Source organism: Caretta caretta, chromosome 3 (genome assembly GCF_965140235.1).
Source record: "Caretta caretta isolate rCarCar2 chromosome 3, rCarCar1.hap1, whole genome shotgun sequence".
Classification (NCBI taxonomy): domain Eukaryota; kingdom Metazoa; phylum Chordata; order Testudines; family Cheloniidae; genus Caretta; species Caretta caretta.
The window spans coordinates 22,323,654-22,384,601 of NC_134208.1; the positions used below are offsets into that span (position 1 = coordinate 22,323,654).

The 60,948-nt window shown below is 44.3% G+C and overlaps 3 protein-coding genes across 3 annotated transcripts in view; 1 reads left to right on the top strand and 2 right to left on the bottom strand.

The window, feature by feature from the left end:
• The window catches only part of LOC125634611 (ras-like GTP-binding protein rhoA), a 3,716-nt gene extending 2,537 nt beyond the window's left edge, over positions 1-1,179 (top strand). Inside the window, exon 3 of the mRNA XM_048845600.1 lies at positions 1,042-1,179. Within this exon, the coding sequence (XP_048701557.1) occupies positions 1,042-1,063 (22 nt within the window). The 3' untranslated portion in view covers positions 1,064-1,179. The remainder of the gene's footprint in view (positions 1-1,041) is intronic.
• Positions 1,180-29,958: 28,779 nt separating this feature from the next.
• LOC125634614 (b(0,+)-type amino acid transporter 1-like) lies at positions 29,959-53,522 on the bottom strand. The gene is made up of 6 exons (XM_048845602.2): positions 52,769-53,522; positions 41,553-41,686; positions 41,089-41,218; positions 34,503-34,627; positions 33,585-33,672; positions 29,959-31,732 (listed from the first exon to the last, which is right to left on the bottom strand). Exons 1-6 carry the CDS (start codon positions 53,510-53,512, stop codon positions 31,499-31,501), a joined length of 1,455 nt encoding a protein of 484 aa, XP_048701559.1. The 5' UTR covers positions 53,513-53,522; the 3' UTR covers positions 29,959-31,498.
• On the bottom strand, positions 38,455-41,074 carry LOC125634610 (uncharacterized). Its single transcript, XM_048845598.2, has 2 exons — positions 39,480-41,074; positions 38,455-38,895 (listed from the first exon to the last, which is right to left on the bottom strand). Exons 1-2 carry the CDS (start codon positions 40,060-40,062, stop codon positions 38,744-38,746), a joined length of 735 nt encoding a protein of 244 aa, XP_048701555.2. The 5' UTR covers positions 40,063-41,074; the 3' UTR covers positions 38,455-38,743.
• Positions 53,523-60,948: the final 7,426 nt, after the last annotated feature.

A 60,948-nucleotide genomic window follows, 5' to 3' on the forward strand; every position in this document is an offset into this window, starting at 1 on the left:
CCCAGGGGAACCCCCAACCCTCTAAGCCCACCTTCCCTCAGTGGCTACTGCCAGTCATCATCTAGCCCCCATTCTCTGAGGCAAACTACAGTCTGTAATGGCCACTCATCACTGGCAAGGGGGTTGGACCAGCTGCTTCTGCCTATCCCTGGGCTGCACCTCTGCAGCCCCACTACCCCTTTAGGCCTTTAACAAGGCCTGCAGCCTGGGGAGTTGCCAGGCTGGAGTTCCCCAGCTCCTCTTGCCCTTCCCCAGCACCGCTCTATTTCCGGTACCCTGTGCTCCCAGGCAGCTAGGTCCTTCCCACTCTAAGGCTGGAGTGAGACTGGCCCAACTCCTCCCTTAGCCCTTCTTATACTGGTCCAGCCAGGCCCTGATTGGCTGTCTCAAGCCAATAGATAACTTCGAACTCCTTCAAACCCAGAGCAGGGTGACCGCCCCACTACAAGAACCCACAGATGAACTGAGATTTGCACAGATCTTGAGAGATGAAAGTGAGGCCAAAGCCGTAATTCTCCACAGAAGTATGGTGATTCTGCATTACCTCCTCGATCTCATGGCTTTCAGTGCAGCTCCCTGTTAGCACAGCTTTAGTGGCAAGGCCCTGTGCTGGCTAGGCTAGGCTAGTTCCCCTGCAGCTTCCTTACACATACTCACATGGAGCATATACTTAGGGCAAAAAGGCTCCATGCAAAAGTTCATACAATCACAGGCTATATTAACTGGATTGTTGATTACCCACTGCTTTCCTGTGAGGACAATGCACATAGCACACCAAATCCCAGCCTTTTCCATGTTTAGATTCCCCATGCCACAGGTCTGGAGATGGAATGTAGGCTACTGTGACGGTGGCCCTCACCCTTTCCACATACAATCTGGTCTTTAACAGGATTCTTACCTTTAGCATGCATTCAATTAGAACCTGATAGGTACAGGATAAGAGAGGTCTGAGAGCTCTACTGAAATAGAGCTTCGATGACATCTAATCCTCAACATCCTTACTTTTTTGGAGACCTCTTACATATTTTTCTCCTTCTCTAGCACTTGTGGACAGAAGCAATGAAGTAAAAAGAATGCCAGCGATGCGGCCAACAGTTGAGAGAAATTTTCTACCTAGGGTGAGATGGGGACATCCCACCAGCAGCAGTGGTGAGTCTCCAGAAGCCAGAATGAGATGTAATTGAACTTGGACACATTAATACACACCTCCTTTATTTCAAGGACGGATATTAAGAGCATTGCTGGCTGTCCTGGAAAAGAGATTTGAATTCTGGCTATAGATGCAAAGATGGCTGGTAAATAACATGACTAGCATTTATTAAAGACATACTCTACAGATCAGAAGGTGGATAAAAAAAAGACAATCCTGGAGTGAATAATCTTAGGATCCTGGTATCAAGGGACAAGGAACTAATTTATTGAGCCTAGCTCATCGTACAGAAGGACAATATCCTTTGGTATCTTTCTCAATGTCAGTTCCATCATTGAAGCATCTTGGTTATTGTCCCACTGGAGGAAACAAAATCAGAGTAACCAAAATCTTCATCCTGATATTTTAACAGAATAGCAAATCCAAAAGAAAGATAATTAAGTTCCAGCTGCATTAAACATTTTCTTACCCATTCTTCCAAACTGATAAGAGTTCCGCTGGCTGTAGCACTAAGGTCCGAGTGTAGATTAGGCATCGGTTGTTGTACCACCATGGCTATGAGTAGAGTCCCCTTCCTCCCTGTAGTTGCTACTAGTGGTCCTTCTTGAAGTGAGGTAGGTGCTAATAATTTGGCTTCCACTCTGTTCTTTCAATACATGCACCAACTGATCTTTAGCAGGAGCCAGCTATTCATCCCCTGACTATTTCTTCAATCTGTCTCTGGATGGGTGTAGTCCCCAGCAGGTTTGTCTGTGGATGCAGTTTGTTGGCCCCTGGATCCAGTTTTTAATTCATTTATTATTTAGGTTTCAGAGTAACAGCCGTGTTAGTCTGTATTCGCAAAAAGAAAAGGAGTACTTGTGGCACCTTAGAGACTAACCAATTTATTTGAGCATAAGCTTTCGTGAGTTACAGCTCACTTCATCGGATGCTTATGCTCAAATAAATTGGTTAGTCTCTAAGGTGCCACAAGTACTCCTTTTCTTTTTATTATTTAGGTTTCTCAGAGTTCTTGGTGCCACACCTTATTCTGTTATTGGTCTTCTCTTTCTTACATTCTTATTGCTGGTTCCAACACTGAGAGTTAAACTGAAGTAATTGAACAAACTAGTAATTGTTATCACCCTGTCCACTCACATGAAAAAATATTCAAATGACCAGTGGGCTGATTTACTTGAAAGACCAAGGCATGGAATTTATAACAACAACAAAAAGTTCAACCCTATTAATGAGAAAATTAACTGAAGTGCTTGGAAAAGATCTTACAGTGTAAAGTGAGTTACAAAGTATTTGGGGGCTGACACCCATTTCTGGATAGCATGGGACATGCTGCATCTATGTTACATCACTTTCTACTAGCAGTGGTAAAATCCCCTCTACTTCAACGTGCAATTACATCCCAATGGTTTAAGAATAATACTTTACATTTCTAAAGCACTTTTCTTCCAAGGATCTCAAAGCCATATTAAACATGATTTACTAAGCCACATTCCGTCTCTCTGTGATAGGCAGATAGTATCCCCATTTTGCAAATGGGGATACTGAGCAACAGCAAGATTAAGTGAGTTGCCCAAGGTCATCCACATCCATAGCTCTTTCCTCTGCTTTGACTCTTCTTTCTGTACTTATTTTGTCCCTTCTCTTTTCTCTTCTAGTCTCTTCAATTCCTCCTCTACTTCCCCTGCTTCTCCCCTGCCTTTCAAATAATATTTACCTGATATAGGTCCTAAGATAGGAAAGGATCCCCTGGAGGGCTCTTCAGCTTAAGTGCCTATTGAATTCAAATCACATGTTTAAGTGCTTTCCTGAATCAGGGTCATAATGCTTTTAGTTATTTTTTTTACATCATAAAGAGCTTTATTTATTTGGGTGGGTAAGCATTGTTATTCCCATTTTACACCTTGGGGGTAGGGGTGAACTGGGGAGCTGAGAGACTGAGGAACACATTTTCCAAAGTGGTCTCTATTTTTGGGCTCTTCAGTCTTTGGGCATCCCACTTGAGACACTTGGGGCCTCATTTTCAAAGATGCTGAGTGCCCACCACCCCTATAACCTTCAAAACACAAGGGCACCCAAATTTGGAGGCCACTTTTGCATATGTAGACCCACGTGACTTGTCCAAGGTCATACATTGTCAATTGGTTTCTCACGTAAATATATTTAACAACACACAGACTGGCATCTGTTTTCAGTCCAAATCTTTAGGTATTTTGCCTTAAAGTAACAGTGACTTCACCTTTGTGTCTGTCAATATTTACCTCTGTATTAATCAGTCCTTGCCTTGACCTCAGCGTTGGCATCTTCTAGGTTAGTTACTGGTTAACCCCAGGCCTTCAGCCTGCTAGCTTTTTGCACACACAGCCTCTTCTTACTGAGCACACTTATGGAACTGAACAAAGGAAACGAGTTTTTTTGCTAATTTCTCAGGCTATTGTCACATTTCATACTAGAAATCTAATCCTCCCCTTTTTAGCCACAGGCTGTTAAATACGTTCTTAAAGATGGTCAGAGTATTGATGCTGAGCAAATATTTTTTCCAAAACTGTGCAAACTTTACTCTAGAGTTGAGGTCAGCAAAGCTTCATTTGAATGCTTTGTCAACACTGGAAACAATTTTTTCCTAAGGCTGTGTCTACACTGCAGAGACTGTGCTGGTACAAACTTGCGGAGGGATTTTTTCTGTTGGTGTAGGAACACCATCCATGAGTGAAGTTAGCTGTGTCGACATAGCTGCATCTGCACTGAGGGTTAGGTTGGTATAGCTGTGTCGGTCAGGCATGTGGTTTTTCAATGTGCACCTAACTTTCAAGGGCAGAGCAAAGCTAAATCTCTGGCTCAGCACACTTTTTCGAGAGCAGGTTTCGGTCTGGCTATACAACTAAACCTGTGTAACAGTTGCCCACACATCAGGCCTCTGGACCCCATAAGCAATGCACAGACTAAAACAAAATTAACCAGTCTTGTTTTGAGATTTAGCTTTGACTTATGAGCTAAACAAGAGGAAGGATGGTCCAGTGAATAGGATGCTGGTGTGAGACTTGGGAGGCCCAGGTTCAACTCCTTGTTCCACTACAGGATTCCTATGTCTTGGGGAAAGTCCCTTTGCCTCTCTGTATGGAGGATCATAGTACTTTCCACCCTCCCAGAGTGTTGTGACAACAAATGCGTAAAGGATTGTGAGATGCTCAGATACTATGGAAATGGGGCCATAGAAGTATGTATTAGATAGACAAGACTGAAATTTGAAACAAAAATCATGAATTCAAACTGCTAGCATTCAAAATCTGTATAATGCCAAACCAGCAACAACGTGAGCCCAGCTCTGCAGTCCATAAATCCTTTTAGACAACTGTTTCTTCCAGAGTAGCTGGTAATCAAATAGTCTTTTTGTTTTGTCTTTTTTAAAATGTGTTTTGTCCCAGTGGCACTCTAATTCTATGTGTTTACATAAATACAAGATGCAGCCCTTTTCATTTGGCAGAATTGTGTCCCAGTGAGGGCGAGAACAAGAGAAACTAATGGAGCACTTTACTTATCACTAAAATAAAGCAACGTCTGGGATAAATGTAATGCATTTGGTTTTTTTTTTTACCAGCTCCTACAACACTTTAGGACAATGTCCAATTGAAATAGCAGAGGAAATTTATAGTATGTCAGATGAATGTGACTGAGTTGCAACTAGGCCAGGATTTCTTTGCAATTTCAATAATGCAATTATGTAACTAAATGATGTTGATGTCTTTCGCACTTAACGCTTACATGACAGAGAAAAAACAACATAGTATGTAGCAATAATAAGATACTGTGCAGGAGCAAGTTTTTCAATTTCAGCCCAATGTCTCTATATATTTCATGGGGAACCTAGGGTGAAATAACAAACAAATTTTGTTTAGAGATTTTGGAAGACATGGTGATTTTTATATGAGCTACAAAAAGCGCATTTTAGTAGACGTTCAAGTTATGGAGAAAAGTTCCTGACTAGCCCCGTACTCAGAGCTTGAAAAGAAGGGAAGGTGTTTCTTTCAATGCGAAATAAAAAGACGCCCATAAATTATTTCACATTTTCAGGATGCTCTGCACGTACCCTGACCTTTATGTGAACTCTGGGTTATTTGTGGGGAGAGAGACATGTTTTGTGCTTTTCCACATTGACCTATAATTTTGAATTGATTTTCTCTATTTAATTCATGTTTCCATTTCATTCTTGGAATAATATTGGCTCCCTCTTGTGGCCAATTTATCATCTGCTGATTCTCATACTCACCAAAGATTAGCACTGTCAATAATGTGCCTTGTGTTGAAAATACATTTTCTTATTTTTTTGTAGCTTGATTTTTTTCATAATGTCTTGCTACTTCATTATCCAAACTGTACTGCAGCTGATTAAAACATTTTACAGTATATAGCAACAAACATTCATGCAGCATCAGACTTCTGTAAGAGCACAGGACTTGTCATTATAGTTTAATGGAAATGAAGAGCCCAATCAAAGCACTCCACACTTGGGATACCCATCGTCGCCTTCTGTGCATAGAAGGTTGGAAGGTTTGGGCTTAAAGTTTGCAATGAACAAAGCCCAGACGACCCTAGAATGGGTAGCAAATAACTCTGTGCTCCACTTACCCAACGCATACAGGGAAACTAATTATCATTTTTTAAAGCATGTGTGATCATTTATTCTGAAGTTGTTATGGGCCTAAGTGGCTAGTTCAGGAGACTGGTAGTAATCAGAGTCTATTGCTTGTTGGGAACAGATTGCCCTCTTCTGGAGTGTCCTCTGAATTCTTTACTTGTGGAATTTGGGTTTCTTTTATACACAGGGGAAGAAGCCTCACATTTGGCTCTCAAGCCCTAGGGCAGAGGTGGGCAAACTACAGCCCGCGGGCCACATCTGGCCCACAGGACCGTCCTGCCCGGCCCCTGGGTCCCCAGCCCCTCCCCCGCTGCCCCCCCTCCCAGGCAGCCAGGTTGCTGCGCAGGGAGCACTCTGGGCAGCGGGGCTGCGTGCTCCTGCAGGGCAGTGCGGCAGCAAGTCTGGCTCTGGCCGGGTCAGGGGATGGGGAACGGGGGGTTTGGATAAGCATGGGAGCCCTGGAGGGCCTGTCAGGGGGCAGGGGTGTGGATAGGAGTCAGGGCAGTCAGGGAGCGGGGGGGGGAGGGTTGGATGGGGGTGGGAGTCCTGGGGGGCCTGTCAGGGGGTGGTGGATCTGGGGGGGCAGTCAGGGGACAAGGAGCAAGGAGGGTTGGATGGGTCTGGAGTTCTGAGGGGGGCAGTCGGGGTGGGAAGTGGGAGAGGTCGGATGGGGGCGGGGCCAGGCTGTTTGGGGAGGCTCAGCCTTCCCTACCCAGCCCTCCATACACTTTTGCAACCCCGATGTGGCCCTCAGGCCAAAAAGTTTGCCCACCCCTGCCCTAGGGAGTCTCCTGACATTGATGCAGCTCTTGGTGGGGAGGCACAAGATCGTATGTGCAGAGATCTGCACACCCTCCTGTTCCCTCCCTGGGTCCTCCTGGAGGATCTGCCCTCTCTAGAGTACTCCTGGAATTCCCCTTTTCAGTGGGGATTCACATCATGGATCTGTGGAAAATCAAATACAGCTCCAAGTTATACAGTGTGTACCCCACAACCAACAGGGGCCAGGATAATAATTTGGGGTGAAATTCACCCCTGTGTAGAGGCCAGCTTAAGGCCTATGCATTACTTAAATTCCATTTAAGCCCTAAATGGTGCATAAACTTTGTGTTGCCCTCTCCAGAGTATATTGGGCCCTTAGTTTAACTGCCATTGTGGACACGAATCATGTAACATCTGCGGGGGGGCTGGGGGAGGGCGGTGTTAGAAAGCTGTTTCAACTGTGGCTCCAAGCACAAGCATGGGTTACACATCCCCATATGCAGAGAGGAGGCAGATACTTTCAGCCTCAATTACCTTTATGCTAGACTCAGAACAACAGAGAAAGAAAGAACAACAGTGAAATGTGCAGACAAGAACACAGTGTGTGTCTCCTCTCTAGCAGGCTGCACTGAACACACCACACTTTCCTATTCTGACCTCAGAGTCTTTGCAGGTGACAAACACAAACTCAGAAACAGAGACAAAGCAGTTAGATAGCTACATGTACCACATATGGTCACCACATTAAATTAACAGTAGCATAATTCCAGCCAACTTGTATTTGAAGAACAGTCACACCAGATACACACTTCCTCATTCCCAGCTTAACATACACTAATGCAATATGGGTTTAGTCCCCCACTAGTGGCTGGGTTAAGGAGTCTGCTTCATCTAACTGCTAGTGGCTATAGTCCTCTAGTTCAGACAGTGGTTAATGCTTTTAGTGCTGACCGTCATTGCTTCAAACCCCAGTGTTGGCCCAAGTGGACTTGGATACACTAACTTGCCATAAAAACCTCACTTTAATGTTTACTTCTGAATAGTCTCCCCAGATTGCTAGCCATCATTGACCCACAATCACCAGTACTTAAGCCTGGAAGGAAATGATGTGTCTGTTCTCTAGATCTTTTCAATGGAAAATAAATATAAATAAATAATATTATAAAATAAATAAATTATTTATCACTCACCATATGTAGAAAAAGACAGATACTAAAAAATTAATATTCTTGGAAGGGTCTCTCACCACTGTTAAATAGTTTGATTCAGCTTATCTGCTGGAGGCTAACTTTAAATTAATGTTCCACTTAAAGTGCTTTTTTTTATTATTCTTTAAAAATGATTCATGGATCCAGCTACATTTTAATAGCCTACTGTAAACATCTTATATGGTGCATTAGTAATAAATTGTTAACAGATGGCAATGTTCTAAAGCATACTGCTGGCAGTGCAGCCTGATGCTTTTCATTCAGTCTGACCTCACAATGAGGGGTACGTGGACACTTTTTTGAGCTACTGGGGGCTCAACTCTGGTAAGCCATGGCCAACTTCCACCTGGGATTATTAGAGCCACTCCACCCTGCTTTGCATTGACCCAGTGCTTCAGGCAGTGCAGCTGAGAGTGCTGTGCGAGGAGGACCTGGTATGGGACTTCGGCCCATTTAAGTGCAAGTCAATGACTCGTGAGGGAATGGGGTCCAATGTTCGTAAAATGCATTTGTAATTATTTCCCTCTCCTAAGATTCAGTCGGTTGGTCTCAGGGTAAGAAGACACTCTGGCTTTACAACTGAAAGGATATGAAAAATAGTATGATGGTAACAATTTCCAGAATTCACCGTGACACTTCTAAAATGGTTTTACTGTATAATGTGGGACAAGCGGATTGTAATCTCTTCAGTGCAGGGCCATCTTTTGTTATGTGTTTGTACTTCACCCAGCAGCACGGGGCTCTTTAGGCCAGCGGCAGCAGCACCATGCAAGGAAGATGAATAACTCTCACCAGTGGCAGCCTTTCAATCCGTTCCCTCAGGGCTTTCTCTGACTGATTCATAAACAAGTGATTCCAGACAAAAACACTAAGTCCCAATTACCAGAGACCTTTCCAACTTCTTAGTTTGCTGGAATGGTGTGACGTACCTGGGAACAATCCAGACTAATGAGCAGCTGTGTCACCCTTGCCCTGGAACCTTGGGTGCCTTATGGTGCCTTGCTGAAGGACTTCCTACCTGGGCCACTCACAAACAGCCTTCCAGCATGCAAGCCACACCCTGAGGGTTTGTGTGCAACTGCAGCCTGCCAGCCACTTGGGTTCTCACCAGCCTGGGTTATGCTGCAGGGTGACCCCAATGCACTCCCAGTCTTACATTTCCCCCAGGAAATGTATGTCCTGTACTATCCACCCCTCTCCTGGACAACACAATTTTATATAAAGTCTGTTATTTCTTTAATAGAAATAATATGAATACAACTTGCCACCCAAAATGGAGTTTCCCAAACACTCCTGTTTAAACAGATTGTATTAGATAAAACAATAAAAGAAGTTTATTATCTACAAAGAGATAGATTTTCATAGAATCATAGAATCATATAATATAAGGGTTGGAAGGGACCCCAGAAGGTCATCTAGTCCAACCCCCTGCTCAAAGCAGGACCAATTCCCAGTTAAATCATCCCAGCCAGGGCTTTGTCAAGCCTGACCTTAAAAACCTCTAAGGAAGGAGATTCTACCACCTCCCTAGGTAACGCATTCCAGTGTTTCACCACCCTCTTAGTGAAAAAGTTTTTCCTAATATCCAATCTAAACCTCCCCCACTGCAGCTTGAGACCATTACTCCTCGTTCTGTCATCTGATACCATTGAGAACAGTCTAGAGCCATCCTCTTTGGAACCCCCTTTCAGGTAGTTGAAAGCAGCTATCAAATCCCCCCTCATTCTTCTCTTCTGCAGGCTAAACAATCCCAGCTCCCTCAGCCTCTCCTCATAACTCATGTGTTCCAGACCCCTAATCATTTTTGTTGCCCTTCGCTGGACTCTCTCCAATTTATCCACATCCTTCTTGAAGTGTGGGGCCCAAAACTGGACACAGTACTCCAGATGAGGCCTCACTGGAGTACTCATTTTAAGTGAGTAGAAGTAAAATGAGGCATAAAAGTCAGAAATGGTTATAAGACAAATAAAGATAAAAAGCAACCAGGGCCTAAAATTAACAAAATTCAAAGCAAAGTTTTCTCATTACATGCTTTCAGCAGTCTTACTGACCAAACTTCTTAGGTCAGGACCCCTTCTCCCAGAATCCAATGAATGCTTCCTTTTTTGCTTTGGGAGCTGTGAATGCGATTGGCAGGGAGAGAAAGAGGGGTGCCTTGGGGTGTGTGTCCCTCCTTTTCATAATTTCAGTCCCACTCTTGAAAAACATTTGGGTACCAGGATACAAAAAGTCCTTGGGGAAGGATGTTCCCTGCTGCTTTTTCCTCACCTCTTTGAGCTTCCTTTGTTTCCCTTCCTGCTTGATGAATCTGTTTACCACTTAAACACAAATTAAGGAGAGCACACATTCCTTTGTTTGAGACAGACCTGTTTGCCCATCTCAGTTTGGAACATGTGTTAATAACACCATACAGTGGAATCTTATAACTTCACATACAATGTTGCCATGCATATTTTATCGAGATGATACTCACTAGCAAATTATGAGTTTTCAGATGATACCTTACAAGGCATACCTTGTACAAAGATTATTACAATAGTGTGTAGGGTGTGAATACAGGGGAACATTCTGCCCCAGAGGAAAAAGGGAACACCCTTCCCCCACCCCCCCGATAGCTGGCACCATTGCCACTTCCCCTCTATCTTTATATCCCCACCTACCATCTCCTTTGCAATAGCCAGGATTGTTAACCCCTCATGCACTTGGATTTATGGAGCAACTTTTTATTTGTCACAGGGTCTGATTCCTTGTCCCTAGGTGCTACCGCAAAACAAACTATCATTAAGGATACTGTTATAATTTATTAATAATAATTTACCAAACACAATACATGATGGTGAGGTATAAAGATTTTATTGGGACTTGTTTGGGTTCATGAGACATGCAGCCCTCCTAAAAAAATCACATCCTTAGCTGATTTCTCTCATGCTGTATGGAAAGTTACTCCAGAGTCTCAGATGCTGCTACCGTTTTCAGATTAAATATGTCAGCCTTCCTGAAAATAATGTGGCTTCCCGGCAAACCAAGCTCATTATTGTTATTTATTTCTATAGCCCCATCTGTTTGCATCTGTGAATACAACACTGCACAATAGGAAAACTGTCCTGTAATCAATAACAGGTCCCTGCCACAAAGAACTTGCAGTCTAAAGGCCCAGTAGTTACAGTACAAAACACAGTCTAGCGCACATTGTTGAAACGTCATTGGAGCTGAAAAGCTTCATGGACGAGAGGGAGTTCCAGGATCTTTGTCATACATTTAAGAGGTGCAAGACAAAATTTCTAGTGAAATCCTTCAGGCACTGACTGAAACCTCCCACTGAAATCCTCCTCAAGTTGCATTGTTAGCTCTGAAAATGCATCTACAGCCCACTTCAAAAAGCTGCTCGCACTGAAATACCTGCAGTAGCAACAGGGGAAGCCCAAGGATGCTGAAAAAAAAAAATCAGCCAGCCATCTGATCTTCTGTCCCCAGTGATCACTATGGCAGTGGGTACACTCTGTTAAGGTGGGATTCTGCCTCTCACTCCTGTGTGCCACTCCAGCAGTATGCAGAGGCAAACAGCCTGGAAGCCGGCCAAGGCAGAATTACCCTGGTGTAGGCAAGGCGCGTGGTTCCCATAAGAGCCTGTACACAGGTCCCCTTCTAAGCCCCAGAAAGGGGAGGCTGTTAATGGGAGGGGAGTGCCTGCAGCATGTGCCACTGTAATGCTAACAGACCCCAGTTGTCGGCGGGTGGGATCGAACCTGGGACCTCTGGAGCTTAGTGCATAAGCCAAAAGCCAACTGGCTGTAGACCAGACTCATTTGCTCTCTGGTCTAGGTGCCACTAGATGGGACAGAACACCACATCCAGGAGGTGTGTGTGTTACATACTTCCCCTAGATGAGGAAGCGGTCCCGAGCTTCAGAGACTTCCCAGTTGAAATCCCAGAGGAGCCCCTACTTATAACATCGATAGACCCCGGTCATCAGTGACCGGGATTGAACCTGAGACCTCTGTGTATGACCCTCTATTGCCACATGGCTTTTAGCTAATGCTGTAGCAGCAGGGCTGGATTACCCAATAGGCAGACTAAACACGTGCTTAAGACACCAGCAAAGCAGGAGGCACCCAAAAAAATGAGATTTTTTTTGAAAAAATTTGATATTTGATATTTCAAAAAAAGCATTGAAGTAGTCATCATGGGAAAATCAGAACTTTGTTAGACTTCCTTACACTCCACTACACACTCTTCCTCCATTTTTCTGTTCTTTTTATTACTTATCGCCACCTAAACCAGGGGGGAATCCTACTAACGTAGATTTAAATAATGTGAGGAAATCAGATCCTGTCATATATTGCAATAAATTTATGTTTTATTATTGATATATTCTTCTGAGTTATACATACTTGATTCGTTTTTTTCTTTCTTATATATATATATTATATATATACATAAACATAGTGTATGTTGTGTAATTTGTTGGTTTTTTTTAAGTTCAGATAACTGAGATAAGGATGAAACGTAGCCAACTGAGTAGAGCACAGAAACATAAACTGGCAGAAGAAAAGAAACAAAAAACTAGTGAAATTTTCCAAAATCTTCCAAAGCTGACATCATTTTTCAAAGTGAATCCATCAGAAGCAACATCTTTTCTCAGTAGCACAGACATCGTTCCAAAACCTGTAGGTGTTTCAGAGACTGACCCTTCTTCTATTGGTGAAACAAACACCATTCCAGAACATGTGGATGTGTCAGAAACTGTAACTGATCATCCTACTCCTGGTGGTAAAACAGACATTGTTCTAGAAGGTGTGGATGTGTCAGAGACTGAACCTGCCCATGCTGTAAATAATGGAAGAAAAGATCCTGGTATGTGGGTTAATTTCAGTACTGATGATGTAGCTTACTGGATAGATCGTGGACCAAATGACTGTCAACACCACACTGGGCCATTTGACAAATCACGTCATACTTTTACCAACAGCAAACAAACAAGATATTGTCTACAAAAAATATTTTTCGGCATGAAAGCGAATGGTGAGAAGTACACTCGAGAATGGCTACTGTATTCACCATCAACAGGGTCTGTGTACTGTTTTGTTTGCACACTTTTTGCATATAAACCCACAACATCCCGGTTTACTGCAAATGGATTTAGTGACTGGCAGAATACTGTTTTAATTGAACAACATGAAAATAGCACTACGCACAGAGATTCAATGTTGACATATTTAAATCGAAGACAGGGCTTTGGATTGACACAAAAATTGGAAGAACAAATTAAAGGGGAGCGTGAATATTGACAACATGTCTTGCAGTATGTTATAGCTGTTATTCAAACATTAGCTGAATGTGGTCTGCCTTTCCGGGGATCAAATGACACATTTGGATCATTGCAGAATGGAAATTTCTTGGGATTGTTGGAGCTTGTAGCTCAGTCTGACCCATTTTTAGCAGGCCATATCTCAACATATGGGAATGCTGGTAAAGGTAACCCATCATACTTATCCAAGACAATATGTGATGAACTCATTGGTCTAATGAGTGACAAAGTTCGTTCAACTATTGTGGCTGAAATAAGTACTGCTGGGTACTTCAGTTTATCTGTTGACTCTACACCTGATCTTTCACATATTGATCAATTGAGTATTGTACTGAGATATGTGTCTCCCACAGATGGAAAACCAGTGGAACGATTTATAACATTCCTCAATTTGAAAAGCCACACTGGTGAAGGAATGGCAAATCAAGTACTGCATTATCCGTGCCAAGTTTGCAAAATAGATTTCTCAAAGTGCAGAGGTCAATCTTATGACAACGCCGCCAACATGTCAGGGTGTTATCAAGGAATGCAGAAGAAGCTTTTAGAACAGAACAAATATGCCATATTCATACCACATGCTGCACACTCTCTCAGTCTTGTAGGCCACAGTTCTGTTGATTGTTGTCCGATGGCAGTAAGTGTTTTCTCACCAGTCCAGTTACTTTATACATTTTTCTCTGCCTCAACACACCGATGAGCAGTTTTTAAAACATATTTGGGCAATGATCGTGTGTTGAAATCTCTTTCTAATACTCGCTGGGAGGCACATGCAGTGGCAACAAGTGCAATTCTGGAGTCCTACTCAAAGATTGTGGATGCATTAGAAAGCAGAGCTGAAGACCAATCACAAAAGGTAGAAACTATGCAAGAGGCAGAAAACATTGCAAACAAGATGCAAGAACTAGAGTTTGTATTCATGTTGACCATGTGGAATGAAATTTTACAGCACTTTTACCACACAAGTCAAGCTCTCCAAGAACAAGAATTGGATTTTAAAACATGTGCAGACCTCTGTCAATCATTAGCAGACCACTTACACACTTTGAGGAATGATTTCAAAAGATTTGAAGACATATCAAAAGATATCTTGCCTGATACTAACTACAAAGAAGCCCAGTCCCGCAAGTGAATCAGGAAAAAAACAAGCAAATGATAGCAGTGCAACAGAAACAGCATTGAATCTTAGAGACAAATTTTGCATATCTACTTACTACACTATAATTGATACACTTGAAGCTCCTATGAAGTGGAGAGGTGACGTGTACAAAGAAGTATCAAGTAAATTTTCTTTTCTAAATGATATGGACTTATCTGATGAACAATATTCACAAGGTTCCCAAAAGCTAGTTGACTCATACCCTGTTGACTAGAACATGAATCTTTGTGGAGAAGTACAGCAGTTCCACTGTTATATGCACGCAAAGTTTAATGAAACCGGAAAAATGAAATTCAGTCAAATTGATCTTCATGACACAATATTGAAAGACAGAATACAATGTGTATTTCCAAATGTAGAGATTGCACTACATATTATTCTAACATTGATGATTACTAACTGCTCCGCAGAACGCTCTTTTTCTCAGCTGAAAAGAATAAAAAACCCTCAGAGAACAACAATGTGTCAGGACAGACTTGATTCACTTTCCCTATTGTGTATGGAAGAGGACATGCTTCATCGAGTCAGCTTCTATGAATTTATCCAGAATTTTGCAATCAGATTTTGCAAGCAGAAAATATAGAAAGAAGCTATTTTAATTTCAGCACACATGTAAGTTTTGTGTCATTTCGAAAAATAAAATTTTATTTTACGGTATAGTATTGTTTTTATTTTGAATCACATATGGGGGAGCACCATAATCTTTTCAGTGCTTAGGGCCTCTAAAGGTCTTTATCCAGCCCTGTGTAGCAGACTCTTTAATCTCTCTCTCTCTAAGTGGTCTCAGTGCTAGGGGAGGACAGAACACCACACGCAGGAAGTGTGTGGGTTACATCACTATATGGATTCCTGGCTGTTGCAGCTGCCGCTCAGCCCACAGACAGCCTTGATAGCATAAATAGAACAACTGCTTTCCTTGCGGAGAAGCCTAGAATAGGAAGAGCACAGCAATCTTTGCCCGACCCCCCCAGATGGCATCTTCTGTGTTGTGACTACATGAGGCCTGGCACAGAATCCCAGCCAAAGCTGGAAGGTGTAATTCTTCACCAGAGCAGCTCCAGTGAGGCTGTAGTGCAGTCAAGGCTCAGGCTTTATTACCACCATCTCCAAGGCTCCCACCCATGGCAAAATATCGATCACAGACTCTGAGGCAGGCAACAGCTAAAGGCACATCCACAGAATCCACACAGGACTAACCCAGTCATGGCACAATCCTACAGCTCTTATTCCGGCAAAACTCCCATGTCTGGAATTTGGACCTAACTGAATGCATAAACCTGGTTTGTGAGTTTGCACATCGCTATGTTTTCAGAGGTGATTTCTTTAGAGTTTGCATGTTGTTATTATTTATTACTGGTATTATCATAGCACTTCGGAGCCCATTATGTATTGTATAAATACAGAACAAAAAGATGGCCCTACCCCAAAGAGTTTACAATCTACTGTGACAGACCCAGACCAGTGGGGTACAGGAATCTAGTTGAAGGCAAATATACTGGCCACTGGATGAATGGTTTTCTGTCCCTTGAGTGACCAGAGCAGGGGCTTCACTAGAGCAATCAGGAACCTGCTAGAACCAATTAAGACAGGCAAGCTAATTAAGACACCTGGAGCCAATTAAGAATATACTAGAATCAATTATGGCAGGCAGACTCATCAGGACACCTGGTTTAAAAAGGACCTCCCATCAGTTAGTGGAGGGTATGCAAGAAGGTGTGCTGCTGGAGGACTGAGGAATACAAGCATGATCAGGCTTCAGGAGGAAGATCCTGTGGTGAGGATAAAGAAGGTGCTGGGGGGGGAAGGCCATGGGGAAGTAGCCCAGTGAGTTGTAGCTGTCACACAGCTGTTACAGGAGACGTAGACAGCTGCTATCCACAGGGCCCTGGGCTAGAACCCAGTGTAGAAGTTGGGCCCAGGTTCCCCCCATCCTCTCAACTCCTGATCGGACACAGGAGGAGTTGACCTGGTCTGTGAATAACACTAGAAGGGAAGATCTATTTTGGAAAGGGATCTGGCCTGTCCCTGACCCACTAGGTGGGACAACAGAAACTGTGGAGATCGTTTGCCATTTCCCCCATGCTGGCCAGTGATGAGGTTAGCTGAGTGAACGGCAGGTTTGAGCCTCGAGCAGAAGCGGCCAAACTGAGAGCTGCCATGAACCTCTGAGGTGAGTAAATCTGCCAAAAAGTGCAGAACCCACCAAGGCAGATGTTAAGGAAAAGTTAGCACATGTGACTCCATTTTGGTTTGGGGCCCACCATTGTTTAAATGCCAGCACATCATACACCAGGAGGAGTAATCCTTAGATACTGAATCCCTGTGAAAATCCTCCTCCTTGTCTCCAGCCTGCCTTGACTCCCAGTATCTGGTTTTTGTCAGTCTCTAACTCCCTGTCTCTTGGCCTTGATGTGAGGCCTCCCATCCTGATAATAAAAGTTACTGATGCATGGCTTTAGGACCATGCTGTGTAATTAACATACTGGTATAGCACGAGGAATGCACCAAGCAGGGATAGGTGGTAGATAAGACAAGGGTTTGTTTATTGGCTAAGGTTTCCGATGCACGAGGGCAACATGCTTTGCTAAAAGGTATATAACCGTTGTATAATCTGCATTCAGGGTCCCCTCCTGGCTAGCAGGGGGGCACCACGCTCGAGCGTAATAAACTTAGTGTTTTTTGGAACTCTGCAGTTGTGGACTTTATTTCTGTGCCTCAGCCTAGATTTGAACTGTGCGTGTCCTACCAGGTGTAATTTGTAACACAGAGGAGGAACTTTGTCACACTACATAGATGGCCCTGTTGTAATAATTGGGCCTACAAATTTACCCTAGTTGTGAGCTCACCTGTGAGAAGTGTGTGAACGTTTATAAAGTGTCATAGACATAGGTAACCTGTGTTGATGGGAAAAGCTGCAAAAGTAAGAGACAGACTGAATTAATCCAAACAAAAAGGCCTACTGATATAACTCAAGGACTTCATTAAAATCATGTGTGGTAAACACAACAAGCATGGAACCAGAAATCAATTAACTCAAACTGGTGTGTTGGAAGGTAGGCCTATTTGGTGGACAAAATAATGAGAAGATGAGCTGTTCTGCCCATCACTTCCCTTTTGGGGTCCTTAAAAAAAGAAACTTTGAGAGAAAACCTGGCTACTGGAGTGAGCTTCCCCATGATAGCTGCCACCTCCACCAACTCCTGAGACCCCAGGCCTTATTCATCCTAATCCTGAGAGATGTCTGACTCCTGACAAGACTGGGCAATCAGAAGGCATTACCACTTCTGCTGCTGAATCCCAGACACCACCTGGGATGTGAGACTTTGTCTCTCTCTCCCTACCCTTCACCATGTATCCCTTTCCTTCCCTAGCTTACTTCTTCTCTTTCCTATCTCTCTCCTTTTGCAGTCTAATAAATGTCTGGGTTAGCCAGCCAAGACTTCTGTAAGCTTGTGACCAGATAAGTGGCTAAAAGCAATGTCCTAAATAGCCCAATGTCAGTACAAGTTTGCCAGGTCTCAGGGTGGCTGATAAGACCATGTGCCATGAGTGTGTTTCTCCAGCAGTGAGAATTCAAGTGAGAGTCGACAGCAGAGACAAAAGCTGCATTTTCTACTCCTGGGTGAATTCTGCACATGCGCAGAATTTGTTTCCTGCAGATTTCTTTGCTTCCCCACAGAAAAATGACTTTGACAGGGAAGCAAATGGAAGCCACAAGAGCTGTCATACAACCCTCCCCCGCAGTATGTTTCAGGTGCCCAGGTCAGCTGTCAGATAGGTAAGTCACTGTGGGGCAGGGGGGCAGGACTGGGGAGGATCCAGCTGGTGGCTCGTACACTGCGCCGAGCTCATCTGCTAGTCCTGGCTGGGCTAGGGAGGATGGGACTTCCTCTTCCCCTGCATGGCATCCAGGACCAGATTTCTCCCCCAGCTGCAGGAAGGTCTGCATTCTCCCCCTCTCCCCCACTTCCCACACCCATCACTCCTCCGCTGCAGGGGGAGTGATCCATGTACAGGGAACAAGTCCCCCATCCACCCAACCCCTGTGCATTGAAACCCGTTCATACTCAGACTCTCCTGCTGAGCCTCACCCCCCCACACACTTGGAACCCCATAATGAGCCCGACTCCCCCTGCACCTGGACTACCCAGATGAGCCACCCACACTCATATCCCCATCTCACTGAGCTCCAACCAGCTGCACCTGGATCCCCACTGCACTGACCCCCACTCCCCCAGCATCTGGCCCTCTCACAGAGCCCCCACACCCAGACCTCCCTGCCGAGCTCTATACCCCTGACACCCAGACCCTCCCCACTGAGCCCCAACCACCTTCACCCAGACCCCCCCCCGTAGAGTCCCATTACCGTTGCACCCAGAACCACCACCACCCCACAGGCCCCTGTGTATCCAGATCCCCCTGCACCCAGATCTCCCACTGAGCCACCTACACCCAGATTGCCCCACACAGAACCCAGTAAACCCATACCTTGATCCCCCCCCACACTAAGCCTCTCCACACTGCCTGCACCTGGCATGGATGGACAGGGCCCTGGGGTGGTTCTGGGGCAGGCCCAGTATTTGCGCTGTGTCTGGGTGGGGTGCAGCTTCACTGCTGAGTCTGTGTCCCGGGGGGTGGGGAGCTGCACAGTGATCTCCCACGTCTGTGCAGCCAGTGGCCTGTGCTCTCTAATGCCATGCTGGAGCCTCCATTTATTGACCAATAAAATTTGCAGAATTTTAAAATATATTAATTTTTTGACTCAGAATTCTTAAGTTTTTGATGCAGAATTCCCTCAGGAATAATTTTCTCCTTTTGCTGTTCTTTTCTGTTCCCTCTTGTGGTATTTTCTTCTATGGAAATAGGAGCAGACTTTAACAGCAGCAGCAGTAACTACATCTCCACCCCATTTCAACTAACTTCTCTTTTCCCCATCTAAAAGACTGTCAAACAAGGGGTTTTTTTCCCATCTAAAAACTCTCTCCAGCTAAAGGGGGAAGGAACAAAGAATGTGGTAAAAATGAAAGCCTTACTTCATGCTTTACATTTCAAATGCTCTGTTTTCTTCTGTTTCATGAATATAAGATTTTTTTAATGGTGTGTTTGCCATGGTCCTAAGCAGGCTGAAGTCTCTGCATGCCAAACCCCGAACCTTGTTTAAAACTCTTTCATGCTGGACAGTAACTGGGGTATGTTAACACTTAGGCCATATGTTCCATCTAAATGAATACAACAGCCCTCACACATACTCATGCACATGGTCACATGTATTCTGCTCTGTGCTTGGTTGTCAGTAATTCACCTTGGCACCTTTCATGACACTGAGGAAGCTGCAAGACTCCCACTGACTTCAGTGAGCTTTGGCTCAACCCCATCTAGGGAAAAATCATGAAAGGACAAAATAGCAATGGCTGAATTATTCCTATTCAGTATTAATCAGCATTTTTACCTTTCCCCCCACAATCTGGTAAAATCTGCTTTGCTTAAGAACTTATGAACAAAGTTTAAATCAGTGTGATGTCAACCTTCAGATCTAGTAAGTGCTATAAATGTGTCAACTTTGGAGGTTTGGATGACCCAAACCGCAACAACAGATGCCAAGGCAGAGATGAGATATGGACTATATTCATCCCTGGTGTAACGATACTGAAATCAGTAGAGTTACATCAAGGCTGAATTTGGCCCTAGGAAAAAGGCTATTTTATTTATTCATCTAGTTTATGTAACACTTTGATTTAAAACTCCCAAATAATCAAAAGGCTACTATTGTTCCACATGTATTTCAACAGACTTTGGTTTAAAGCTCTTCTTTGGAAAAAAAATATTTTTCCTCAAAATCTTGGTCATATATTTCCCCCCAATTGTATTCCTTCCCAAGTTCCATTTTGCCCCCTCAAACTGTAGTCATATAAAAAATCTCAGCTCATGGAGTAAAATTAGAGAATGATAATGATATTTATTACCTGGAATCGCTTACTGATTTTGCTTGAAAGAGCCTGGAAATTCCCTAGCTGGGAAGGAATGGAGTAATCAGATAGATATGGAGGAGTTTTTAAAACAATGATGCCTCTAGTGCACTATTATTCCCCACAAAGATGTGGTTATGTGATAATAGACCTTAGGTAGTATCACCTAAGTCTCATATTTACAGATATTTACAGTAGATTTAGCTAGATTGAGGGCAGGAAAGATGGCCCAGTGGTTGGAACAGTATCTTGAGACCCAAGTTCAATTCCCAGAGCCTACGCTCAAGCCTAAATGTCTACACAGCTATTTTTAATGCAGTAGCATGAGCCCCGTGAGCTCAGTCAATTCTAACTCCTAGCCCCAAGCGGCCTATTATGATTTGGATGCCCCATGAGGCAAAGCAGGGCATGATCTTACAAGGGTGCAGTAGGCCTGGTTAGGTGGCAGATTTCAGTGAATCTGCCATTCTCTGCACATGGCGTAATCAGGTATATTATTACATTTGCCATGTGTTCCCTCTGGGGAATTTACACAGATGTGAACACCTGAAAGGGAAACATACGTAGTCACAAGAGAAATTAAGTTAAGTGAAACCAGGGGAAATGCTATGGGAAAACTCCTTGCAGAAGATCAGCAAGAAGCTTAAGGACATCTGGATCCCACTTAGTCTCCATAGACTCTGTGAATGTATCAGTGTTTGAAAGGTTTCCCTCCTCTCACCCCCTCCTCCTCCCCATCAGCAGCTTGCTGCAGGAGACATTGAGCTAGGTTCATCCAAGGTTTGTGTATGCTAAATCCAGGCACAGGGCACCCGTGGCCGAAAGTCCTTTAAGGGCGAAGGTTATAGTCAGACCAGCACATTGACAGAAGTGTTCTGCCCTGGCTGGGAAGGGGATGGATTAGGAAGACTTAGGCCTGGGCTAAAAGCAGAAGTTGACCTGGTTTAACTGAAGGTGTGATTTTTTTTTTAATTGATTTAGTTAAACTGGTGTAACTTTGTGTGTGACATCTTTCTATTGGGTTAGACCTGGTTTATTGGGTCAAGCAAGCTTGCCTCTGTGCTTTACAAACCAATACAAGCCAGGTCTACACCCAGAGGGGGTGTTCACACCAGCGTTTGCACTGGTTGAAGTTAATCTGTTTGTAAACAGATTTAAGTTAAACTGGTTCAACTTCTGTGGGTAGACAAGCCCTTAGATTCAGCACTTGCTCTCAGTAGCCTCCATTATCAGCCTGTTGGGCCCAGACACAAGGTAAGGCACACAAGGCCAGCAGACCAAAGCAGAGGGGACAGGTATAAAGCCACCTGTTTCTCCTAAGATGAATCTCTCTGGGTCTGTTGTTGGGCAAAGAAATGTAATTTATTCCTCTTGACCCAGAGTGACTGAGTCTAGCCCAGGGATCTGAGAGAGCACATTGAATCCTGCCCACCGATAATCACCTTTATTCCATTGTTAATCCCTTCCATTTATCTGAGCTCATCTAGCCAAATTGCACACTCTTCCCATCCTCTCAGGATCTTGGGAAGACACTGGGTGGCCACTTCCTCGATCATGCCTCTTTCCAAGAAGTCACCTTGTCAACTTATTGACCCTTTAACCCAGAAAAAGTCCTCTGAAGAGTGAGAGAGTCTCACTGTTCCACCCTCTCCTGCAGGAGGAAACGGCCCCATCCCTGACTAACTGGTTCTGTCGGGTCTGAGGAAACTCCAGAGCCCTTTGCTACCCAACTAAGGAATCTCCAGGGGCTGTAACTATCAGTTCTGCCTTATAGCACATGGTGCTGCACAGACCTCCAGATACCACTACCCACCAAAGGAAGGTTGGTCTTGTGGTTAAGACACTTTGCTGAGACTCAGGCACTCTTGAGTCAATTCATGGCTCTGCCACAGATTCTCCTGTGTGACCTTTCCCATGTCATTTAATCCCATTGCGCTTCAGTTCCCCATCAGTGAAACTGATATAATAATACTTGCTTTGTCTGTCTTATTTCGTTTGAAACTATAAAGTCTTCAGGGCAGGGACTCTCTCTCACTATGTGTTTGTACAACACCTTGCACATTGGGGCCCCAATCTTGGTTGAGGCCTCAACACACTACTGTAATACAGACAACAAACAATGAAAACAGCAGTGCTGAATGGAAAGCACTATGAATAATTTGCAGGGGATGCCATTTAAAAAAACTCCCAAACGTTTGTACATTGCTTTCAACTCCCTCCTTTCCTCATCTTACCACAGCCAGGCTCCCACCAAATTCTGCCACTTCTTTCTCTACAGAAGCTCCAAAATCCATCCCTTCCTCTCTTCTCCTGCTGCTGAAATAGTAGCTCGTGCTGGGATCCCTGGCTCAACTCCATTCTATCCTTCTCTGGCCTCTTCCATCTTTCCCTCCTCCAGTGCATCCAAAATACTCTGCCGTGTTCATTTGCTTTTTTTCTCTCCTCTGTGGATCTCTGCAAAGGCTTCTCCTCTTCTCCTTAGTGAAACTCAAGGTGTTCCTGCATTTCCAAAGGTCTCAATTACGCTGCCATCATCTTCGCCTACACATCTGCTTGCCTTCTGTGCTCCACCCTCGCTTTCCTTCTGACTAGTCTCTTTGGGCCATATGCTTCTGTGGCTTGTGCACTGAAAAGCCTAGCAACTGTACAACAAAACCCGATGGTGGACTTAAGCATAAGCCAAAGCCACCCACATGGTGTGATGCCATACCAGCCTTCCCAATAAGAATTCTGCCACAGAGAGGATCCTCAGACACACAGATGGCGGGGTGTATGCTGTGGCAGGAAGTAGGGAAAAGCCAAATGAAGAAGCATCATATTCTGGAGAGCCACCAAGGCCCACCACAGAGTGGGCAGTGTCAGTTACTTGGCAGCAGTAACTTGCTAATGTCAGAAAAGCTTTAGCTAATGCTTCTCATGGCTGGCTATGTGAACCTGCTTTGCCCATTTTCGGAGGAGATTGTTTGATGAAGACTTTGCTCTGTCTGCACCATTTATTTTAACTGCAAAGGGGAACCGACAGATGGCTCTTTGTCACCGCTTACTTCTGACTTTGTGGTCTCTTGTGACACCAGACCTGCAGATCCCCTGGATTTCCAGGCAGAAATCCAGACAGGTGCTAATACAACTTCAGGCTGTGTTAATTCCTTCTGGGACACCTCTGCGGTGGCTGTTGTGCAGTGCCCCAAACATTTGTACATTGCTTTCAACTCCCTCTGCGACTCTCCACAGCCAGGCTCCCACCAAATTCTGCCTCTTCTTTCTCTACCGTTTGTATAGCACTTAGCACAATGGGGTCTCAGTCCATGAGGGCTCCTAATTTCTATGGTAACAACAAAAATGTCATTGATTAATTTGTTGACCTTCATAAAATCTCCCATTGGGTTAGGGTTTATAAATCTTCTGTTTTTGTTTTGTTTTAGCTGTAAACAAAACAACAGATTTGGGGCTAAGCTACCTGGTGGCATCTACTAATTAGAACCCATTTTATTGGTATGGATGGGTTGGGAATGCTTTCTGGTGTGGGGAAGGAGACTGTTATTACAAAATATTTCTTTGGGGTGGGAGGTGAGGAGACTCTTTTTTCACTTTAAAAGTCTCAACTGTCTGTTAAAAATGAAGAAAAATAAAAATCAGTGAAAAGCTGAGAACAAGGAAACCTGAGGAAAGATGCAAGAGAGGTCTGCTGAGCATGGGCTACAGATGGACACCACTGCCCATTACTGGACTATGTTTCCTTATAGTAGCTGAGCTAGCTAAGACGCTTCTTTCATCTCTGTGGTTTTAGGGCAGTTCTTAGTTCAAACTGCTGTGCATTCTCTTGCACTGCTGTACCTACAGAGGCAGGGATCATTACAGAATGGTACTTGGCCTTTGGCTTAAAATAGGGTGACGTACATGGTTGTGTATGTGTGCATTGGTCCCCTTCTGGAGTATGCCAGCCCATTTTGTGTGTAGGGCAGTGTCTTTTACAGGATGAGCTAGTGAATCTGCAATTTTAGCACACTGGTCTTTTTGGAACTGAAGGTCAGACATTGAATACTTCACTCCCCTCATGTCACATGTATGGAAATGGGTAACCTGACCCATAATGGACAAGAAGGGATGTTTCTGCATGTCCGCAACTACATTGACCCTTCAGGCAATCCCCCAAATTGCACCCCCACTCACATCTTCTATTCTGATTAAGAATTTTCTACATTTGACAAATATAATGACAAAACAAAGACCTCCTCAATGAGCAGGAAGGGAGTGGTCAGGTCCACGTTAGGAATGAAAGTAGCTGCAGCACTTGCTGCTACAGAGGTTCTGGGCTGCAGATGCAGCCCAGGAAAGGTTGCACATGGGTCTGCAAGTAGATACAACACAGAATCTGGCTCTTTGAATTTAATTTATCTCCAGAAGGGTCAGGCCCAAACTGCTCAGCTCTTCAAAAGACAAATTCTCTCTCCCGCACTGCTTGAGTGTGGGTCAGGACTGTCACATGGGCCAGCTTATTGTTTCCTACAGCCTCACCCAGGCATGGTTCTATAACTCACCTCTCTATGTAGTGCCTGAACATGCACAGAAAACAAGACTACACGCTTATCTGATCAAATAAAACCCCTCAGTCCCTGAAATGGCTGTGATGAACAGGCATCAGATCAAGGAAACCAAAGCCGTGATTCAGCTGAGTATGAGTAACGGCATGGGCCATACAGCTAGAAGTATAAAATACAAATATCTTTTTGCTGATGCTAGAAGCTTAACTCTGAAAATGGGTAAAATGGAATATCTGGTTTCAGGAGAGCCCTAATTGCATAATTAGCAACATTTTGTCCTTCTGTACTGCCTTCCATGAGAGGCTCTCTAAACACTTGACAAACATGAATGAATTAAACTTCACAATGGCCCTGTGAGGTTGGCAAGTATTCTTACCTCTATTTTACAGATAATGAGACTGGGTGTCATAGACTGGCTGGCCCTCTAAGCGGATTCAGGCTCAGCCTTGCCCATGATGGATGGGCTCCCTGCCCCAACTGATCCTGATTGGCTGGGTATCAGATGGCCCTGTCCAGTTATTAGGCCCAGCTGGGAAGGGGCCACGGGATGCTTACAAAAGATGAGAGCACAGTTGGGGGAGAAGAACTGTAAGAGATTGTCTTCTGTGACTGGCCCTGAAGGAAGGAGGTGAGTGAGCTGGAAAAGGGTGATTGACTCTTCTCATAGGCCCCAGAGAAGGGTAACTTCTAGGCAGATGGCCTAGAGGAGGACTGAGGAGGGTGCAGGAGGGAGGCTGGCTCGCTCCTGTGACTAGCTTCGGAAGGAGGGAAACTATCATAGGGGAAAAGCCCTCAGTACTCCTTAAGATGGGGGGAAGAACTGAGAGTGGAGCCCAGGAGGGGCAGAAGACCTTTTTGTTTATATTGCCCTTGGGACTAGTGTCTACATTTGTTACCAGTGCCTTGATAGTGAGGCCAAGAGAGAGCACTGTCTGGGAGAGTATCCTGGAAGGGGGGGATGGGAGAATTGAGGCAGGGTGAACAGTGTCATGGGCCATAAGAGGGTTCTGTGGAGGCTGACCCAGACACACTGAGGCATAGAGAGATTAAGTGACTGCCCAAGTCTTAAAAGAGAAGCCAGATCTTCTGTGTCTAAATCACAGACCAACCTATCACAGACTGTGTCCAAGACATATGCGATAAAAATCAGTGGAATAGCCGTATTCCTGGCTACAAGCGGTACAGAAAATATACTTTGTGGCCTGACTTTCTGAAGTACTGAATGTGCACAATATCACTGAAACCAATGAGAGCTGGGGGTGGAACCTGTGAGAAGCTGGGAGCAGATTATATTGCAGAGTGAGTGGAATTGCATTATATGTAAAGAAGTCCATAAACATTACTGAAGAATCATTCCAAGGGGGGGTGGTTAATCTCCTGGGAATTAAACCTATTTGGCTACAAATCCCTGGTAACAGAAGTCCTACCATACTTGTAGCCTTATCCCACTGGCCTCCAAAGGATTGAAAAATAAGAATGTTAGTAAGTTAAGAAATTCAGCTGCAAAATTTGCTGGTAAAGTAATATTAAATGGTGATTTTTAACTTGCCCAATATCAACTGGTTGGAGGAGACTTCAGACAACTGTTTGGAGACTCTGACTTCTTACCTATAATTTGCTTTAAAAATCTTATTTTTGTGCCTACCAGGGAAAAGGCAACTCTTTCTTCTTCAGGAATTAAAATAGGAAGCTAGTGTGATGAGTTGGTTATGGCTATGGTTAGGTGTATTTCACTTCTTGTTGTGTATTTCACTTCATGTGATTGCGGAATGGATTCAAGCAATTGAATTTGATTTGATTTCATCTAAGATTGTAATTTGTCCTGCAATGGGTCTAGATTAGCTTCATCTTTGACTCTGTCAACCACACTATTATGCATATAGTAACACTTCTGAAAGCTTCACCATGACATAGCAGAGCTCTCAAACTTCTGCCTCACCGTCATTCCTTCCTCTTCCTTATTTAGCTATCCAAGCACATGTTTGGGTTTTCATCATTCAATGTAAATTTCACCTTCCCTTCCCTTCTTCTACACCTTGTCTCCGACGTGAAACCAAAGGCATGCTCTATGCAATTAAAGGGTAAAATATTCAGAACCAAACAAAGTGCACGTCTCCTTCAGGCAGCATATAGTCAGCCTGTAGAATTCAGTGCCTCAGGAGGATGCACTAAATACAATTTCATGACCGCTGACATCCCTGGTAGCTCTTGAACCTAAGGTGATTCTTATGATTCTGGGTATAAACACTTCACTAGCAAATGTCAGGAAGGAATCCCACACACCATTGCATCTACTCCACTACTGCTGCTATTCAGCTAATAAACAATAATAGTCATACTAAAAGCAAAATAATAATAAAGGTGCATGTTATGGATTGTTGAACTTCCTCTGAAGTATGGCATTGGAGCAAGGATAGCAGATTGGCTGGTCAGATCTGTCATAGCAAACCCTACGTGCCTAATACCTGTGCACAAAGTAATGAACTAACTGTTGTACATTTGCAGCATTGCCTTCTATTGGATGGCTTTTAAACTGTTCAGGTGTGTCAAACAGCCAGGAGTGAGTTTCTTTACACTCAGATGGTCAGTGTCTGTGCTTCTTTTGAACAGCAAGATGCGCATTGTATCCCTTTTGTTACAGATTTCCAAGTGGCCATTGTGTATAATGCAGTGAAAGATGTGAAGCCCTAGGTGTGACCCATAGGCCTCTTGATGCCCACTGAGAGAGGGTACAAAAGTACATAGGGTAACAGGGATTCCTGGGTTCACCAGAAGGTGTCCTATAAGGTCCGTACTGAAAGCAGGTGTCCCACTGATCATCATAATCATGTATGTGCAGATAGCATGTAAGCAGGTATGTCTGTATATTGAAAATTATGATGTTAAAGGCAGGTTGCTCAAAGGTAGAATGCATTGAGACGGACTTCTCCAGACAGGAGGTGGGAGACACTTCTCTCCCTGGTTGACCACTCTGTATCTACTATGACATCTATTTGCACGTTGAGCCAAACGCTAGTGAATAGGCTGAGAGGGCTACAGGAAAAAACAAAAATAGCAGCGTTTTGGCTGTTTCCGAAAGACAATGAACTCTTGGGAGTATAACGGGGGGTATAGAGCTACACGGGGGATCTTTCAATCTAGGAAGACAAGTTGCCAGCAGGCTTGGTCTTATGAACAGAGGATCTCAGCCATCCTGGTTGAAAATGCTGGGAAAAGGACTTTGAGTAAAGTATCCTGTGGAGACAGGGAAATGCCTTGTGAATTCAGTTTAGGCTCCAGAAAGCATGTTGTGATTTTTGTTTTATATGTAACCATTTGTTTCCAATATTCTTACTTACCATCATTTGCATCTCTGTTCTTTGATAATAAACTTATTCTTGTTTTCACTATAAATATACCTAAGTGCTGTGTATTATGTGGGGTGGGAATGCTGAATTAAAACTAGTAAACTCAGGTGTGCTTATTCCTTTGGGAGTAGTAAATCTGACAGTTCAGTGAGTGTTCAGCAGATCAAGGGCTGGGCAATACAAAGGGATGCTTGGAGTGCTTGGGTGTGGCATGTGCCTATCACTAAACCATACAGAGGACAAGGCCTGGAAGATAGTGCTGGTGTAGCCAGAAATTGGAAGGGTCCAAGAGCTGATCCACAGCAGGTGCAGAAAAGACTTCCACATATTGAAGGTCAGTGGCAGCGAAGTGCCTCAACCCTGGGTACCCAGGGAAGCATGATACTAGGTGCCACTGAACTTGTTACCATATTGTAGTAATTAACAGTTAAAGTACGCTTGTGCTTTCCCTTTGGATTTGGACACTTTCCTTGCAATTATTTTATGAAGAAGCAGGAAACCCTGAGCTGCAGGAGAAATGTAAAATGTACTTTTTTTTTTTTTTTTGGAAGCTTGCAATTTGAACATAAACCCTCTGCAGTTACCACAGTTTAATGTTTATTGCCCAGCACTCAAGTGCACACCCCCTCTGAAGTGTAAACCCAAAATTGTATTGTCTTGTGCTGCACAGAAATCTGTACAGCGTAAGCTCATGAAACTCACCCCCTCCTTCAATGTGGAGGAAGATATGCACAGCTTTTTGGCCCCCAGTTATGAATTGCACAAACTGGTGTAGAGGGAAAAAATTATTAACTACAAAGGATAGATTTTAAGTGCTTATAAGGGATAGCAAACAGATCAAAGTAGATTACTGAGCAAATAAAGCAAACGCACAAACTAAGCTTAATACACTAAAACTGGCTACAAGTAGCTATTTCTTACCCTAAACGTTGTTTTAAGCAGGTTGCAGCATTTCTTGAAGACCAACTGCTCTTCCTTGCAACTTAGAATTCCAGATATTCCTTTCACAAGCCAGATGCCTACACCTTCTAGCCTGGATCCTGTCCTTTCTTCCCCAGATCAGTCCTTCTTCCCCAGATCATATGTGTTTTCAGCAGTTATCTTGGGCAGGGATTCAGTGAAGAACCGACCAAGATTAACTCACTTCCTATCTTAAATAGGATTTACATATGGCAGGAATCCTTTGTTTCCCAGTTTGATCCCCACCCCCTATTAATAGAAAAATACTAGTAGGCCAAGATGGGGTCCTGTACCAGGTGACATGATCACATGACCTTGCAGGGCCAAAGCAGCAGCCCAGGAAATTTCTCAGGAAGGAAGGAGATTAGCATCTTCAGAGTCCTCTTGCTCTCCCTAATGGCCCATCCAAGCTGATTGCCTACTTTCTGGTGGGTGTTCCCCAGGTGTAAACACATTTGTAATTGTTATATAGTCAATATTTCTAACTTCAGACACACAAATGATACATGCATACAAATAGGATAATCATAGTCAGTACCTCATAACCTTTCCAATGATACCTCATGTGATCCATCTTGCATTAAACATATCTTAGTTATGCCATATTCATATCATAACAATATCTCTATGAAGAATATGGGGCATAGCGTCACATGCAGAAAGGCACCATATTACCCCATTTTTACAGCTGGGGAACTGAGGCACAGACCAAGTGATCTGCCCAAGGTACACAAAAAGTAAACTAGATCTCCTGAATCCCAGCCCACCACAAGACCATCCTTCCTCAGAAGCTCTTTATATTATAAAATTTCAGGATTGTCACTTTGTGTGTCACTCTGAAGCCTAGAATATCTGAGTCAGTGTCCAAGTGATGGCAACGTCTACAAGCATGGCTGAGAGCTCTCTTTATTTAGAATATCACCAGGTTCAATCACCACTGGGGTTCCTGGTCTGTTACAGTCCAATTTCTAAGTTCTCAGACACTTTGACTTTACAAATTTACATCCATGCAGTGAACAGCCACAGTAAGGCATGTATGCCATGCCAAGAGTCCTGTACCATTGTGATATCATAGGTAACTCAACCAATTACCACCCTTACTCTACAGTTAATTTGTATGCAACAATTTCATTGGTTGTATGAGGGAAACAGCACAGATGGTGGATTATGTGGTCCAATTGCCTTTCCCATGCGACAGCATGGCTTTCCGTCACTCGTACATCACTAAGATATAAGAACAGAGAATGTAACAAGGCAATATCTAGCAACAACAGTGAATGCTTTTGAAATTAGTGTTTAATAATTACAATAAGTGTACATATCAGGGTGGGAAATGATTCCTTGTTTCTTCTCTATTGTTTCATGTAAACAGTAGTGAAAGAAAATCCTCCTAACCAGTATTTAATCCAATAGGTTTAGAAGAGCAACATATTCAGAAGGCCCTAATCACATCATACAAAAAAAAATGGCTGCATCTCTGTATCTATATCTGATGATGCCACCACTTAGGGGGATGGCACTATCAGCAGAAAGGCACTGTGACAGGGTCAGAGGAGGAAGTCTAGGGGGAGCTCTCCTGGTCCAGGAGCTCTGTGGCAGGCACACATATACCGACCAACACAGACAGAGGCTGAGAGGAAGAAAGTAGTCCCAGGATAATACCTGGTGTCTGGAAAACCCCTACGCTGTGGTTCTCTTTAGGACCTAGGACTTCAAGGAGCCTTGTCATGTAGGCTAGGACAGGCCTCCTTTCCCTCTCAGCCAATCAGGGCAAGTTCAGGGAAAGAGGGAAGCATATAATCTGCCTCTTCCTCCTAACAGGAGGCACACAGAGGACTGCCTTCTGGTGAATCTCTCTCAGATCAGGGAGACTGAACGGGTCTCCCTCTGAACTGTGGAGGAGCATTGGGAAAACCTCAGTCCAGCAGAGATGGCTGGGGAGCAAAGGATGTTTTGCTGTGGAAGGTTCCTCCCCGCCCCCATGGTTTGTTTATTTGTAAGGCTGTGGGGCCAATCTGGGCAGAGCTGGGTGGAAGTAATTTAAAAGGCCTGCTGGGAGAAGCTGGCTCATGGCTGTAGCCTGCTACAGGGATAATGGTATGTTACCAGTGATAAGACCTTATTGCCTTGATTGAGTAAAAGTATGAATCCTTTATGAGAATTCCTCTCCCTCTTTGTCAGGATAGAAATATACATGATGCACTGTGGAGTCTCAGGAATGGTAAAGGATGCAGAATATGTGTGTGAAAGGGAGAAGGTATCCCCAGAAAACACACAAGGACTCTTCCATTGGCCCATATCTATCTACCACATGTTTTTGTTCCATTTTCTTCCAACCTACTTAATGTAGTTATTCTGCTTCTCCTATGAACAAGCTATTTTGCACATATATCTCAAACAAATATGGTCTTCAGTATTGGAATAAATAAGTAGGAGCAGCCAACAGTGTAGTACGGTGAATGTTAAATTAGTTCGTATTCTTAGCCGTCGGGGCAACTTCCAGGAGCAGCTGGAGATGCAAAGTGACTCTCTGTAAGAACTGGGGATGGCGTTTGTAATGAACTAATGGGAAGTAAACAATGATACCACTGAGGATGAATAGGATGACATAGAGGGACTCGATCTGGGGTTGGTCGATGATTGGAGCCAGCACCAGGTACACAGATGCAATCAACACAATTATTGGTATAATAATTGGAACCTGTGAAAACAAAACATCTCTGTAAAGGACAATATATATCCTAGGCCTGACCCTGTGAAGTTCTGAATGCCCTCAACCCACACTGGAATAGCACTTTCCAGGAGGCACTCAGCACCTTCCAAAACTAGGCCTTTGGGCACAGACTCTTCAGCCAGCCATTAAATCTGCGTGCATGTTCTAGGTACACTGAGGATTATGAACACAGAACCACAAATCCTATAATAGTGTCTGACTGACCACTTGTACTTGAAAATGGGAGGGTCTGCATGTGTAAAGCCGACAGACCTGGTCGTCAAAAGGCAGGATAGAATCTGGGACAGCTGAAGCTTGGTATACAGCCTAAGGCTGTAGCAGACTCATTCATCCCTAGATGGTCTAGATGCCACTAGAGGGAGACAAGAGTGCCACACCAAGCAGACAGCGGTTACACATGCACCGAGGGGTGGATGCCCAAGTAGCCTATTTCTGTAAGTTTGGCCTTAAAAATATTCAATCTAAAACTTAAATTTAAATTAAACTAAATTAAATTTAAACTTAACTTAAAATTTCACCAAAGACCTGTAAATAAACAAGAGAGAATAATCCTGCACCAACAGGGAGATGGGTTAGATGCCCCAGTTGTTCTTTTCCATCTCTAACTTCTGTGATACCCTACTTTCAGGAGGGAATCGAACTGCCAAAGTCAATGGTATTGTGCTTGTTTAATAGGGAGAGCATGGATGGGACCCTCCACAGATCTCCCTAGCCTTACCACTCAGCAGCACTGCTCTGCCTGCCTCAGCCCATGCTCGCTCCCAACGGGGCCCCAACCCTTCTGGCAAAATTCTAATACAAACTCTAGCTTTACTTTGAGTGTGAAAATGTTTCTCTTGCAGACAATGGTGTGTCACAAGGACAGATCCTTCTATAGCCACTGCCCTGTTAGCCAAGACCAGGGAACCTCAGGAGTTAGTGACATGAGTTGCTACAGTTTGAGCTAAAGAGCCAAACTATCAATCTAAAAATTGTTACAGGCCCATTACCTCTGTGGACTGAGACCTGGCAGGCACATAAAACACACTGAACAGGGGGTTGCACTTCCACTGTTTCACTCTTCTTTAACCAACGACATGGAGTTTGCTGTCCTAGTTTCAGGACAGAATCACAGGTGATAGGTGCCTTATTGGGACTTTTCCATCTCCCTGCCCGGGCAGGGCCGTGCTCACTGTTCAATCACTAGTGCTTTGTCAAGTCTAGCTTTAAATATTAAACCTGCTCCACACCTCATGGAGATGCCCACTGGGGTCCAAGATCCACGCATTGCCCCTATCCCAAAGAAAAGCCAATGGACTGTGAATGGAGCCTGCTCTGGTTCACTTTTTCAGTGATCTCCTCTAAGCCTAGAAACTCCCCTTTCCGAAGAGTTCCCCGTCTAACAGGAGAAGCCCTGCAGCACATCTTCTCTGGAGCTGTGCAGTCTGATGGGGCACTGGAGAGAGGTAGATGGTGACTCCAGAACAGGACTTCATTTGGATCCCATGAGCTAACCTGTATTTGGGAACCAGTACCCTAGGAAGCAAACATGTGCCCCAGCCATGGCAAAATGACTCAGGAGACCCTTTTAGAGCACTCCTTTCCTTAGATCCTCTTCTCACAGGTTTAAGAAGAAGCAGTGTCTGAGATCCAGGACTAAAGATAAACCTTCACTGGTGGGAGGGGCAGCGTGTTGCCAGGCAGGTAGCTATATGTCTCCATAGTGCCCTAATGTTCAATCCTTCCAGATGGGATTAAAGAGAATATTTGGTAAAGTCTATCAAGGGTGCAACATCATTCTCACTTCCATGGGCAACAAATAAATGTTTTTAAGTTTTACCTTATATGATCTTGGCAGTTCCGGTTTCTTAATCTTTAAGTACAGGAGACCAGCAATAGTTGTGCCATAGAAAAGCCAAGCTGTAAAACTGTACAAAAAAAAAAGTTACAACCATTGAGTTCAGGAATTAGATCAGCTGAATATAAAAGCCCTGCTTTTCAGATATCAACTGTATGTACCTTTAAGAAAGTGCACTGTTTAAAAAGGAGAGGAATCATTAACTTTAGTACAAAAGAGCCCTTTTTAATTGTCCTAAATCCAACACTTATCAACATGCACTCCATTTTTCTCACCTACAGTGATCAAAACTTTAAAATGGAGTAAATATCATTAGCCATTAGAACAATTTACCAAGTTTGTGGTGGATTCTCCATCACTAGAAATTTTTAAATAAAAGATTAGATGCTTTTCTACAATATATACTCTAGTTCAAACAGGAATTAATTCTGAAAAATCCTATGCCTGTATTATATGGAGTATCAGAGGAGATGATCACAGTGGCTTCTTATAATCTATGAAAACAGCAGGTATGGATCCATTTGTAAATTACTATGAATCACAGCAGCATTCATGTCACAAAATTGCTAATCACACACTTTTCTCTTCCCTCTGACAGTTGTTAGCTAGAAAATGATAACATGAGCTAATGAAGGCAGCAGGTATCATAGAATATCAGGGTTGGAAGGGACCTCAGGAGGTCATCTAGTCCAACCCCCTGCTCAAAGCAGGACCAATCCCCAATTTTTGCCCCATATCCCTAAATGGCCCCCTCAAGGATTGAACTCACAAGCCTGGGTTTAGCAGGCCAAAGCTCAAACCACTGAGCTATTCCTCCCTCCACACAGGTAGAGAGAATGTATTAACAATGTTAAAAACAGATTTGGGGAGGGGGAGGGGCAATGGAAATATTAACCATACCTGAAGAAGTTTACTAAGCTGCTGAAGTTTCCTGGTATTATCATTATTAAAGCCATGGCTGATGTAAATATCAGAGCAGGGGAAGGCGTGAGGCATCTCACATGAGCCATGGACAGAATATCTGGCTGAAAGTCAAAGCAAAAGGTGACAGACAGACAATCACATCTGCATAGGGCCCAATTCTGAAATGCATACTCATGCTGCCATGGGCTGCACTGGGAATTTTGCCTGAAGCAAGAGTTCAGGATTGGGCCTTTAACCAGCAGCTAAGCACTGTAATTAAAAAGCAGTTCTACTCTGAAGGGTGTAAACATGGAACGCCTCAAGGCTATCTTTAATCGTAGCTCAGTGATTTCATATCAGATTTGCTCAGGCTGCAAATAAAAGATGGGATTTTCTGTCAGTCTATAGCCTCTAGCTGGTACCTGAAAGCCAAGTCAGATTATTATTAATGATGATTAATGATCCAGAAAGAAAGATTCTAAAAGCAAATTCTGCCTTGTTACATCTGGGCAGCCTCATTGTTCTCCAGCTCTGCTACTTTCAGTTACTTTCCCATGGGACTTGACATCAGTGGGACCATTTGTGGAACTAAGCATCTAGAAATGAAAGACTACTGCAACCAGCCCCCAAACAAACCCTGATTGGTTACAAAATGTGGGATAACTTGCTAGCCTGTTCCATTGCTTGATTCCATTGCTTGGGAGTGTTTAAAGAGAGCACTTTGTCTCATTTCTGAAGTGACTATCAGGTGCTCAGTTATAATACTACCCTACTGCCTGAAAACCTGGGTCACTGCATACATTCTGAACTATCTGTTAACGTACATGCTCAGAGCTTTCAGATCCCAAACTGCCCAGAGCATCACATGCATTCCAGAACTTTCCATGTATGGATGACACCATCTTTCATTTCTAAAAAGGGGACAATGCAACACATAACTCCCTGTGTTGCTTGCATGGGCCCAGGCATTTAAACACACTGAAGAGTCCCTCAGCTGAGGAAGTGTAGGGGAAGTGGAGTCTTACACTTATGCATACGGGAGGAAAAATGATGGAAAGCAAGAACTGTAATTAGGGGGTGCTAGAAAGAACATAGCTTCCATGCTAAGGGTATGTCCACGCTACGGAATTAGGTCGAATTTATAGAAGTCGGTTTTTTAGAAATCGGTTTTATATATTCGAGTGTGTGTGTCCCCACTGAAAATGCTCTAAGTGCATTAACTTGGCGGAGTGTTTCCACAGTACCGAGGCAAGCGTCGACTTCCGGAGTGTTGCACTGTGGGTAGCTATCCCACAGCTCCCGCAGTCTCCGCTGCCCATTGGAATTCTGGGTTGAGATCCCAATGCCTGATGGGGCTAAAACATTGTCGCGGGTGGTTCTGGGTACATATCGTCAGACCCCCGTCCCCTCCCTCCCTCCGTGAAAGCAAGGGCAGACAATTGTTTCGCACCTTTTTTCCTGAGTTACCTGTGCAGACGCCATACCACAGCAAGCATGGAGCCCGCTCAGGTAACCGTCACTGTATGTCTCCTGGGTGCTGGCAGACGCGGTACTGCATTGCTACACAGTAGCAGCAACCCATTGCCTTCTGGCAGCAGACGGTGCAATACGACTGGTAGCCGTCATCATCATGTCCGAGGTGCTCCTGGCCACGTCGGCCAGGAGTGCCTGGGCAGACATGGGCGCAGGGACTAAATTTGGAGTGACTTGACCAGGTCATTCTCTTCAGTCCTGCAGTCAGTCCTATTGAACCATCTTATGGTGAGCAGGCAGACGATACGGAATTGCTAGCAGTCGTACTGTACCATCTTCTGCCAGCAGGCAAGAGATGAGGATGGATAGCAGTTGTATTGCACCATCTTCTGCCGAGCAGCCATGAGATGTGGATGGCATGCAGTCCTTCTGCACCGTCTGCTGCCAGCCAAAGATGTAAAAGATAGATGGAGTGGATCAAAACAAGAAATAGACCAGATTTGTTTTGTACTCATTTGCTTCCTCCCCTCACCCGTCTAGGGGACTCATTCCTCTAGGTCACATTGCAGTCACTCAAAGAGAAGGTGCAGCGAGGTAAATCTAGCCATGTATCAATCAGAGGCCAGACTAACCTCCTTGTTCCAATAAGAACAATAACTTAGGTGCACCATTTCTTATTGGAACCCTCCGTGAAGTCCTGCCTGAAATACTCCTTGATGTAAAGCCACCCCCTTTGTTGATTTTAGCTCCCTGAAGCCAACCCTGTAAGCCGTGTCATCAGTCGCCCCTCCCTCCGTCAGGGCAATGGCAAACAATCGTTCCGCGCCTTTTTTCTGTGCGGACACCATACCAAGGCAAGCATGGAGGCTGCTCAGCTCACTTTGGCAATTAGGCGCACATTGAACACCACACGCATTATCCAGCAGTATATGCAGCACCAGAACCTGGCAGAGCGATACCGGGCGAGGAGGCGACGTCAGCGCAGTCACGTGAGTGATCAGGACATGGACACAGATTTCTCTGAAAGCATGGGCCCTGCCAATGCATGCATCATGGTGCTAATGGGGCAGGTTCATGCTGTGGAACGCCGATTCTGGGCTCAGGAAACAAGCACAGACTGGTGGGACCGCATAGTGTTGCAGGTCTGGGACGATTCCCAGTGGCTGCGAAACTTTCGCATGCGTTAAGAGCACTTTCATGGAACTTTGTGACTTGCTTTCCCCTGCCCTGAAGCGCATGAATACCAAGATGAGAGCAGCCCTCACAGTTGAGAAGCGAGTGGCGATAGCCCTGTGGAAGCTTGCAATGCCAGACAGCTACCGGTCAGTTGGGAATCAATTTGGAGTGGGCAAATCTACTGTTGGGCCTGCTGTGATGCAAGTAGCCCACGCAATCAAAGATCTGCTGATATCAAGGGTAGTGACCCTGGGAAATGTGCAGGTCATAGTGGATGGTTTTGCTGCAATGGGATTCCCTGACTGTGGTGGGGCCATAGACGGAACCCATATCCCTATCTTGGCACCGGAGCACCAAGCCGGCGAGTACGTAAACCGCAAGGAGTACTTTTCAATAGTGCTGCAAGCTCTGGTGGATCACAAGGGACGTTTCACCAACATCAACGTGGGATGGCCGGGAAAGGTACATGACGCTTGCATCTTCAGGAACTCTGGTCTGTTTCAAAAGCTGCAGGAAGGGACTTTATTCTCAGACCAGAAAATAACTGTTGGGGACGTTGAAATGCCTATATATATCCTTGGGGACCCAGCCTACCCCTTAATGCCATGGCTCATGAAGCTGTACACAGGCAGCCTGGACAGTAGTCAGGAACTGTTCAACTACAGGCTGAGCAAGTGCAGAATGGTGGTAGAATGTGCATTTGGACGTTTAAAGGCGCGCTGGCGCAGTTTACTGACTCGCTTAGACTTCAGCGAAACCAATATTCCCACTGTTATTACTGCTTGCTGTGTGCTCCACAATATCTGTGAGAGTAAGGGGGAGACGTTTATGGCAGGGTGGGAGGTTGAGGCAAATCGCCTGGCTGCTGGTTACGCGCAGCCGGACACCAGGGCGGTTAGAAGAGCACAGGAGGGCGGAGTACGTATCAGAGAAGCTTTGAAAACCAGTTTCATGACTGGCCAGGCTACGGTGTGAAAGTTCTCTGTTTCTCCTTGATGAAACCCCCCACCCCTTGGTTCACTCTACTTCCCTGCAAGCTAACCACCCTCCCCTCCTCCCTTTAATCATTGCTTGCAGAGGCAATAAAGTCATTGTTGCTTCACATTCATGCATTCTTTATTCATTCATCACACAAATAGGGGGACGACTACCAAGGTAACCCAGGAGGGGTGGTGGAGGAGGGAAGAAAAATGCCACACAGCACTTTAAAAGTTTACAACTTTAAAATTTATTGAATGCCAGCCTTCTTTTTTTTGGGCAATCCTCTGTGGCGGAGTGGTTGGTTGGCCGGTGGCCCCCCCACCGCGTTCTTGGGCGTCTGGGTGTGGAGACTATGGAACTTGGGGAGGAGGGCGGTTGGTTACACAGGGGCTGTAGTGGCAGTCTATGCTCCAGCTGCCTTTGCTGCAGCTCAACCATACACTGGAGCATACTGGTTTGGTCCTCCAGCAGCCTCAGCATTGAATCCTGCCTCCTCTCATCACGCTGCTGCCACATTTGAGCTTCAGCCCTGTCTTCAGCCCGCCACTTACTCTCTTCAGCCCGCCACCTCTCCTCCCGGTCCTTTTGTGCTTTCCTGCACTCTGATATTATTTGCCTCCGCGCATTCGTCTGTGCTCTGTCCGTGTGGGAGGACTGCATGAGATCAGAGAACATTTCATCACGAGTGCGTTTTTTTTCTTTCTAATCTTCACTAGACTCTGGGAAGGAGAAGAGCCTGTGATCATTGAAACACATGCAGCTGGTGGAGGAAAAAAAAAAGGGACAGTGGTATTTAAAAAGACACATTTTATAAAACAGTGGCTACACTCTATCAGGGTAAACCTTGCTGTTAACATTACATACATAGCACATGTGCTTTCGTTACAAGGTCGCATTTTGCCTCCCCCCACCGCGTGGCTACCCCCTCAACCCTCCCCGTGGCTAACAGTGGGGAACATTTCTGTTCAGCCACAGGCAAACAACTCAGCAGGAATGGGCTCCTCTGCATGTCTCCTGAAGAAAAGCACCCTATTTCAACCAGGAGACCATGAATGATTATCTCACTCTCCTGAGGATAACACAGAGAGATAAAGAATGGATGTTGTTTGAACGCCAGCAAACATACACTGCAATGCTTTGTTGTACAATGATTCCCGAGTACGTGTTACTAGCCTGGAGTGGTAAAGTGTCCTACCATGAAGGACGCAATAAGGCTGCCCTCCCCAGAAACCTTTTGCAAAGGCTTTGGGAGTACATCCAGGAGAGCCGCGAATGCCAGGGCAAAGTAATCCTTTCACATGCTTGCTTTTAAACCACGTATAGTATTTTAAAAGGTACACTCACCAGAGGTCCCTTCTCCGCCTGCCGGGTCCAGGAGGCAGCCTTGGGTGGGTTCGGGGGGTACTGGTTCCAGGTCCAGGGTGAGAAACAGTTCCTGGCTGTCGGGAAAAGCGGTTTCTCCGCTTGCTTGCTGTGAGCTATCTACAACCTCATCATCATCATCATCTTCTTCGTCCCCAAAATCTGCTTCCGTGTTGCCTCCATCTCCATTGAAGGAGTCAAACAACACGGCTGGGGTAGTGGTGGCTGAACCCCCTAAAATGGCATGCAGCTCATCATAGAAGCGGCATGTTTGGGGCTCTGACCCAGAGCGGCCGTTCGCCCCTCTGGTTTTCTGGTAGGCTTGCCTCAGCTCCTTAAGTTTCACGCGGCACTGCTTCGGGTCCCTGTTATGGCCTCTGTCCTTCATGCCCTGGGAGATTTTGACAAATGTTTTGGCATTTCGAAAACTGGAACGGAGTTCTGATAGCACGGATTCCTCTCCCCAAACAGCGATCAGATCCCGTACCTCCCGTTCGGTCCATGCTGGAGCTCTTTTGCGATTCTGGGACTCCATCATGGTCACCTGTGCTGATGAGCTCTGCATGGTCACCTGCAGCTTGCCACGCTGGCCAAACAGGAAATGAGATTCAAAAGTTCGCGGTTCTTTTCCTGTCTACCTGGCCAGTGCATCTGAGTTGAGAGTGCTGTCCAGAGCGGTCACAATGGAGCACTCTGGGATAGCTCCCGGAGGCCAATACCGTCGAATTGTGTCCACAGTACCCCAAATTCGACCCAGCAAGGCCGATTTAAGCGCTAATCCACTTGTCAGGGGTGGAGTACGGAAATCGATTTTAAGAGCCCTTTAAGTCGAAATAAAGGGCTTCACCGTGTGGACGGGTGCAGGTTTACATCGATTTAACGCTGCTAAATTCGACCTAAAGTCCTAGTGTAGAGCAGGGCTAAGTGCAGAGAACGAGCTCCCCTTCTTCTCCTTGGCGTAGGGATCAGCAGTCCTTCACAGTTCGCCTCCCCTCTGCCCCACTCTGTTTCAATTTACTTTAACCATTGAGAGAGACCCTTAAGAGTGAAGACTTTGAGGCTATATCTACACTCAATGTTTTTGATCGTTTCCCCCCACCCCACCCCACCACTGATCTAATACATGTGCAGCTTCAGCTCCAGCATTGGTGTGAGCACGAATGTAGACAATGTGCACGCATTTCCACTACGGTAGATGACCTGGGGGTAAAAAGAAGCCCACACTTAGTCTGTACGCTGTGTTGCTGGTGCTCAGAGCTGCACATTTCCACCTGCAGTAAACCCTAAGTTGGAGAGTTTATGAACAATGTCTGATTCCACATCACCTCCCACTTCAGTGGTAGCCTAGCCAGCAGCAACTGAAGAATCAATCCACAGAGCTTTCTAAAATCCTGCAGGAAAAGGGGAGTTAGGAGCTAATATTTCTAATACATGTGTTTTTAAAAAAACAAAACAGACTTTGGAGGGGAAAATCAAACAATGGAGATGCCTTTATATATCAGTAAATGGCTTCAAGAAGCTTTCCCCCCTTTTTGCTTCATATTAAGGGGGAAATAGCATGAACCTAAATAGACAGTTTCTACTCCCTTACCATATGGCCTTCCCTTGAAGCAATATAGCACACACGGCCTCCACTGAAAAACGTTCCATTCGCTGACCCAAACGAAGACAGCGCAACTGACAATGAGATCACCCAGACCCAGTTGCCCAGGACTTTATTCCTAAGTGACAGGGAAATAAAACAGCAAGGCCACAGATCATTCAAAAGCAAATGGTTTTAACCATGACAGAGAAAGACAATCAGTCTCACTCCCTTAATTCATCTTTAACTAGTTGTGCAATGCTATGGCCAGCAGAGGCAGTCATCCTGACCAACTGGAAGAATGCCCTTAGTGTCATCTGTATCATACAGGTGGGGAAACAGTGAAGTGACCTGCCCAAGGTCACTCAGCAGGCCAGTGGCAGAGCTGGGAGTAGCACTAAGTTCTCCTGAATGCCAGTTGGGTGTCCTAGCCACTAGGCCGCAGTGACAGCGTTAGTACATGCATAGCTCACCCCCAGCTGATGGCCACAGCGCCTGAAGACAGAAGTTCAGCTGGAGTCAGGGCTGCAAAGTAGCTCACGTTTACCAGCAAATATAGGCATGTCACCAAAGGAATGGCAATCATCACTGCTCTTGGAAGGTTCACCTAGGGAAGAGATAAAGAAGGATGAGCTAAGGGCTCCAACACAGCAATGGATATTTACAGCTGCCTCTTGCAGATGGCCAGCTCACGCTGGAATTGAAATCTTCATTGACAATTGACGCACAGCAAAACATTTGACAGGGTGAGAGTGGACATGGTCACATGTACATTCTTGTGCCATAACCTATTTTACTGAATTTCCACGAACCACTGTAAAACATTTAGCAGCGGCTATAACAGAGTTCCTGTGTGTCTGAGCATTTTTTGGCCAGCACGCTGAACAGAGATAGAGACTGGACCAAGCTGACCGAAGGGAAAGGGATGGGATGGGAAAAGAACAATTTTATGACACTTACGGTTACGGTTGCTCAAAGACTGAAACCTGCCCCATTTCCTTCTCTTCTACTTCCTCCCCTTTGCAAATGGGAGTTGCATGGAGGGGGAGGAGAGGTGGTGGCTTGGGTATGGGTCCAAGAAGGGAAAGGGAACCATTTCTTGGTCCAAGGAAAGTCAGAGCAGTCTATTCTCCCTATGACCATTGCAAATGTTTATTACCATTCCCAGTCCTTGGCATGTGGCCTCTCTCTACACTGAGTCACTCTGCAGAAGCGGGGAAAAGTGGAGGTGAGTGAGGTGTCCTCTGGCAGTTCTGACACATCCCATGTCCCTTAGTAGTGGAGAGGTGTTATTCCAAAGGTGCAGTGAAGAAAAGGCACTTCTTGTAGTTTCCCTGTCCCTTTCAGTGCTGCTCATTGAACACAGGGGTTGGACTTTCTGGTGATGCGGTGGGTGGGATGAGTTATGGGGTGAGTGGATATTCTCTGTTGTTCTTGGTTCCTTTACCATGGGAAGGAAACTCTGTCTGCTAGCTAGTAAATTTCCTCTCAAATTTCCACCCTGAGGGCATAATTCAGCAAATATTCAAGCTGGTTCCCTGGGTTTAACAGCAGGGCAAATGGGTGTGGTCCAGCTCTGTAGCTCGCCAAATTCTTCCACTCAGCAATAGAGGGGTCACCCTTATTAGAAACATCTAATAAACACCTTAGCATAGGTGGCGGGTGCCCTCCACAGTACTGGAAAGAACGGTCTTTTTCATTCTGGTATATTCAAGACTGCTATGTTCTCCAAGTGATGGGCAGCCTTTAAAGAACAGAAAGGTGACTTGTACCATGACCCCTGAAAGAACCGAATCCACCCCACACGCTGTAAACATTGCATTTTAATAAAAGTAAGACAGGTATCTTAGCATTTTTAACCTCAGCTGCTTCCCTGTGGGCTGCCAAAGTAGTATGAAAGAAGGGGGCTGTAACAGCTGCATTGCCTGGATTCTAAAAAGTATCAATATTGTGGCCTTCAGCAGTACAGTTGCGTTATGTGGGGGGATTTAAGTCCTGTCCAAGGAAAAAATGAAATATAATGCTACCCAGGTCTTTGACATGGCAAGATGTTCTGCTGCTGAGAGGGAACCCATTCTGGTGGTAGGGCAGAGGGGCACCACAGACATAACAAAGGGAGATGTCAAGGACTCTGGAGGACCTGCCTGTTGGTGTAGATAGGAGTCAGGGGCAGTTGGACTTTCCTAGGGCAAGAGAGGATAAGTCTGTTAGGCAGGATGAGGCATTCCTGTAAATGGAGAGACAGCATGGGCAATGGGAGCATGCACAGAGGGAATAGGATCATGCGCTCATGCAGCCCCTAGTCCAACTGGTAGCGGAAGGCCCCTGCTCGGGCCACTCCTCCTTTATGGGAACAGGCAACATTACCTCTGCCTCCTCCAGCAGCAGCCCAGGCTGCTGCTGTGACAGTGAATCCCAACTCCCTCCCTGCTGGGGAGGGGCATGCTGGATGCCCAGCACCATGTCCTCCTCAGTCACCAAAAACTCCTCTTGAAGGACCCCGGTCCAGTCCTAGCACAGCCTGTGTTTGGCCCCTAAACGCCATACAGGAGATGTCCCTATTTGTCACACCACACAATATTCTGTGGGCATTCCCCCTCTTCCCAAGGAGAGGAAAAGGTTGTGGAGATGTCTTTGCTTAAAGTAATTTTTGCCTACTTGTAAGGGAATTTGGCTTTTTTGGGGTGGGGGGAGGGGGGGAGGGAGGTGGTCATTTGTTCCTGTTACAAACCGTTCTTGTTCCATGTATATATGTTTATGCAGAAGTCTCAAAGTCCCGGCCCACGGGCTATCTGTGGCCCGAGACCCTCCTCACTGCGGCCCCTGGAAACTTTTTAAAAATTTTCTTTCATCTGGCCCTCGTGGCTGCCGCCCGGAGGTAGGAGGGGAGTGGGCTGGAGAGATTCACTTGCTCCATCCTGCTGCTCCTGGAACCCTCCCAGGGGTTGCACTTGGCAACGTGTCATTCATAAAACTTTTGATGTCTGTGGCCTGGGGGACATTCACTTCGGCAGCTCGGCTCCCTGCAAGGGGTTCCCTACCCCTGCGGTTGCCGGTGGAGCTGCGGAAGAGAGACCCAAGCAGCCACGCTGCCAGCTCTGTCTGCTGCAGGCGCTGCCCCCCGCAGCTCCCATTGGCTGGGGGAAAGGGATAGAGAGATCATCACTAGTCGCCGGGCAGAGTCAGCCATGGAGGCAGCCTCACTAGTCGCCGGGCAGAGTCAGCTGGGGTGGCATGAGGCCAAGGGAGCGAGGGAAAAGGGTGGGAAACGGGCTGGGAGGTGGTGTGACTCATGAGGCGCCAATGACAGCATGAGGGGGCATGCTGCTTCCGTCTCCCTTCCTGAAGTGCTGACTCTGTGGCCAAGGGGAGCTCCAGGAGCGGCGCCTTCATGGAGGCAATGTGCCTGGTGCCTGCAGATAACATAAGAAGAAAGGAAAGAGACTCTTCCCAGTTGTTGCCGCTGCTGGTCTGTGTAATAAAATGAGGCCCTTTATTTACTTTTTAACCCACTGTCCCACATAATGTTGGTAGGTTGTGTAGGAGAGGCCATCTCAGCAGGAGCACCAGGAGGCACTGACCCTGATGGGAGCATAATCCCAGAGACACAGGGGAGGGTTAGACCCCCCACTGCCCCATCTCTTTAGGGTAATAGCCATGCGCCTCACCCCCTGCACCTGACCAGTGGGCAGGCCATGACTGTGCCTCCTCCTCAGCCGCTTTTGTGCCCAAGGAGGCCCAGCCCCACAAAGTCCTGCTGTCAGTAGAGCATCGAGTGTGGGAAACTGGAGCAGGAACTGCCTCGTGGTAGGATGGTGTTGGTGAAGGTGTTTGGTGGCCCCTGAAAGACCAGGTTTCTATTCCTGGCACTGCCTCTGCCAGTGATGTCCTGTGTGACCTTGGGCAAGGCCTCAGTTCCCTAGCTGTCACACAGGGATAATAATAACCCACCTTTCTCTCTCTCTCACACACACACACGGGTTGCTTGTAAACAGCCTTACAGAGAGATGTCTCAACCTAAAAAAAAAAAGGAAAATTGACGACGAACACCCCCAATTCCAAGACAAGTGGACTGTTGATTATTTTGTCATTGAGTACAAACAGACTGCCTCATGCCTGATCTGCAAAGACAAGGTTGCTGTTTTAAAAGACGACACTATCGAACAACATGACACAACGAAACATGCACAGCAATATGATAAGTATCAGGGAGAAGAGAGAGAGAGTGAAGATGGTCTTACAATTGAAAAAAGACTTCGCGAAGCAGCAGCAGCTTTTTCAGAAAGTGAGAAAAGAATCAGAGTCAGCAGTTTTGGCAAGTTATGTCATAAGTGAAATGACTGCTAAGTGTGGGAAGCCATTTACGGATGGTGAATTTATTAAACAATGCTTTATTAAAGTCAGTGAGATCGTATGTCCCAACAGGAGAGATGTTTTCAGCAATATCAGCCTATTTCCAAATACAGTAGCAGAGCATATTATTCAATCGCAATTGATGAGAGTACCAATTTGGTTGACAGTATGCAACTTGCCATATTTGTGAGAGGGGCTGATGAAAACTTTGCAGTAACTGAAGAACTGCTCAGCTTGTCAACAATGCACGGTAGGACAATGGCCAGTGAAATTTTTCACTGCCTCACAGAAGCACTGGAACAACACCGTCTGCCATGGCACTTGTTAGCCGCCTTAATCACTGATGGGGCTCCAGCAATGATTGGTCAAAAAAACAGATTGGTAGCACTAGTACAAAAAAAGATGGCCGAGCAAAACGCTGAGCAACCAATAGCGTTACACTGCATCATTCACCAACAAGCACTGTGCAGTAAATCTTTGAAATCTGACAAATGTCATGTCAATTGTTGTGAAATGTGTGAATTACATTTGCTCAAGGGGCTTGCAGCACAGACAGTTTTGTGCTTTCTTGGAGGAAACTGAATCTAAATAAGGTGACTTGCTCTACTACATTGAGGTGTGCTGACTAAGCAAGGGTTCTACTTTTAAGAGATTCTTTTAATTGAAAACAGAGGTGAAAAGATTCATGGAAGAAATTAAATTGTCTGTACCACAATTTGAAGATCACAAATGGATGACAGATCTTGCTTTCCTTGTTGACATTACACAAGAGCTGAATATCCTACACCTGAAGCTGCAAGGTCCAGGCCAGCTGGTGACAGCAGTGTATGATAATGTGAGAACATTCACAACTAAACAAAAATTGTGGAAAAATCAGATTTCTCAGGGGACTCTCACTCATTTCCCAGCATGCAAGTCACTTGTGGAAGAGCTCAGCTCTGAAATACAATTCAGTGGTTCTGAATACATTACTAAGCTTGACCTACTTTTGCAAGAATTTGATCACCGGTTTGCAGATTTCAGAAAGCACAAAGAAAGCTTCGATATGTTTGCTAATCCATTTTCTGTTGATGAGGAAACAGTACCATGTGATTTACAAATGGAACTCATTGATATGCAGTGCAACACATCTTTAAAGACTAAATTCAGAGAAACCGAAGATGTCACAGTTCTTCAGACAGCTACCACCATCTTTCCCAAATCTTGCAAAACCTTCAGAAAAATCATGTCCTTGTTTGGCGGTACTTAACATTTGTGAGAAACTTTTTTCCACAATGAATATACCGAACACAACTATCTGATGCACACCTTGCTGCAATCCTGAAGGTTTCAACTGCTCAGTCACTTTGGCCAAACATCAACAAACTGACAGAACTGAAGCATTGCCAGGTGTCCGGCAAACACTAAAAACTCTCTGGCAGGTGAAGAATTGTATAAAGTTGTATGACAGTTTTATTATTTCTAAGAAATTTGAAATAAAAAATACAATATAAATGTTTTCTTTTCTGAACACCATCTTCAGTGACATTACTGGCCCGCTGGGAGGATTTGAGGACTGGCAGTGGCCCTAAGGTAAACTGAGTTTGAGACCCCTGTGTTAATGGAAGTTACTGGTCATGTCATTTGCATGAGTACCTTCTTAAGTATGGTCACTGGGATACTTCCTGGAGGTTTGGGGTGAGGTAGTGGATTCATGACTGAGTGATTTCTGTAAGAGACCAGTGCCATGGAAATGTGAATAATTCCATCCCGACCCTACCGCCTTTTCCCTCACCTCACCCCAGCCATGAATTACCTAGTTTTTTAAAGAGTTCATAGCAGTGAAGTATGAAGTGAAATAACCGTTGCTGTCCAAAGTACCACAACAGACAACATGAATTTTATGGAAAAGTCTTTGTTTTTGTTAACTAAGTGAGAATACAGAAAAAGGAAACAAACGTTAACTAACAATGAAGATCATAGAATCATAGAATATAAGGGTTGGAAGGGACCCCAGAAGGTCATCTAGTCCAACCCCCTGCTCAAAGCAGGACCAATTCCCAGTTAAATCATCCCAGCCAGGGCTTTGTCAAGCCTGACCTTAAAAACCTCTAAGGAAGGAGATTCTACCACCTCCCTAGGTATCTGGATACCTGATGCCATAAGATACCTGATGCCAAGCACTTTAACGACTCCCCCACCCTCAGTTATCACTGGCAACCATGAGAGCAGTCATAGCATGGGAGCATGCATAGCTCCTGATGACAGCTTGGAGATACTGTGGCAGAATTGTAAGGAAGAACATATTAAGTCCTTCCCAAAACCTTATGGAACTGGGGTGGGTTTTTTTTTTTTTAATTATTGTATCAATATTTAAGTGCTCCCTGTAACAGATTTTCTATTCATTGCTGGGGCGCCTCCTTGTGGCTGCATCTGGGGAATAGCCCTGCCCAGTCTGATGCCCTTTCCTATTTCTCATTCACAATACAGCCCTTCTCATGCTCCAGGGATTGGAGTGCTACCTCTTCACGGCTTGGCCCACTGGCCAAGTCACTATTGTTTTCCCCTTCTGGAGTGTTAAAGTCTCTCCATACCAGCTGTCTCAGGCAGTCTTCTAATTCACTGCCTAGACTGTGCCACTTCCCCAGTGACTGGTAGGGGAACTGGGACCCGTCCAGGCACCCTCAAATCAGCAGCCAAGGTCTGCATTGTCCTAAACCTTGCTGCCATTTTCCTAAACCTTTCCCTACTCCACCCCTATCAGGCTTCTGCTCTACCACCCTTCTGGTTAAACCCTTCTTTCAGGGCCAGGATCCCAGGGCTTCTACTCTTCTCCTGAGTCTCCTTCTTTCCCTCTCTAAGCCCAGAGTAACCACAGACTTCCACAGCACTGCCTCCTTCTGCCCTCTCTTCCTGACCTTATACCAGCCTGCCTGCTCCTGCCCAACTGGGCTTCATCCTCAATCAGTGCTTGCTCATCAAGCCTAACTCTCCCTCAGGTGTGGCCTACAAGGTTACTTAAGCCCTCTTGGGCCACATTAATCCTTTCCAGGCTCGTGTGGAGTGAATACCCCATCACACTCCCCATAAACCGACCCAAAACAGAGCAGTTAACATGAAACAAAAACATTGCTCAGTGATGGTACTGAAGTGTATTAAAAGTCTCCATAGTACAAAACCATGACCACAGCTGTTAACCCTGAGTGTCCTCTCCCAATTGTCTTGCTTTCAGTTAGAACACTTACTGAAGGGGATCAACACAAATCAAGGTATCCTGCCACAGAAGTATGTGGCAATGCTCTATTGTGCTTGTCAAGCAGTACTACATTGTCATAACAGTGTACCACGACACAGTCCCAATTCACTGTCTGGCTCCTCGTTATGACATTATTTGTGAGCTCACAGCATCATGAATTTTGCTGGCCCTCCAGGAACGAGGAGCAGTGCGCACATGGGTGGGGTTGCCTGTACAGGCTTCAGAAAGCAGTTCTGTCCTGTGCCCGCTGGCTGTGGAAGTATTCCCACTGAGCCCCACATACTTTAAATAAAACACAGTTCACCACAATAATCCAAACCCTGTTGGCCACATTGGCATCCAGATGAGTCCAGAGGCATTGCCCAAAAGTGCACTTTACTACCATTCTGTAGCTACTCGATCTGTAGTTTAATTCTTTTTCTTGGGTCAGAGATGTCGGGGTGAGCCACGGTAGGAGTGGGTCTGCAGAGTCCCCAGAATAAATGTCAGCACAGAAGCACCATACATAGTCACATTGTTTTGGAAGAATAAATTTGCGTCTTTCCCTTGCAGTACAACCCCAATCTCCTGAGCACCCTGGCATCATGGAGCTTCCCTGTGTGTCCAGTGTTTAAATTCATGAACTGACCCCTGAGGTCCACCAAGCCTTGGAGAACCAGTGAATAGTAACCTTTGCAGTTCACATACTCACTGGCCCCTTTTAGTGGGAAAAGTGAAAGGCTGCGTGTTCTGTTCATGGCCCCACACAATTAGGAAAAACCATCCTCTGAAATCCTGCTATAATTTTCAGAGACTTGCATTATGCCAACCACACATCGGTAGATTACAGCATTGACAGCCTGGCATATCTGTACAACCACCATCCCAACAGTCGACTTCTCAACCCTGAACTGGTTGGCAACTGACCAATAGCTGTCCAGGTGTTGCCTGATTTCCCTTTCAGGAAAATAGCCATCTGTTTCTGCACTGGTATGGGATTCTGAAATCAAATGGTCTAGCGCTGGGGGCTTGGTCCAAGCTCCTGGCACAACTGAATGAAGGTCTGCTTCCTCATTCTGAAATTCTGAGGCACTGGTCATCATCCCAGGATTCCAACATGATGTCATCCCACCACACTGTGCCACTTCTCTGGGACCAGAAGTGGTGGTCTACTCATGGCATACCATCATGATCCCAGCATTCAAACCATCCATTTCATGGGACCTGAGTGGATTTTCATTCCTGCTCTGGGCCAGCCATCTTCGCCACCTGACAGCTCTCTGGACTGATTCCATCCACTGTCCGGTACTGCACCACATGAACATTTGTCCTGCAAGCAGTAACAGAAGCAGAACCACATCTTCCTGGACCTGTTCCATGCCTCCAACACAGTTTGGCAGAAGGGAGAGAAGAGTGGGGGCTGCCTTTGTCAAGTGTGTGAAGGCGGGGTACAGTACCAGCAAAACGCAGCAAGGTGGCTCCTAGAGTGTACGATGCACAGGACTCCGGGATAGCACTAATGTCACATGCCAAAAAGGAGCAGTGTGGATATATGCCCATTCACAGCATATACCAGTGCCCACCATGGCATATGGGGACACTCATCATGGGTACAGGATACACAGTATAAGCACTGTAGCCCCGTACACTCTTAAGTGTAGATGTAGCCAAAGTGAAATCATGTTTTTCACACAATACTTTCACAATGGACTCAGTCTTGAGGTCCTCACTCAGGCAACAATTCTATTGACTTGAGTGCCTTTTGCCTGAATAAGGATTGAAAGACCAGGCCTTGAATGCAGACGTTCACTATAACTGTCCATAACCAAGGTCCTCCACTGGGACATTCATGTATTATTGTTTGTTTCCCCAACCATGTGCTTGCAAACTCTCTTTACAACTGTGACTGCCAAGGGGTGGAGAGGAAGGGATCAGGAGTAGAAGTGAGGGGAACAGAGGAAGGCCAGGGTCAGGAGCAGCCATGCGTGTACCATCAGCGCCCTCACACCCACTCATTATCTATCTAGGTATTTAGATAGATCTACAATCAGAGTATCTGGCACCATTAAGTGTTTAAAATATGAATAACAATATCAATCTCATCCTTCCTTCCCATCCTGTAGGAGAATTAGCTTAATTTGTTTAGAATTGTTTTATTTTGTGTGTGTGTGTGTGTGTGTGAGCGAGAGAGAGAGCGAGAGAGACCGGGGGTGCAGCAGGTGCTGGTACAGAATTGAAGTCTCCAGGAGGGGGGCTATATCACGGGGAGACTCCTGCTAGAGAGACTGTATGCTGAGGAATAAAGAGAAGACACATCTGCACCACCGATAGGCCCAATTTTGGAAATACCTCTGTGATTCCTCCAAAAGGATCACACAGACACATGCCAGTTTGTACTGATCTGAACCAAAGAGTTAGTGTGACCAGTAGCTAGTGCAGGATTTGCTAACTGTGTTATACCCTAATGACATTTGCTGTTTAGTGTAACATTCTCACTAACTTATGACTTTCATTCTATCCCTGCCCTGGGAATAAAGAACTCTTTTGTTTTCAGAGGGACTGTCATTCTTGGAAGGAGCCTGTTAAATGCCCACATGGCTCTTATAGCTGTGCAGACAACACTTGCTCCAAAGTTTGTGGTGTAATGTTTGTATGTGCCAACACCACCAAATGTCCATGTTCCACTGCACGGCCTATCTGAGACAAGATGGGGGTCAGTTACACTTATAATTATTACTTGTATGGCAATAGTGCATAGACACCCCAGCTGAGATCAGGGTCCCCTTGGGCTAGACATCATACAAACACATAGCTAGCTCCTGCCCTCATTGATTTACAATCTAAATAGACAAGACCAACAAAGGGTGGGCAGGGAAACAGGGGCACAGGGAGGTGAAATTACTTGCCCACAGTTATGCAGTGAGTTGGTAGCAGAGCCAGGAATAGAATCCAGGTCTCTTGAACCCCATGGCCAATGCCCTACCCAACAGACATACTACCTCCCAACATGCTCTCATAAAATGTCTCTTATTTATTTATTGGTTAGTATCTGAGGGTCCAATTATGACTGAATAATGAGTTTTCAAGGGTGCCATCTGTTTAACCACAACTCTTTAAGATTATAAGCTATCATTTCCCACCAGAAAGCACTCCTTTCCTAACAGAGAAAAAAATTATAATTATGTTGTCAAGTGAATGATTAAACCATGCATTTACAAAGACGTATTGTACTTTAATCTGTTGCGTGACTCTTGATCATTGTAACGATAGCTTACTTGCTGCCAGTCCTGAAGATCACCTGTTTTGTTGCATCATTCCATGAACATTTCACTGAAATTGATGAAATATCAGTGTCTATTGCTGAACATTCAACATGTCCAAGAGTTAGATCACATTTAGATCACAGTTCAGAGGTGACAATTAGCCCTAACTGTCCTATGGATTTTTGCGATGTGAATACTTGTCCATTGGGAACTGGACTGAGACCATGGTGAGGATTTTTGGCCTGTGTTGTGCAGCAAATCAGATTAGATGATTGCAATGGTTCCTACTGGCCCTAACATCTGTGAACTATCAAATAATAAACACAGGGGCTTTTACTGAAGATATTACAAGTGGTGAGTACCTGACCAAAATTCTTCCTGTTCCTACCTCAGCTACCTGTGCTGTGGAGCAGTGTGCTGTACTTCCGTAGATTGTCTCCCTTCACCCTAAAGGCATCTGCCTTTCAGTGTTTAAAATTCTTTGGGAAGAAGTGCTGTGTAATGTAAGATATTAATTGTAATTTAGATTAATGTTGAATTGTGCTCCTTCTATTAGATCTGTAAACTTGATTGCTGCTGCACTGGTATGAAATATGCTCTGTATACTTCTGCACTCACATGGCTCCATTCAACCAAGGATTGGTCACTATTTTAATCCCCAATTTATGGAGAGAGAAAATAAGGCACAGAGAAGTTAAATGGTTTGCTCAAAATCACACACAGATCAGGGACAGAGCCCAGTTTGTGTGGCTCCATGCTTTAACCACTAGACAGTACTGCCCCTCTCATTATCTTAAAACAATCAAAGGTGCTATTAGCAAAATTAAACAAATAAGTAAAATCCGTATAATTCACTCACTTCAGGCTTCCTAAGTTCCTCGGTCACAAAATTCAGGTTGTTCCATCCATCATAGGACCACAGTCCCTGATAAAATGCCACTCCGATTGGCCCAATCCTTGCAGTTGTGTTTTGAAAGGTGTCCTGGAAACTTTGCGTGTGTCCATTGATGAGCAACACCACACCGCCTATTACAATGACCAGCAAAACTAACAGTTTGGCAGCTGTAAATATGTTCATAATGGCTGTGGCCAGCCTCACATTGAGACAATTAACGATGGTTAAAAACAGGATACAGCTAGCGGCCGTACACTTGATCACTACCTGAGGGGTTGAGCATCCTTGGTAAAATGGAGCAACAGCATATTCGGCAAAGCTTAAAGAGACACCTGCCACACTGGCAGGCCTTACCACGATGATGGAAGTGTATGCAAAAAGAAAAGCAGGAAGAGAGCCAAAATTCCTTAAGATATAAATATAGTCCCCCCCTGACTCTTTAATTATGGTTCCAAGTTCAGCATAAGACAGGGCTCCAAACATGACCAGCAGACCACAAGCAGCCCAGATGATGAGACTTCCTGCAGGGCTACCCATATGGTACAGCACCCATTCTGGAGACATAAAGATCCCAGACCCGATCATGGTGCCTGCAATTAACGACACAGCGCTAATCAGTCCAATCTCTCGCTTCAGCCTTAAAGTCCCCATCCCTTCACTCGGATCTGCAGCTGAACTAGAAGAGTCTGCTGTCCTCCTTTCCCGCATAAAGGAGCTCTTAGTATATGTTGCTTCAGAGAAGGTGTAAAAAAGCAGCACTCAGTGTTTCAAGTAAGGACTGTCTCAATCCTTAAGGTCACAGTTAATAATTACAGCAGTTAAGTAAATTACTTCAGATGTTACGTGTCCATTCAGTGATTTATAGTGAGATACATGACCTTTTTTTGTTGCCTTCCTTTACTTTTATTACCATCTTATCATGTGTTATAACACAGTGCTGCTTTACCCTGCTTCATCCTGGCTCAGGTGCCGAGCCCCTTTTACTCCCATTGCAGGCAATGGGAATGGTCTGCCCTCAACACCCCAGAGGAGGTGCTCAGCACCTTGCAGGATTGTGTAATCCTGATTAGTTTGCAGTTTTGCATGTTATGCGTTTGTGTCAATCCAAAAACAAGCTGCAGACAAGCTAAATTCCCATACAAATATGCACTTTATTCTCTGAGGCTGATTCAAAGTCACTGTTCAAGCAATTTTCAGAACTGGTACCGTAGACCCTGCACGCTGCTGGAGCTTCTGACTTGGTTTTTCATGCCATATCAAGGAGCTGTTTAACAGGCTCTTCCCCAAAAGGCTGGTTATTGCATCTTGTTTGGACAAGCACTGCTTTCAGTTTGGAAATCAAAGACAGTGCATGTGAGGTGAATGTTCTGTCAAAGACGGTCCATAGACACAATGCCCACAGTTAAGGGCAGATTCTGGCTCTGCTTGAATGGCTTTACAAGGTGAGGGAGAAAGTGTATGCAGGCAGCTGTCTTTTCCTTACACCCTTCTGATGGGGGTAGCCACTGTCCCTCCCCATTCTGCATGAGCTGGTAATCTTATATATGTGGTATAGCAGCTGCTGCTCCTGCCTGTGTTCATCTTGCATTCTGGGGCCATTCTGCTTGCATCTACTAATTTCCACTGGTGCTTTGTTCCCAGAAGAGGCAAACTGTGCAGCTTCAATTTCTTGGCTTCAGTGGAAATTATACCTGAGTAAGGACTAGTCTGGCATATAAATTGTTCATTTTTTAATCTTATTCATTTCAATGTCTATGATACAGAAAAAGGCATCGATCCAAGACTCTAGACACTTTTAACATATGGTACAAACAGGAATAAATCCAGCAAGCTCCCCAAACCAGAGAAAAACAGAAAAAAATCAACCTCCCCAACACCCCATCCACTCATACACACAAAGAAATCCAAACTCCACCCATTCACAAGTATCACAAAATTGGCTGAAATTTTTCTACCAAGTTCTTTCCTCAGAAAATGCCTTTTCAGCCAGAGCAGAAATGTTTGTGAAGAATTTCCATTTTCATAAAAAAATTCATCTTATCAATTAAAAATTGTTTAATTTGTCGTGAGGAAACCCCCACTTTCACTCACACCTTAACTCCCTCCCACAGGTAGTGATCCCCCCTCCCCTTAAACAAAAAAACATCTTTTGGAAAATTTCAAAACATTTTCTTTCCAAGTTTTTTGTTGAACACCAAATAAATGGAAAATACTGAACAAAATGAAAAAAGTGTCTTTTGGGGGGGAAATTTTTCAGAAAACACACTGACCTTTTTTGACCAGCTTTAATCACAAACAAATAGCAGCCATCAATGTGTCACTCCATCCTCAAAATTATAATGAACTCTCAGCAGCCAGGCAGATGCCTCTTTGTACAAATGATTTTAACGGAACATGAAGCCAGACACTATGATGTATATCCAGACTGCTACTTTGTGGAACACACATTTCAGGTGAAAAGACTAAGACAAAGTACACTCCATCTTTCAACAAGTCCAACTTAAAGAGACAGGGGAATCCAGTGGAGGCTGGGGACATCTGAAAACACCAACTAATAATCTCACTAAGCAGCAATTCTACGGTGCCTTCCATTAAGGATCTCACAATGTTTAACTTTATGGTAGATGGACTAAGTCTCACAACATATGGGAGAGGCAGGTGTGATATTACAATCCCTGTTATACAAATAGGGATAGGGAGGCACAGAGAACCAGACTTTTAAGGTATTTAGGCCCCTAAAGATGCTGATGGAGCCCAACTCCCAATGGGAGTTAGGTGCTTAGGCACTTTTGAAAATCCAGCAAGGTCCCTATCTGCATCTTTAGCTTCCTAAATACCTTTAAAGATCTGGCTTAGAGAAGTTAAGTGACTTGACCAAGATTCCTAAATTTGACTACTTTAGTTTGAGTCTCTCCCTTCCTCACAAATGGAGATATTACTGCTTCCTGACCTTGCAAGGCTGCTAAGTGGCTAAATTATTAATATTTGTGAATGACATTGCAATCCTTGAATTAATAGCCATTATATAGGTAGAATAAATATTTATTGCCCTACATTTGCATTATACCACTAACTGGGATTGCATTTTAGATAATGTACAAAAAACAGATTCTAATCTGTCAGCATGTTGTACATCCAGGGTCATTCTACATTTTACCAATGATTTTTTGCAGACATAAACCTTGGTCTACTTGCAATCTTTAGTGTTCAGTTTGCTTCCTCTTGCCATTGTGCATCACAGATTTGTCTAGGTACCACGGACAAATTCTTTTCTCAGGTGTATTTGTGCAAATCAGGAGTAACTCCACTGACTTCAATGAAATCAATAGTGTTACTCCTGTTTCACACCAGTATAGTTAAAAGCAGCTTGTCATTCCAAGTGCCTATCAGCAATAACTCCCAATAGAGAAAAAATAATATTTTCAAGATTTTTACATGATTGCAATGATTAGTCTCTTGTGAGATTATGGTAAACTCTTGTGGACCTATTTTATTTATTAATAATACATTTAACATGTATAGTGAGAATCCCTGAGCACTTTGCAAACATTAATTAAGTCTGAAATCACCTCTATGAGGTATTTAAAATTCATTGCACAGGTGAATAAACAGAGGTAAAAATGTATTTGCCCAAGATCACACAATAAGTGAGCAGCAAAGTCAAGAATCAAAACAAAACAAAACAAAAAACACCACCACAGGAATTCTGACTCCCAGTTCCTTACTCTAACCGATAGACCACAATTCCCGTATTTTATGTTTTTTAACATTTTATTATAGTGTCTGTCACCAAATACCTGGCACTGTGCTACATTTAAAACAATAATTAAAACTTTTATTTAAATTATATTTCATCTTCTAAATATTTAACTATTAAAGCCCCGAGGTTACGATAGAGATGTATGTGTATCCATGTATCTAAGCGGGTGGGGGGAGGCAATGCAAACATAGTCACAGAGCATTTATTTTTGTTCCTTTCTCTCGAACAATACTATAATCCACCAACTCTTTCTTGTAAACAATAAAAAGAAAAAAATATGGTCAGCTGCTAACCATACACATGGATTTGAATTCCATCCAAATAAATCATTCCAAATTCAGGAGAAAGTAGTTATTCACACTCTTTACCTCCCCACTGTATTCCAGACTAGAGCTGAGCAACATTTTTCAAATGAATAATTTATCTGATGAAAAATGCAGTTTCAGTTGAATTAAAACTATTCAGGAATTTGACATGAATAATTTCAGCCAGACAAAGAGGTGGTGCTATATCCTCCTCCCTAACCCATTTGGATTAGAAAACCCAGGTTCAAATTCCCCATTCAGGAACAGACAGTACATTAACTTTCCTGGTTCACTGAAAATTTTGAAAAATTTCAGATGCAGTTTGACCCCAACCAATTCCCCCTGACCTGATTTATTGGAACTGCCACCAAACTGAAAAATCAGTTATTCCAGATCCAGTTCAGTTATTCCTGACCCCCTGAATTGGCCATCAGAATTTGCTTCTGATAGCTAAGTGCATCTTGAAATGTGTTTGAGGAATCTTTCATAGGAAAATACATTAGAGTTGCCTCCTATTTTTGCTTTTAAGAAGTATAAAGAAGATCTAAAAGCTTTTGAAAAAATACAGTGTTCTGCTTGTTTATTTACCATAGGAATATCATGAATTTCAGTCTTTCCTGTTTTTGCTGGAAGTCTACTTGGAGCACCAGAAAACAGGAGCAGGAGTTTTCTCAGCACTTAATATAAATAGAATAGAATTTTTAACAAAGATCTTTCCTCCTCAAGCATTTGATTTAAATAAGTGTTAACATCAGTGAAAAGCAAAAAATCCCTTCCCTTCTCAATTACTCAGATTTCACTTTCTTTTAATTTGTGATAGCATCATCATGCTCCTAGTTTAGCAGTTATCCACAGTCTTCCAAGTAATACATGGTATACAAAACCTGAATTTCAAGTTTAAAAAGCAAGCAGTACAAAATCTTTTGTGAAGGTGGATTGGGAAACCTTTTAGGGCTTTTATTACCACAGAAAAAAGCACAAACTCATTTATTTTCCTTTGTAGGTTATCTTTCAAGCAGAAAGGTAGAGGATCACAAAGCTGTAAGGAAGTTTCTCAATAAAAAAAATACAACTGATGTTCCCCTAATACCCAATTTACTAGTATTTCTCAAGCAGGAAATTAATACATGCTGAGTGTTCTTTCTACAATACCAAAAGCTGCCATAAAGCCTCATAGGTGAACGAACTGCAGCTCTAACAAGAATGAATGGCTACATGATTTGCAACAGGTAATCTTTTGCTCTTCTTACTAAAGGTTTGCTTTCAGAGACTAAAACTGTAGACAAATCTTGTGGCACAAGGATGTGTTTTGAATGAATTTATTAATGTTTGTGAAGTGCTTGGAGAACCTTAGAAGAAAGGCAGTATAGTAGTGCTAATTATTATTTTCAGTGCCTATGCTATAGTGATGATGCAGTATAAATAATTAAGAAGTATTGATAGAAGTATATATATAAAACTTAATTACTGTGCAGTCACTTCATTTTCTTCAGGTATTGACACAACATTTGACTGCACACATTCAGTAGCTCTTCTAAGGCATTCAGATAATTATCTCTGAAGTTTTAAGTGGAGAGATAGCCTTGTCACTTGTTTTAAAGCGCTAACTTCTCATCTCCTCATTTGCACAGGAGACTTAAATGTGGTTAAATTAAAACCCTTTTTTCTCTTTAAATAACTTAGAAAAGGTTGAAAAAGATGTTATGTCCATGTTTTTAAATTATTTTTTACTCCCCGTATGACAGACTGAATTAAAAAAACAACATTTTTTAAATTTGAGCCAGATAATGAAGTTTCTGTAGGAGCTCTAAGGCTGGAATCCATAAAAGGAACGTAGGTATTGCAATGCTGAGCATTGAGACACCTAGAAAATCACAGGCATAGCTGTGATACACACATCTGAGTTAGGTACCAAGGCTCCCTATACAGTGAGGGGAGCCTTAGAATGGAATTCACAAAAGTCAGCATGCTACTTATGGAGCTGTCTAAAATAGCCAATGGGAGATGCTGATAACAGGGGTGTGTCCTAAACCGCACCCCTTTCATGGAGATAGGCACCTATCTGCTTAGCAATCCGTGAACTGAAACCCCTCTCCTGGAGTCCCACAGCTTAGACACCTACATAGTTTCTTACAGGAATGTGTTAGGCATCTGCAGGAACTGTGGGATAGCTACGTTCAGTGCACCATTCCGTACGTCGATGCTAGCCACGGTAGTGAGAACACACTCCGCCGACTTAATGCATTTAGTAAGGACATACGCAATCGACTGCATAAAATCGATTTCTAAAAATCGACTTCTATAAAATTGACCTAATTTCGTAGTGTAGACATACCCTGAGGGGGAAGAAAGGATTGGAACAGAGGTCTCTCACCTCTCAGGTGAGTGCTGTAACTACTGAGCTATGGGATAGTCTGATGTGGCCCCCTCCGCCTCTCCTGCTGAAGCTGTTCCACTATGGATAAATAACGAACAAGTGATTGGAGCAAGGGGGCTGGACCCTGTCTCCCCCATTTGGGACAGAGAGAGTAAGGCAGGGAAACTGCTCTGTAGCCTCATGGTTAAGACACTCAGCTAGGAGGTGGGAGACCCAGATTCCAGTCTCCCTCCTCCATCTGCTCTTTATTTCTAAGAAGAGGAACAGCTTCAACAGGTGAGACTGAGGGAGCCCCACATCAGAATATCCTGTAGCTCAGTAATTAGCACACTGGTATAAGAATCTGTTCAAATCCCTTCTCCCCCTCAGACATGGGGGGGAATTGAATCTGGGTCTCCCCCGTCCCAGGTGAGTGCTCTAACCACTTGGCTAAAAGTTATGTAGTGGGCACTACCTCCTGCTGCCACTGCTGCAGCTGCCAGATTTGGGGCTGATTCTCTACTCTTTACACCTGGATGAGTCATTTACACCTTTTCTGAGTCAGTGTAAATGCAAACATTCTAATTTATTTGCATGTCTACACCCAGGTTTAAATGATTCCTTGGGGTATCAAGCAATGGAGAGACAGGCTCATAAAGTTTGTGTCTGATGTATTATCCAAAGCACTATTCACATAATTAGCCAAAAACTAACTTTTTTATGAGCTACATAAAGAGTGGTTTCATCATTGTTCTCCCTAAAAAGGTTTGTAAGCAGAAGAGGTCAGAGTACCCTTTTCCTCCTCTTGTGATTAGTAGGATCTTGCGAAACTCTTAGCAGAGCTGGCATTTAATAAATCCAGGTTTCAGAGTAACAGCTGTGTTAGTCTGTATTCGCAAAAAGAAAAGGAGTACTAGTGGCACCTTAGACACTAACCAATTTATTTGAGCATAAGCTTTCGTGAGCTACAGCTCACTTCATCGGATGCATTAGCTCACCTTAAGTGATCACTCTCCTTACAGTTTTCAGAGTAACAGCCGTGTTAGTCTGTCTTTGCAAAAAGAAAAAAAGGAGTCATGCATCCGATGAAGTGATCGGTAGCTCACGAAAGCTCATGCTCAAATAAATTGGTTAGTCTCTAAGGTGCCACAAGTACTCCTATTCTTTCTCCTTACAGTGTGTATAACACCCATTTTTTCATGTTCTGTGTGTATATAAATCTCCTCACTGTGTTTTCCACTGAATGCATCCAATGAAGAGAGCTGTACCTCACGAAAGCTCATGCTCAAATAAATTGGTTAGTCTCTAAGGTGCCACTAGTACTCCTTTTCTTTTTAATAAATCCAGTATCTTAACAACTCACCGGCAGGGGTGCTGGAACAATTTGGATAGTGGGGGTGCTGAGAGCCTTTGAACCAAAGTGTAAACCCGGTATATGATGTAAACTACTTCAAAGCAGGGGCTGCAGCAACACCTCTAGTTCCAGCACCTATGCTCACTGATATTTGTTTTTGTCTTCGACTTTTCAAACTCTCTGAGATCCAACTTGCTGTTGCCATCTGCTGGCTTATAAACAGCAAAACAATTGTCCCGTAGCTCTTCAGTATTGTTCTAAACTTCCTTTTGCTGTTTTTGTGGGTTTGAAAACTGTTGAAAATTTAAATTAACATTTAAAATTTTTTAAAATGTTAAAACTTAAGGTAAAAACTAAGAAACATAAACC

Bases quoted from the DNA above. Each gene is read 5' to 3' on its own strand.
- LOC125634610 (XM_048845598.2), bottom strand. From the start codon at position 40,062: ATGCAGAGCTCATCAGCACAGGTGACCATGATGGAGTCCCAGAATCGC. The intron at 38,896-39,479 runs GTGAGTGTACCT...TTCCTCCACCAG, and splicing joins AGGCGGAGAAGGGACCTCTG to CTGCATGTGTTTCAATGATC.
- LOC125634614 (XM_048845602.2), bottom strand. From the start codon at position 53,512: ATGCGGGAAAGGAGGACAGCAGACTCTTCTAGTTCAGCTGCAGATCCG. The intron at 41,687-52,768 runs GTGAGTGAATTA...TCTCTTCCCTAG, and splicing joins AGGAACTTAGGAAGCCTGAA to GTGAACCTTCCAAGAGCAGT. The intron at 33,673-34,502 runs GTATGGTTAATA...TTTTTTGTACAG, and splicing joins AGCTTAGTAAACTTCTTCAG to TTTTACAGCTTGGCTTTTCT.